The following is a 72,089-nucleotide window of genomic DNA, read 5'->3' on the forward strand; positions in this document are numbered from 1 at the left end:
CTTTCCCCTCAAGAAGCCTTTCGCTAAGACAGTTCTTGAGGAATTGGCAAAGTGATATTTGGAAGCCAACAGACGGCTATGGTGAAAAAGGAAATATCCTCAGATGATATCTGGAAAGAAGCTTTCTGAGAAACTGCTCTGTGATGTGTGGCTTCCACTCAGAGAGTTTCATCTGTATTTCGTGGATCTCTTTGCTAGCCTTATTTCTGTGGAATCTGAGAACAGATATTTCGGATCCCTCTGAAGACTATAGGGCCAAAGGAAATATCGTCCGATAACAAAGAGAAAGAAGCTTTCTGAGAAACTCCTTTGTTTTCTGTGAAATCATCTCACAGAGTTACAGCTTTCCCCTCAAGAAGCCTTTCGCTAAGACAGTTCTTGTGGAATTGGCCAAGTGATATTTGGAAGCCCCTAGAGGACTATGGTGAAAAAGGAAATATCCTCAGATGAAATCTGGAAAGAAGCTTTCTGAGAAACTGCTCTGTGATGTGTGGCTTCCACTCAGAGAGTTTCATCTGTATTTCGTGGATCTCTTTGCTAGCCTTATTTCTGTGGAATCTGAGAAAAGATATTTCGGATCCCTTTGAAGACTATATTGCTAAAGGAAATATCCTCCGATCACAAAATAAAGAATGTTTCTGAGAAACTTCATTGTGTTCTGTGATATCACCTCACAGAGTTACAGCTTTCCCCTCAAGAATCCTTTCGCTAGGACAGTTTTGTGGAATTGGCAAAGTGATATTTGGAAGCTCATAGAGGGTTATGGTGAAAAAGGAAATATCCTCAGATGAAATCTGGAACGAATCTTTCTGAGAAACTGCTTACTGTTCTGTTAATTCACCTCACAGAGTTACATCTGTATTTCGTGGATCTCTTTGCTAGCCTTATTTCTGTGGAATCTGAGAACAGATATTTCTGATCCCTTTGAAGACTATAGGGCCAAAGGAAATATCCTCCGATAACAAAGAGAAAGAAGCTTTCTGAGAAACTTCTTTCTGTTCTGTGAAATCATCTCACGAAGTTACAGCTTTCCCCTCAAGAAGCCTTTCGCTAAGACAGTTCTTGTGGAAGTGGCAAAGTGATATTTGGAAGCCCATAGAGGGCTATGGTGAAAATAGAAATATCCTCAGATGAAATCTGGAAAGAAGCTATCCCGGAAACTGCTCTGTGATGTGTGACTTCCACTCACAGAGTTACATCTGTATTTCGTGGATCACTTTGCTAGCCTTATTTCTGTGGAATCTGGGAACAGATATTTCGGATCCCTTTGAAGAGTATAGGGCCAAAGGAAATATCCTACTATAGCAAAGAGAGAGAAGCTTTCTGAGAAACGTTTTTGTATTCTGTGAAATCATCTCACAGAGTTACAGCTTTCCCCTCAAGGAGCCTTTCGCTAAGACAGTTCTTGTGGAATTGACAAAGTGATATATGGAAGCCCATAGAGGGCTCTGGTGAAAAAGGAAATATCCTCAGATGAAATCTGGAAAGAAGCTTTCTGAGAAACTGCTTAGTGTTTCATCTCACAGAGTTACATCTGTTTTTCGTTGATCTCTTTGCTAGCCTTGTTTCTGTGGAATCTCAGAACAGATATTTCAGATCCCTTTGAAGACTATAGGGCCAAAGGAAATATCCCCCGATAACAAAGAGAAAGAAGCTTTCTGAGAAACTTCTTTCTGTTCTGTGAAATCATCTCACAGAGTTACAGCTTTCCCCTCAAGGAGCCTTTTGCTAAGACAGTTCTTCTGTTATTGGCAAAGTGATATTTGGAAGCCTATAGAGGGCTACGGTGAAAATGGAAATATCCTCAGATGAAATCTGGAAAGAAGCTTTCCTGGAAACTGCTCTGTGATACGTGACTTCCACTCACAGAGTTACATCTGTATTTCGTGGATCACTTTGCTGGCGTTATTTCTGTGGAATCTGGGAACAGATATTTCGGATCCCTTTGAAGACTCTTGGGCCAAAGAAATATCCTCCGATAACAAAGAGAAAGAAGCTTTCTGAAAAACTTCTTTGTGTTCTGTGAAATTATCTCACAGAGTTACAGCTTTCCTCTCAAGAAGCCTTTCGTTAAGACAGTTCTTGTGGAATTGGCAAAGTGATATTTGGAAGCCCTTAGAGGTCAATGGCGAAAAAGGAAATATCCTCCGATGAAATCTGGAAAAAACTTTCTGAGAAACTGCTCTGTGATGTGTGACTTCCACTCACAGAGTTACATCTGAATTTCGTGGATCTCTTTGATAGCCTTATTTCTGTGGAATCTAAGAACAGATATTTCGGATCCCTTTGAAGACTATAGGGCAAAAGGAAATATCCTCCGATAACAAAGAGAAAGAAGCTTTCTGAGAAACTTCTTTGTGTTCTGTGAAATCATCTCACAGAGTTACAGCTTTCCCCTCAAGAAGCCTTGCGTTAAGATAGTTCTTGTGGAATTGGCAAAGTGATATTTGGAAGCCCTTAGAGGGCTATGGTGAAAAAGGAAATATCCTCAGATGAAATCTGGAAGGAAGCTTTCTGAGAAACTGCTCTGTGATGTGTGACTTCCACTCACAGAGTTACATCTGTATTTCGTGGATCTCTTTGCTAGCCTTATTTCTGTGGAATCTGAGAACAGATATTTCGGATCCATTTGAAGAGTATAGGGCCAAAGGAAATATCCTCCTATAGCAAAGAGAGAGAAGCTTTCTGAGAAACGTCTTTGTATTCTGTGAAATCATCTCACAGAGTTACAGCTTTCCCCTCAAGGAGCCTTTCGTTAAGACAGTTCTTGTGGAATTGGCAAAGTGATATTTGGAAGCCATTAGAGGGCTCTGGTGAAAAAGGAAATATCCTCAGTTGAAATCTGGAAAGAAGCTTTCTGAGAAACTGCTTAGTGTTCTCTTAATTCATCTAAGAGTTACATCTGTATTTCGTTGATCTCTTTGCTAGCCTTATTTCTGTGGAATCTGAGAACAGATATTTCCGATCCCTTTGAAGACTATAGGGCCAAAGGAAATATCACCGATAACAGAGAGAAAGAAGCTTTCTGAGAAACTTCTTTGTGTTCTGTGAAATCATCTCACAGGGTTACAGCTTTCACCTCAAGAAGCCTTTCGCTAAGACACTTCTTGTGGAATTGGCAAAGTGATATTTGGAAGCCCATAGAGGGCTATGGTAAAAAGGAAATATCCTTAGATGAAATCTGGAAAGAGGCTTTCTGAGAAACTGCCCTGTGATGTGTGACTTCCACTCACAGAGTTACACCTGTATTTCTTGGATATTTTAGCTAGCCTTATTTCTGTGGAATCTGAGAACAGATATTTCCGATCCCTTTGAAGACTATAGGGCCAAAGTCAATATCCTCCGATAACAAAGAGAAAGAAGCTTTCTGAGAAACTTCTTTGTGTTCTGTGAAATCATCTCACAGAGTTACAGCTTTCCCCTGAAGAAACCTTTCGCTAGGACAGTTCTTGTGGAATTGGCAAAGTGATATTTGGAAGCCCATAGACGGCTAAGGAAAAAAAGGAAATTTCCTCAGATGAAATCTGGAAAGAAGCTTTCTGAGAAAATGCTTAGTGTTCCATTAATTCATCTCACAAAGTTATATCTGTATTTCGTGGATCTCTTTGCTAGCCTTATTTCTGTGGAATCTGAGAACAGATATTTCGGATCCCTTTGAAGACTATAGGGCCAAAGGAAGTATCCTCCCATAACAAAGAGAAAGAAGCTTTCTGAGAAACTTCTTTGTGTTCTGTGAAATCAGCTCACAGAGTTACAGCTTTCCTTTGAAGAAGCCTTTCGCTAAAACAGTTCTTTTGGAATTGGCAAAGTGATATTTGGAAGCCCATAGACGGCTATGGTGAGAAAGGAAATATCCTCAGAAGAAATCTGGAAAGAAGCTTTCTGAGAAACTGCTTAGTGTTCTGTTAATTCATCTCACAGAGTTACATCTGTATTTCGTGGATCTCTTTGCTAGCCTTATTTCTGTGGAATCTGAGAACAGATATTTCGGAACCCTTTGAAGACTACAGGGCCAAAGGAAATATCCTCAGATAACAAAGAGAAAGAAGCATTCTGGGAAACTTCCTTGTGTTCTGTGAAATCATCTCACAGAGGTACAGCTTTCCCCTCAAGAAGCCTTTCGCTAAGACAGTTCTTGAGGAATTGGCAAAGTGATATTTGGAAGCCAATAGACGGCTATGGTGAAAAAGGAAATATCCTCAGATGATATCTGAAAAGAAGCTTTCTGAGAAACTGCTCTGTGATGTGTGGCTTCCAGTCACAGAGTTACATCTGTATTTCGTGGATCTCTTTTCTAGCCTTATTTATGTGGAATCTGAGAACAGATATTTCGGATCCCTCTGAAGACTATAGGGCCAAAGGAAATATCGTCCGATAACAAAGAGAAAGAAGCTTTCTGAGAAACTCCTTTGTTTTCTGTGAAATCATCTCACAGAGTTACAGCTTTCCCCTCAAGAAGCCTTTTGCTAAGACAGTTCTTGTGGAATTGGCCAAGTGATATTTGGAAGCCCCTAGAGGATTATGGTGAAAAAGGAAATATCCTGAGATGAAATCTGGAAAGAAGCTTTCTGAGAAACTGCTCTGTGATGTGTGGCTTCCACTCAGAGAGTTTCATCTGTATTTCGTGGATCTCTTTCCTAGCCTTATTTCTGTGGAATCTGAGAAAAGATATTTCGGATCCCTTTGAAGACTATATTGCTAAAGGAAATATCCTCCGATCACAAAAAGAAAGAATGTTTCTGAGAAACTTCTTTGTGTTCTGTGATATCACCTCACAAAGTTACAGCTTTCCCCTCAAGAATCCTTTCGCTAGGACAGTTTTGTGGAATTGGCAAAGTGATATTTGGAAGCCCATAGAGGGTTATGGTGAAAAAGGAAATATCCTCAGATGAAATCTGGAACGAAGCTTTCTGAGAAACTGCTTACTGTTCTGTTAATTCACCTCACAGAGTTACATCTGTATTTCGTGGATCTCTTTGCTAGCCTTATTTCTGTGGAATCTGAGAACAGATATTTCTGATCCCTTTGAAGACTATAGGGCCAAAGGAAATATCCTCCGATAACAAAGAGAAAGAAGCTTTCTGAGAAACTTCTTTGTGTTCTGTGAAAACATCTCACGGAGTTACAGCTTTCCCCTCAAGAAGCCTTTCGATAAGACAGTTCTTGTGGAAGTGGCAAAGTGATATTTGGAAGCCCATAGAGGGCTATGGTGAAAATAGAAATATCCTCAGATGAAATCTGGAAAGAAGCTATACCGGAAACTGCTCTGTGATGTGTGCCTTCCACTCACAGAGTTACATCTGTATTTCGTGGATCACTTTGCTAGACTTATTTCTGTGGAATCTGGTAACAGATATTTCGGATCCCTTTGAAGACTCTAGGGCCAAAGGAATATCCTCCGATAACAAAGAGAAAGAAGCTTTCTGAGAAACTTCTTTGTGTTCTGTGAAATCATCTCACAGAGTTACAGCTTTCCCCTCAAGAAGCCTTTCGTTAAGAAAGTTCTTGTGGAATAGGCAAAGTGATATTTGGAAGCCCTTAGAGGTCAATGGTGAAAAAGGAAATATCCTCAGATGAAATCCGGAAAAAAGCTTTCTGAGAAACTGCTCTGTGATGTGTGACTTCCACTCACAGAGTTACATCTGTATTTCGTGGATCTCTTTGCTAGCCTTATTTCTGTGGAATCTGAGAACAGATACTTCGAATCCCTTGGAAGACTACAGGGCCAAAGGAAATATCCTCCGATAACAAAGAGAAAGAAGCTTTCTGAGAAACTTCTTTCTGTTCTCTGAAATCATCTCACAGAGTTACAGCTTTCCCCTCAAGGAGCCTTTTGCTAAGACAGTTCTTCTGTTATTGGCAAAGTGATATTTGGAAGCCTATAGAAGGCTACGGTGAAAATAGAAATATCCTCAGATGAAATCTGGAAAGAAGCTTTCCCGGAAACTGCTCTGTGATGTGTGACTTTCACTCACAGAGTTACATCTGTATTTCGTGGATCTCTTTGCTAGCCTTATTTCTGTGGAATCTGGGAACAGATATTTCGGATACCTTTGAAGACTCTTGGGCCAAAGAAATATCCTCCGATAACAAAGAGAAAGAAGCTTTCTGAGAAACTTCTTTGTGTTCTGTGAAATCATCTCACGGAGTTACAGCTTTCCCCTCAAGAAGCCTTTCGTTAAGACAGTTCTTCTGGATTTGGCAAAGTGATATTTGAAAGCCCTTAGAGGTCAATGGTGAAAAAGGAAATATCCTCAGATGAAATCTGGAAAAAAGCTTTCTGAGAAACTGCTCTCTGATGTGTGACTTCCACTCACAGAGTTACATCTGTATTTCGTGGATCTCTTTGCTAGCCTTATTTCTGTGGAATCTGAGAACAGATATTTCGGATCCCTTTGAAGTCTATAGGGCCAAAGGAAATATCCTCCGATAACAAAAACAAAGAAGCTTTCTGAGAAACTTCTTTGTGTTCTGTGAAATTATCTCACAGGGTTACAGCTTTCCCCTCAAGAAGCCTATCGCTAAGACACTTCTTGTGGAATTGGCAAAGTGATATTTGGAAGCCCATAGAGGGCTAGGGCAAAAAGGAAATATCCTCAGATGAAATCTGGAAAGAAGTTTTCTGAGAAACTGCCCTGTGATGTGTGACTTCCACTCACAGAGTTACATCTGTATTTCGTGGATCTCTTCGCTAGCCTTATTTCTGTGGAATCTGAGAACAGATATTTCGGATCCTTTTGAAGAATATAGGGCCAAAGGAAATATCCTCCGATAACAAAGAGAAAGAAGCTTTCTGAGAAACTTCTTTGTGTTCTGTGAAATCATCTCACAGGGTTACAGCTTTCACCTCAAGAAGCCTTTCGCTAAGACAGTTCTTGTGAAATTGGCAAAGTGATATTTGGAAGCCCATAGAGGGCTAGGGTAAAAAGGAAATATCCACAGATGAAATCTGGAAAGAAGTTTTCTGAGAAACTGCCCTGTGATGTGTTACTTCCACTCACAGAGTTACATCTCTATTTCGTGGATCTCTTCGATAGCCTTATTTCTGTGGAATCTGAGAACAGATTTTTCGGATCCCTTTGAAGACTATAGGGCCAAAGGAAATATCCTCCGATAACAAATAGAAAGAAGCTTTCTAAGAAACTTCTTTCTGTTCTGTGAAATCATCTCACAGAGTTACAGCTTTCCCCTCAAGGAGCCTTTTCCTAAGACACTTCATCTGTTATTGGCAAAGTGATATTTGGAAGCCTATAGAAGGCTACGGTGAAAATGGAAATATCCTCAGATGAAATCTGGAAAGAAGCTTTCCCGGAAACTGCTCTGTGATGTGTGACTTCCACTCACAGAGTTACATCTGTATTTCGTGGATAACTTTGCTAGCCTTATTTCTGTGCAATCTGGGAACAGATATTTCGGATCCCTTTGAAGACTCTAGGGCCAATGGAAATATATTCCGATTACAAAGAGAAAGAAGCTTTCTGAGAAACTTCTTTGTGTTCTGTGACATCATCTCACGGAGTTACAGCTTTCCCCTCAAGAAGGCTTTCGCTAAGACAGTTCTTGTGGAATTGGCAAAGTGATATTTGGAAGCCCTTAGAGGGCTATGGTGAAAAAGGAAATATCCTCAGATGAAATCTGGAAAGAAGCTTTCTGAGAAACTGCTCTGTGATGTGTGACTTCCACTCACAGAGTTACATCTGTATTTCGTGGATCTCTTTGCTAGCCTTATTTCTGTGGAATCTGAGAACAGATATTTCGGATCCCTTTGAAGACTATAGGGCCAAAGGAAATATCCTCCGATAACAAAGAGAAAGAAGCTTTCTGAGAAACTTCTTTGTGTTCTGTGAAATCATCTCACAGAGTTACAGCTTTCCCCTCAAGAAGCCTTTTGCTAAGACAGTTCTTGTGGAATTGGCCAAGTGATATTTGGAAGCCCATAGAGGGCTATGGTGAAAAAGAAAATATCCTCAGATGAAATCTGGAAAGAAGCTTTCTGAGAAACTGCTCTGTGATGTGTGGCTTCCACTCAGAGAGTTTCATCTGTATTTCGTGGATCTCTTTCCTAGCCTTATTTCTGTGGAATCTGAGAAAAGATATTTCGGATCCCTTTGAAGACTATATTGCTAAAGGAAATATCCTCCGATCACAAAAAGAAAGAATGTTTCTGAGAAACTTCTTTGTGTTCTGTGATATCACCTCACAAAGTTACAGCTTTCCCCTCAAGAATCCTTTCGCTAGGACAGTTTTGTGGAATTGGCAAAGTGATATTTGGAAGCCCATAGAGGGTTATGGTGAAAAAGGAAATATCCTCAGATGAAATCTGGAACGAAGCTTTCTGAGAAACTGCTTACTGTTCTGTTAATTCACCTCACAGAGTTACATCTGTATTTCGTGGATCTCTTTGCTAGCCTTATTTCTGTGGAATCTGAGAACAGATATTTCTGATCCCTTTGAAGACTATAGGGCCAAAGGAAATATCCTCCGATAACAAAGAGAAAGAAGCTTTCTGAGAAACTTCTTTGTGTTCTGTGAAAACATCTCACGGAGTTACAGCTTTCCCCTCAAGAAGCCTTTCGATAAGACAGTTCTTGTGGAAGTGGCAAAGTGATATTTGGAAGCCCATAGAGGGCTATGGTGAAAATAGAAATATCCTCAGATGAAATCTGGAAAGAAGCTATACCGGAAACTGCTCTGTGATGTGTGCCTTCCACTCACAGAGTTACATCTGTATTTCGTGGATCACTTTGCTAGACTTATTTCTGTGGAATCTGGTAACAGATATTTCGGATCCCTTTGAAGACTCTAGGGCCAAAGGAATATCCTCCGATAACAAAGAGAAAGAAGCTTTCTGAGAAACTTCTTTGTGTTCTGTGAAATCATCTCACAGAGTTACAGCTTTCCCCTCAAGAAGCCTTTCGTTAAGAAAGTTCTTGTGGAATAGGCAAAGTGATATTTGGAAGCCCTTAGAGGTCAATGGTGAAAAAGGAAATATCCTCAGATGAAATCCGGAAAAAAGCTTTCTGAGAAACTGCTCTGTGATGTGTGACTTCCACTCACAGAGTTACATCTGTATTTCGTGGATCTCTTTGCTAGCCTTATTTCTGTGGAATCTGAGAACAGATACTTCGAATCCCTTGGAAGACTACAGGGCCAAAGGAAATATCCTCCGATAACAAAGAGAAAGAAGCTTTCTGAGAAACTTCTTTCTGTTCTCTGAAATCATCTCACAGAGTTACAGCTTTCCCCTCAAGGAGCCTTTTGCTAAGACAGTTCTTCTGTTATTGGCAAAGTGATATTTGGAAGCCTATAGAAGGCTACGGTGAAAATAGAAATATCCTCAGATGAAATCTGGAAAGAAGCTTTCCCGGAAACTGCTCTGTGATGTGTGACTTTCACTCACAGAGTTACATCTGTATTTCGTGGATCTCTTTGCTAGCCTTATTTCTGTGGAATCTGGGAACAGATATTTCGGATACCTTTGAAGACTCTTGGGCCAAAGAAATATCCTCCGATAACAAAGAGAAAGAAGCTTTCTGAGAAACTTCTTTGTGTTCTGTGAAATCATCTCACGGAGTTACAGCTTTCCCCTCAAGAAGCCTTTCGTTAAGACAGTTCTTCTGGATTTGGCAAAGTGATATTTGAAAGCCCTTAGAGGTCAATGGTGAAAAAGGAAATATCCTCAGATGAAATCTGGAAAAAAGCTTTCTGAGAAACTGCTCTCTGATGTGTGACTTCCACTCACAGAGTTACATCTGTATTTCGTGGATCTCTTTGCTAGCCTTATTTCTGTGGAATCTGAGAACAGATATTTCGGATCCCTTTGAAGTCTATAGGGCCAAAGGAAATATCCTCCGATAACAAAAACAAAGAAGCTTTCTGAGAAACTTCTTTGTGTTCTGTGAAATTATCTCACAGGGTTACAGCTTTCCCCTCAAGAAGCCTATCGCTAAGACACTTCTTGTGGAATTGGCAAAGTGATATTTGGAAGCCCATAGAGGGCTAGGGCAAAAAGGAAATATCCTCAGATGAAATCTGGAAAGAAGTTTTCTGAGAAACTGCCCTGTGATGTGTGACTTCCACTCACAGAGTTACATCTGTATTTCGTGGATCTCTTCGCTAGCCTTATTTCTGTGGAATCTGAGAACAGATATTTCGGATCCTTTTGAAGAATATAGGGCCAAAGGAAATATCCTCCGATAACAAAGAGAAAGAAGCTTTCTGAGAAACTTCTTTGTGTTCTGTGAAATCATCTCACAGGGTTACAGCTTTCACCTCAAGAAGCCTTTCGCTAAGACAGTTCTTGTGAAATTGGCAAAGTGATATTTGGAAGCCCATAGAGGGCTAGGGTAAAAAGGAAATATCCACAGATGAAATCTGGAAAGAAGTTTTCTGAGAAACTGCCCTGTGATGTGTTACTTCCACTCACAGAGTTACATCTGTATTTCGTGGATCTCTTCGATAGCCTTATTTCTGTGGAATCTGAGAACAGATTTTTCGGATCCCTTTGAAGACTATAGGGCCAAAGGAAATATCCTCCGATAACAAATAGAAAGAAGCTTTCTAAGAAACTTCTTTCTGTTCTGTGAAATCATCTCACAGAGTTACAGCTTTCCCCTCAAGGAGCCTTTTCCTAAGACACTTCATCTGTTATTGGCAAAGTGATATTTGGAAGCCTATAGAAGGCTACGGTGAAAATGGAAATATCCTCAGATGAAATCTGGAAAGAAGCTTTCCCGGAAACTGCTCTGTGATGTGTGACTTCCACTCACAGAGTTACATCTGTATTTCGTGGATAACTTTGCTAGCCTTATTTCTGTGCAATCTGGGAACAGATATTTCGGATCCCTTTGAAGACTCTAGGGCCAATGGAAATATATTCCGATTACAAAGAGAAAGAAGCTTTCTGAGAAACTTCTTTGTGTTCTGTGACATCATCTCACGGAGTTACAGCTTTCCCCTCAAGAAGGCTTTCGCTAAGACAGTTCTTGTGGAATTGGCAAAGTGATATTTGGAAGCCCTTAGAGGGCTATGGTGAAAAAGGAAATATCCTCAGATGAAATCTGGAAAGAAGCTTTCTGAGAAACTGCTCTGTGATGTGTGACTTCCACTCACAGAGTTACATCTGTATTTCGTGGATCTCTTTGCTAGCCTTATTTCTGTGGAATCTGAGAACAGATATTTCGGATCCCTTTGAAGACTATAGGGCCAAAGGAAATATCCTCCGATAAAAAAGAGAAAGAAGCTTTCTGAGAAACTTCTTTGTGTTCTGTGAAATCATCTCACAGGGTTACAGCTTTCACCTCAAGAAGCCTTTCGCTAAGACACTTCTTGTGGAATTGGCAAAGTGATATTTGGAAGCCCATAGAGGGCTAGGGCAAAAAGGAAATATCCTCAGTTGAAATCTGGAAAGAAGTTTTCTGAGAAACTGCCCTGTGATGTGTGACTTCAACTCACAGAGTTACATCTGTATTTCGTGGATCTCTTCGCTAGCCTTATGTCTGTGGAATCTGAGAACAGATATTTCGGATCACTTAGAAGACTACAGGGCCAAAGGAAATATCCTCTGATAACAAAGAGAAAGAAGCTTTCTGAGAAACTTCTTCGTATTCTGTGAAATCATCTAACAGTGTTACAGCTTTCACCTCAAGAAGTCTTTCGCTAAGACAGTTCTTGTGGAATTGGCAAACTGATATTTGGAAGCCTAAAGAGGGCTATGGTGAAAAAAGAAATATCCTCAGATGAAATCTGGAAAGAAGCTTTCTGTGAAACTGCCCTGTGATGTGTGACTTCCACTCACAGAGTTACATCTGTATTTCGTGGATCTCTTCGCTAGCCTTATTTCTGTGGAATCGGAGAACAGATAATTCGGATCCCTTTGAAGACTATAGGGCCAAAGGAAAATTCCTCCGATAACAAAGAGAAAGAAGCTTTCTGAGAAAATTCTTTGTGTTCTGTGAAATCATCTCACAGAGTTACAGCTTTCCACACAAGAAGACTTTTGCTAAGACAGTTCTTCTGTTATAGGCAAAGTGATATTTGGAAGCCTATAGAGGGATCCTGTGAAAATGGAAATATCCTCAGATGAAATCTGGAAAGAAGCTTTCTGAGAAACTGCTTAGTGTTTTGTTAATTCATCTCACAGAGTTACATCTGTATTTCGTGGATCTCTTTGCTAGCCTTCTTTCTGTGGAATCTGAGAACAGATATTTCGAATCCCTTTGAAGACTATAGGGCCAAAGGAAATATCCTCCGATAAAAAGAGAAAGAAGCTTTCTGAGAAACTTCTTTGTGTTTTGGGAAATCATCTCACAGAGTTACAGCTTTTCCCTCAAGAAGCCTTTCGCTAAGACAGTTCTTGTGGTATTGGCAAAGTGATATTTGGAAGCCCATAGAGGTCTACGGTGAAAAAGGAAATACCCTCAGGTGAAATCTGGAAGGAAGCTTTCTGAGAAACTGCTCTGTGATGTGTGACTTCCACTCACAGAGTTACATCTGTATTTCGTGGATCTCTTTGCTAGCCTTATTTCTGTGGAATCTGAGAACAGATATTTCGGATCCCTTTGAAGACTATAGGGCCAAAGGAAATATCCTCCGATAACAAAGAGAAAGAAGCTTTCTGAGAAACTTCTTTGTGTTCCCTGAAATCATCTCACAGAGTTACAGCTTTCCCCTCAAGAAGCCTTTCGCTAAGACAGTTCTTGTGGAATTGGCAAAGTGATATTTGGAAGCCCATAGAGGGCTATGGTGAAAAAGGAAATATACTCAGGCGAAATCTGGAAAGAAGCTTTCTGAGAAACTGCTTAGTGTTCTATTAACACACCTCACAGAGTTACATCTCTATTTAGTGGATCTCTTTGCTAACCTTATTTCTGTGGAATCTGAGAACAGATATTTCGGATCCCTTAGAAGACTATATGGCCAAAGGAAATATCCTCCGATAACAAAGAGAAAGAAGTTTTCTGAGAAACTTCTATTTGTTCGGTGAAATCATCTCACAGAGTTACAGCTTTCCCTTCAATAAGCCTTTCGCTAAGAAAGTTCTTGGGGAATTGACAAAGTGATATTTGGAAGACCATAGAGGGATATGGTGAAAAAGGAAATATCCTCAGATGAAATCTGGATAGAAGCTTTCTGAGAAACTGCTCTGCGTTGTGTGGCTTCCACTCACAGAGTTACATCTGTATTTCGTGGATCTGTTTGCTAGCCTTATTTCTGTGGAATCTGAGAACACATATTTCGGATCCCTTTGAAGACTATAGGGCCAAAGGAAATATCCTTCGATAACAAAGAGAAGGAAGCTTTCTGAGAAACTTCTTTGTGTTCTGTGAAATCATCTCACAGAGGTACAGCATGCCCCCCAAGAAAGCTTTTAGCTAAGACAGTTCTTGTGGAATTGGCAAAGTGATATTTGGAAGCCCATAGAGGGCTATGGTGACAAAGGAAATATCCTTAGATGAAATCTGGAAAGCAGCTTTCTGAGAAACTGCTTAGTGTTCTGTTAATTCATCTCACAGAGTTACATCTGTATTTCGTGGATCTCTTTGCTAGCCTTATTTCTGTGGAATCTTAGAACAGATATTTCGGATCCCTTTGAAGTCTATAAGGCCAAAGGAAATATCCTCCGATAACAAAGAGAAAGAAGCTTTCTGAGAAACTTCTTTGTGTTCTGTGAAATCATCTCACAAAGGTACATCTTTCGCCTCAAGAAGCCTTTCGCTAAGACAGTTCCTGTGGAATTGTAAAAGTGATATTTGGAGGCCCAGAGAGGGCTATGGTGAAAAAGGAAATATCCTCAGATGAAATCTGTAAAGAAGGTTTCTGAGAAAATGGTCTGTGATGTGTAATTTCCACTCACAGAGTTACATCAGTATTTCATGGATCTCTTTGCTAGCCTTATTTCTGTGGAATCTGAGAACAGATATTTCGGATCCCTTTGAAGACTATAGGAACAAGGGAAATATCCTCCGACAACAAAGAGAAAGAAGCTTTCTGAGAAACTTCTTTGTGTTTTGTGAAATCACCTAACAGAGTTACAGCTTTCCCCTCAAGAAGCCTTTCGCTAAGACAGTTCTTTTGGAATTGGCAAAGTGACATTTGGGAGCCCTTAGACGGCTATGGTGAAAAAGGAACTATCCTCAGATGAAATCTGGAAAGAAGCTTTCTGAGAAACTGCTTAGTGTTCTGTTAATTCATCTCACAGAGTTACATCTGTATTTCGTGGATCTCTTTGCTAGCCTTATTTCTGTGGAATCTGAGAACAGATATTTCGAATCCCTTTGAAGACTATTGGGCCAAAGGAAATATCCTCCGATAACAAAGAGAAAGAAGCTTTCTGAGAAACTTCTTTGTGTTCTGTGAAATCATCTCACAGAGTTACAGCTTTCCCCTCAAGAAACCTTTCGCTAAGACAGTTCTTGTGGAATTGGCAAAGTGATATTTGGAAGCCCATAGAGGTCTAAGGTGAAAAAGGAAATATCCTCAGGCGAAATCTGGAAAGAAGCTTTCTGAGAAACTGCTTAGTGTTCTATTAACTCACCTCACAGAGTTACATCTCTATTTAGTGGATCTCTTTGCTAACCTTATTTCTGTAGAATCTGAGAACAGATATTTCCCATCCCTTTGAAGAATATAGGGCCAAAGGAAATATCCTCCGATAACAAAGAGAAAGAAGCTTTCTAAGAAACTTCTTTGTGTTTTGTGAAATCATCTCACAGAGTTACAGCTTTCCTCTCAAGAAGCCTTTCGCTAAGACAGTTCTTGTGGTATTGGCAAAGTGATATTTGGAAGCCCATAGAGGTCTATGGTGACAAAGGAAATATCCTCAGATGAAATCTGGAACGAAGGTTTCTGAGAAACTGCTCTGTGATATGTGACTTCCACTCACAGAGTTACATCTGTATTTCGTGGATCTCTTTGCTAGCCTTATTTCTGTGGAATCTGAGAACAGATATTTCGGATCCCTTTGAAGACTATACGGCCAAAGGAAATATCCTCCGATAACAAAGAGAAAGAAGCTTTCTGAGAAACTTCTTTGTGTTCTGTGAAATCATCTCACAGAATTACAGCTTTGCGTTCAACAAGCCGCTCGCTAAGACAGTTCTTGTGGATTTCGAAAAATGTTATTTGGAAGCCCATAGATGGCTATGGTGAAAAAGGAAATATCCTCAGATGAAATCTGGAAAGCAGCTTTCTGAGAAAATGCGTAGTGTTCTGTTAATTCATCTCACAGAGTTACATCTGTATTTCGTGGATGTCTTTGCTAGCCTTATTTCTGTGGAATCTGAGAACAGATATTTCGGATCCCTTTGAAGACTATAGGGCCAAAGGAAATATCCTCCGATAACAAAGAGAAAGAAGCTTTCTGAGAAAATTCTTGGTGTTCTGTGAAATCATGTCACAGAGTTACAGCTTTCCCTTCAATAAGCCTTTCGCTAAGAAAGTTCTTGGGGAATTGGCAAAGTGATATTTGGAAGACCATAGAGGGATATGGTGAAAAAGGAAATATCCTCAGATGAAATCTGGAAAGAAGCTTTCTGAGAAACTGCTCTGCGTTGTGTGGCTTCCACTCACAGAGTTACATCTGTATTTCGTGGATCTGTTTGCTAGCCTTATTTCTGTGGAATCTGAGAACACATATTTCGGATCCCTTTGAAGACTATAGGGCCAAAGGAAATATCCTTGGATAACAAAGAGAAGGAAGCTTTCTGAGAAACTTCTTTGTGTTCTGTGAAATCATCTCACAGAGGTACAGCATGCCCCCCAAGAAAGCCTTTAGCTAAGACAGTTCTTGTGGAATTGGCAAAGTGATATTTGGAAGCCCATAGAGGGCTATGGTGACAAAGGAAATATCCTCAGATGAAATCTGGAAAGCAGCTTTCTGAGAAACTGCTTAGTGTTCTGTTAATTCATCTCACAGAGTTACATCTGTATTTCGCGGATCTCTTTGCTAGCCTTATTTCTGTGGAATCTTAGAACAGATATTTCGGATCCCTTTGAAGTCTATAAGGCCAAAGGAAATATCCTCCGATAACAAAGAGAAAGAAGCTTTCTGAGAAACTTCTTTGTGTTCTGTGAAATCATCTCACAGAGGTACTTCTTTGGCCTCAAGAAGCCTTTCGCTGAGACAGTTCCTGTGGAATTGTAAAAGTGATATTTGGAAGCCCAGAGAGGGCTATGGTGAAAAAGGAAATATCCTCAGATGAAATCTGTAAAGAAGGTTTCTGAGAAAATGCTCTGTGATGTGTAACTTCCACTCACAGAGTTACATCAGTATTTCATGGATCTCTTTGCTAGCCTTATTTCTGTGGAATCTGAGAACAGATATTTCGGATCCCTTTGAAGACTATAGGAACAAGGGAAATATCCTCCGACAACAAAGATAAAGAAGCTTTCTGAGAAACTTCTTTGTGTTTTGTGAAATCACCTAACAGAGTTACAGCTTTCCCCTCAAGAAGCCTTTCGCTAAGACAGTTCTTGTGGAATTGGCAAAGTGACATTTGGGAGCCCTTAGACGGCTATGGTGAAAAAGGAAATATCCTCAGATGAAATCTGGAAAGAAGCTTTCTGAGAAACTGCTTAGTGTTCTGTTAATTCATCTCACAGAGTTACATCTGTATTTCGTGGATCTCTTTGCTAGCCTTATTTCTGTGGAATCTGAGAACAGATATTTCGAATCCCTTTGAAGACTATAGGGCCAAAGGAAATATCCTCCGATAACAAAGAGAAAGAAGCTTTCTGAGAAACTTCTTTGTGTTCTGTGAAATCATCTCACACAGTCACAGCTTTCCCCTCAAGAAGCCGCTCGCTAAGACAGTTCTTGTGGATTTGGAAAAGTGATATTTGGAAGCCCATAGAGGTCTAAGGTGAAAAAGGAAATATCCTCAGGCGAAATCTGGAAAGAAGCTTTCTGAGAAACTGCTTAGTGTTATATTAACTCACCTCACAGAGTTACATCTCTATTTAGTGGATCTCTTTGCTAACCTTATTTCTGTGGAATCTGAGAACAGATATTTCCCATCCCTTTGAAGAATATAGGGCCAAAGGAAATATCCTCCGATAACAAAGAGAAAGAAGCTTTCTAAGAAACTTCTTTGTGTTTTGTGAAATCATCTCACGGAGTTACAGCTTTCCCCTCAAGAAGCCTTTCGCTAAGACAGTTCTTGTGGAATTGGCAAAGTGATATTTGGAAGGCCATAGAAGTCTATGGTGAAAAAGGAAATATGATCAGGCGAAATCTGGAAAGAAGCTTTTTGAGAAACTGCTTAGTGTTCTATTAACTCACCTCACAGTGTTACATCTCTATTTAGTGCATCTCTTGCTAACCTTATTTATGTGGAATCTGAAAACAGATATTTCCGATCCCTTTGAAGAATATAGGGCCAAAGGAAATATCCTCCGATAACAAAGAGAAAGAAGCTTTCTAAGAAACTTCTTTGTGTTTTGGGAAATCATCTCACAGAGTTACAGCTTTTCCCTCAAGAAGCCTTTCGCTAAGACAGTTCTTGTGGTATTGGCAAAGTGATATTTGGAAGCCCATAGAGGTCTACGGTGAAAAAGGAAATATCCTCAGATGAAATCTGGAAGGAAGCTTTCTGAGAAACTGCTCTGTGATGTGTGACTTCCACTCACAGAGTTACATCTGTATTTCGTGGATCTCTTTGCTAGCCTTATTTCTGTGGAATCTGAGAACAGATATTTCGGATCCCTTTGAAGACTATAGGGCCAAAGGAAATATCCTCCGATAACAAAGAGAAAGAAGCTTTCTGAGAAACTTCTTTGTGTTCCCTGAAATCATCTCACAGAGTTACAGCTTTCCCCTCAAGAAGCCTTTCCCTAAGACAGTTCTTGTGGAATTGGCAAAGTGATATTTGGAAGCCCATAGAGGGCTATGGTGAAAAAGGAAATATACTCAGGCGAAATCTGGAAAGAAGCTTTCTGAGAAACTGCTTAGTGTTCTATTAACACACCTCACAGAGTTACATCTCTATTTAGTGGATCTCTTTGCTAACCTTATTTCTGTGGAATCTGAGAACAGATATTTCGGATCCCTTAGAAGACTATATGGCCAAAGGAAATATCCTCCGATAACAAAGAGAAAGAAGTTTTCTGAGAAACTTCTATTTGTTCGGTGAAATCATCTCACAGAGTTACAGCTTTCCCTTCAATAAGCCTTTCGCTAAGAAAGTTCTTGGGGAATTGACAAAGTGATATTTGGAAGACCATAGAGGGATATGGTGAAAAAGGAAATATCCTCAGATGAAATCTGGATAGAAGCTTTCTGAGAAACTGCTCTGCGTTGTGTGGCTTCCACTCACAGAGTTACATCTGTATTTCGTGGATCTGTTTGCTAGCCTTATTTCTGTGGAATCTGAGAACACATATTTCGGATCCCTTTGAAGACTATAGGGCCAAAGGAAATATCCTTCGATAACAAAGAGAAGGAAGCTTTCTGAGAAACTTCTTTGTGTTCTGTGAAATCATCTCACAGAGGTACAGCATGCCCCCCAAGAAAGCTTTTAGCTAAGACAGTTCTTGTGGAATTGGCAAAGTGATATTTGGAAGCCCATAGAGGGCTATGGTGACAAAGGAAATATCCTTAGATGAAATCTGGAAAGCAGCTTTCTGAGAAACTGCTTAGTGTTCTGTTAATTCATCTCACAGAGTTACATCTGTATTTCGTGGATCTCTTTGCTAGCCTTATTTCTGTGGAATCTTAGAACAGATATTTCGGATCCCTTTGAAGTCTATAAGGCCAAAGGAAATATCCTCCGATAACAAAGAGAAAGAAGCTTTCTGAGAAACTTCTTTGTGTTCTGTGAAATCATCTCACAAAGGTACATCTTTCGCCTCAAGAAGCCTTTCGCTAAGACAGTTCCTGTGGAATTGTAAAAGTGATATTTGGAGGCCCAGAGAGGGCTATGGTGAAAAAGGAAATATCCTCAGATGAAATCTGTAAAGAAGGTTTCTGAGAAAATGGTCTGTGATGTGTAACTTCCACTCACAGAGTTACAACAGTATTTCATGGATCTCTTTGCTAGCCTTATTTCTGTGGAATCTGAGAACAGATATTTCGGATCCCTTTGAAGACTATAGGAACAAGGGAAATATCCTCCGACAACAAAGAGAAAGAAGCTTTCTGAGAAACTTCTTTGTGTTTTGTGAAATCACCTAACAGAGTTACAGCTTTCCCCTCAAGAAGCCTTTCGCTAAGACAGTTCTTTTGGAATTGGCAAAGTGACATTTGGGAGCCCTTAGACGGCTATGGTGAAAAAGGAAATATCCTCAGATGAAATCTGGAAAGAAGCTTTCTGAGAAACTGCTTAGTGTTCTGTTAATTCATCTCACAGAGTTACATCTGTATTTCGTGGATCTCTTTGCTAGCCTTATTTCTGTGGAATCTGAGAACAGATATTTCGAATCCCTTTGAAGACTATAGGGCCAAAGGAAATATCCTCCGATAACAAAGAGAAAGAAGCTTTCTGAGAAACTTCTTTGTGTTCTGTGAAATCATCTCACAGAGTTACAGCTTTCCCCTCAAGAAACCTTTCGCTAAGACAGTTCTTGTGGAATTGGCAAAGTGATATTTGGAAGCCCATAGAGGTCTAAGGTGAAAAAGGAAATATCCTCAGGCGAAATCTGGAAAGAAGCTTTCTGAGAAACTGCTTAGTGTTCTATTAACTCACCTCACAGAGTTACATCTCTATTTAGTGGATCTCTTTGCTAACCTTATTTCTGTGGAATCTGAGAACAGATATTTCCCATCCCTTTGAAGAATATAGGGCCAAAGGAAATATCCTCCGATAACAAAGAGAAAGAAGCTTTCTAAGAAACTTCTTTGTGTTTTGTGAAATCATCTCACAGAGTTACAGCTTTCCCCTCAAGAAGCCTTTCGCTAAGACAGTTCTTGTGGTATTGGCAAAGTGATATTTCGAAGCCCATAGAGGTCTATGGTGACAAAGGAAATATCCTCAGATGAAATCTGGAAAGAAGGTTTCTGAGAAACTGCTCTGTGATATGTGACTTCCACTCACAGAGTTACATCTGTATTTCGTGGATCTCTTTGCTAGCCTTATTTCTGTGGAATCTGAGAACAGATATTTCGGATCCCTTTGAAGACTATACGGCCAAAGGAAATATCCTCCGATAACAAAGAGAAAGAAGCTTTCTGAGAAACTTCTTTGTGTTCTGTGAAATCATCTCACAGAATTAAAGCTTTGCGTTCAACAAGCCGCTCGCTAAGACAGTTCTTGTGGATTTCGAAAAATGTTATTTGGAAGCCCATAGATGGCTATGGTGAAAAAGGAAATATCCTCAGATGAAATCTGGAAAGCAGCTTTCTGAGAAAATGCGTAGTGTTCTGTTAATTCATCTCACAGAGTTACATCTGTATTTCGTGGATGTCTTTGCTAGCCTTATTTCTGTGGAATCTGAGAACAGATATTTCGGATCCCTTTGAAGACTATAGGGCCAAAGGAAATATCCTCCGATAACAAAGAGAAAGAAGCTTTCTGAGAAAATTCTTGGTGTTCTGTGAAATCATGTCACAGAGTTACAGCTTTCCCTTCAATAAGCCTTTCGCTAAGAAAGTTCTTGGGGAATTGGCAAAGTGATATTTGGAAGACCATAGAGGGATATGGTGAAAAAGGAAATATCCTCAGATGAAATCTGGAAAGAAGCTTTCTGAGAAACTGCTCTGCGTTGTGTGGCTTCCACTCACAGAGTTACATCTGTATTTCCTGGATCTGTTTGCTAGCCTTATTTCTGTGGAATCTGAGAACACATATTTCGGATCCCTTTGAAGACTATAGGGCCAAAGGAAATATCCTTGGATAACAAAGAGAAGGAAGCTTTCTGAGAAACTTCTTTGTGTTCTGTGAAATCATCTCACAGAGGTACAGCATGCCCCCCAAGAAAGCCTTTAGCTAAGACAGTTCTTGTGGAATTGGCAAAGTGATATTTGGAAGCCCATAGAGGGCTATGGTGACAAAGGAAATATCCTCAGATGAAATCTGGAAAGCAGCTTTCTGAGAAACTGCTTAGTGTTCTGTTAATTCATCTCACAGAGTTACATCTGTATTTCGTGGATCTCTTTGCTAGCCTTATTTCTGTGGAATCTTAGAACAGATATTTCGGATCCCTTTGAAGTCTATAAGGCCAAAGGAAATATCCTCCGATAACAAAGAGAAAGAAGCTTTCTGAGAAACTTCTTTGTGTTCTGTGAAATCATCTCACAGAGGTACTTCTTTGGCCTCAAGAAGCCTTTCGCTGAGACAGTTCCTGTGGAATTGTAAAAGTGATATTTGGAAGCCCAGAGAGGGCTATGGTGAAAAAGGAAATATCCTCAGATGAAATCTGGAAAGAAGCTTTCTGAGAAAATGCTCTGTGATGTGTAACTTCCACTCACAGAGTTACATCAGTATTTCATGGATCTCTTTGCTAGCCTTATTTCTGTGGAATCTGAGAACAGATATTTCGGATCCCTTTGAAGACTATAGGGACAAGGGAAATATCCTCCGACAACAAAGAGAAAGAAGCTTTCTGAGAAACTTCTTTGTGTTTTGTGAAATCACCTAACAGAGTTACAGCTTTCCCCTCAAGAAGCCTTTCGCTAAGACAGTTCTTGTGGAATTGGCAAAGTGACATTTGGGAGCCCTTAGACGGCTATGGTGAAAAAGGAAATATCCTCAGATGAAATCTGGAAAGAAGCTTTCTGAGAAACTGCTTAGTGTTCTGTTAATTCATCTCACAGAGTTACATCTGTATTTCGTGGATCTCTTTGCTAGCCTTATTTCTGTGGAATCTGAGAACAGATATTTCGAATCCCTTTGAAGACTATAGGGCCAAAGGAAATATCCTCCGATAACAAAGAGAAAGAAGCTTTCTGAGAAACTTCTTTGTGTTCTGTGAAATCATCTCACACAGTCACAGCTTTCCCCTCAAGAAGCCGCTCGCTAAGACAGTTCTTGTGGATTTGGAAAAGTGATATTTGGAAGCCCATAGAGGTCTAAGGTGAAAAAGGAAATATCCTCAGGCGAAATCTGGAAAGAAGCTTTCTGAGAAACTGCTTAGTGTTATATTAACTCACCTCACAGAGTTACATCTCTATTTAGTGGATCTCTTTGCTAACCTTATTTCTGTGGAATCTGAGAACAGATATTTCCCATCCCTTTGAAGAATATAGGGCCAAAGGAAATATCCTCCGATAACAAAGAGAAAGAAGCTTTCTAAGAAACTTCTTTGTGTTTTGTGAAATCATCTCACGGAGTTACAGCTTTCCCCTCAAGAAGCCTTTCGCTAAGACAGTTCTTGTGGTATTGGCAAAGTGATATTTCGAAGCCCATAGAGGTCTATGGTGAAAAAGGAAATATCCTCAGATGAAATCTGGAAAGAAGGTTTCTGAGAAACTGCTCTGTGATATGTGACTTCCACTCACAGAGTTACATCTGTATTTCGTGGATCTCTTTGCTAGCCTTATTTCTGTGGAATCTGAGAACAGATATTTCGGATCCCTTTGAAGACTATACGGCCAAAGGAAATATCCTCCGATAACAAAGAGAAAGAAGCTTTCTGAGAGACTTCTTTGTGTTCTGTGAAATCATCTCACAGAATTACAGCTTTGCGTTCAACAAGCCGCTCGCTAAGACAGTTCTTGTGGATTTCGAAAAATGATATTTGGAAGCCCATAGATGGCTATGGTGAAAAAGGAAATATCCTCAGATGAAATCTGGAAAGCAGCTTTCTGAGAAAATGCGTAGTGTTCTGTTAATTCATCTCACAGAGTTACATCTGTATTTCGTGGATGTCTTTGCTAGCCTTATTTCTGTGGAATCTGAGAACAGATATTTCGGATCCCTTTGAAGACTATAGGGCCAAAGGAAATATCCTCAGATTACAAAGAGAAAGAAGCTTATTGAGAAACTTCTTTGTGTTCAGTGAAATCATCTCACAGAGTTACAGCTTTCCCCTCAAGATCCTTTCGCTGAGACAGTTCTTGTGGAATTGGCAAAGTGATATTTGTAAGCCCAGAGAGGGCTATGTTGAAAAAGGAAATATCCTCAGATGAAATCTGGAAAGAAGCTTTCTGAGAAACTTCTCTGTGATGTGTGAATTCCACTCACAGAGTTACATCTGTATTTTGTGGTTCTCTTTGCTAGCCTTATTTCTGTGGAATCTGAGAAAAGATATTTCGGATCCCTTTGAAGACTATAGGGACAAGAGAAATATCCTCTGATAACAAAGAGAAAGAAGCTTTCTGAGAAACTTCTTTGTGTTCTGTGAAATCATCTCACAGAGTTACAGCTTTCTCCTCAAGAAGCCTTTCGCTAAGACAGTTCTTGTGGAATTGGCAAAGTGACATTTGGGAGCCCTTAGACGGCTATGGTGAAAAAGGAAATATCCTCAGATGAAATTTGGAAAGAAGCTTTCTGAGGAACTGCTTAGTGTTTGGTTAATTCACCTCACAGAGTTACATCTGTATTTCGTGGATCTCTTTGCTAGCCTTATTTCTGTGGAATCTGAGAACAGATATTTGAATCCCTTTGAAGACTGTAAGGCCAAAGGAAATATCCTCCTATAACAAAGGGAAAAAAGCTTTCTGAGAAACTTCTTTGTGTTCTGTGAAATCATCTCACAGAGTTACAGCTTTCCCCTCAAGAAGGCTTTCGCTAAGACAGTTCTTGTGTAATTGGCAAAGTGATATTTGGAAGCCCATAGAGGGCTATGGTGAAAAAGGAAATATCCTCAGACGAAATCTGGAAAGAAGCTTTCTGAGAAACTGCTTAGTGTTCTGTTAATTCAACTCACAGAGTTACATCTTTATTTACTGGATCTCTTTGCTAACCTTATTTCTGTGGAATCTGATAACAGATATTTCGGATCTCTTTGAAGACTATAGGGCCAAAGGAAATATCCTCCCATAACAAAGAGAAAGAAGCTTTCTGAGAAACTTCTTTGTGTTCTGTGAAATCATCTCACAGAGTTACAGCTTTCCCCTAAAGAAGACTTTCGCTAAGACAGTTCTTGTGGAATTGGCAAAGTGATATTTGGAAGCCCATAGAGGGCTATGGTGAAAAATAAATATCCTCAGGCGAAATCTGGAAAGAAGCTTTCTGAGAAACTACTTAGTGTTCTATTAACTCACCTCACAGAGTTACATCTCTATTTAGTGGATCTCTTTGCTAACCTTATTTCTGTGGAATCTGATAACAGATATTTCGGATCCCTTAGAAGACTATAGGGCCAAAGGAAATATCCTCAGATAACAATGAGAAAGAAGTTCTCTGAGAAACTTCTATGTGTTCGGTGAAATCATCTCACAGAGTTACAGCTTTCCCTTCAATAATCCTTTCGCTAAGAAAGTTCTTGGGGAATTGGCAAAGTGATATTTGGAAGACCATAGAGGGATATGGTGAAAAAGGAAATATCCTCAGATGAAATCTGAAAAGAAGCTTTCTGAGAAATTGCTCTGCGATGTGTGGCTTCCACTCACAGAGTTACATCTGTATTTCGAGAATCTGTTTGCTAGCCTTATTTCTGCGGAATCTGAGAACAGATATTTCGGATCCCTTTGAAGACTATAGGGCCAAAGGAAATATCCTCCGATAACAAAGAGAAAGAAGATTTCTGAGAAACTTCTTTGTTCTGTGAAATCATTTCACAGAGTTACAGCTTTCCCCTCAAGAAGGCTTTCGCTAAGACAGTTCTTGTGGAATTGGCAAAGTGATATTTGGAAGCCGATTGAGGTCTACGGTGAAAAAGGAAATATACTCAGATGAAATCTGGAAAGAAGCTTTCTGAGAAACTTCTCTGTGATGTGTGACTTCCACTCACAGAGTTATATCTGTCTTTCGTGGATCTCCTTGCTAGCTTTATTTCTGTGGAATCTGAGAACAGATATTTCGGATCCCTTCGAAGACTATAGGGCCAAAGGAAATATCCTCCGATAACAAAGAGAAAGAAGCTTTCTGAGAACCTTCTTTGTGTTCTGTGAAATCATTTCACAGAGTTACAGCTTTCCCTTCAAGAAGCCTTTCGCTAAGACAGTTCTTGTGTAATTGGCAAAGTGATATTTGGAAGTCCATAGAGGGCTATGGTGAAAAAGGAAATATCCTCAGATGAAATCTGGAAAGAAGCTTTCTGAGAAACTGCTTAGTGTTCTGTTCACTCATCTCAGAGAGTTGCATCTGTATTTCGTGGATCTCTTTGCTAGCCTTATTTCTGTGGAATCTGAAAACAGATATTTCGGATCCCTTTGAAGACTATAGGCCCAAAGGAAATATCCTCCGATAACAAAGAGAAAGAAGCTTTCTGAGAAACTTCTATGTGTTCGGTGAAATCATCTCACAGAGTTACAGCTTTCCCTTCAAGAAGCCTTTCGCTAAGAAAGTTCTTGGGGAATTGGCAATGTGATATTTGGAAGCCCATAGAGGGCTATGGCGAAAAGGAAATATCCTCAGATGAAATCTGGAAAGAAGCTTTCTGAGAAACTTCTCTGTGATGTGTGACTTCCACTCACAGAGTTACATATGTATTTCTTGGATCTCTTTGCTAGCCTTATTTCTGTGGAATCTGAGAACAGATATTTCGGATCCCTTTGAAGACTATAGGGCCAAAGGAAATATCCTCCGATAACAAAGAGGAAGAAGCTTTCTGAGGAAATTCTTTGTGTTCTGTGAAATCATCTCAAAGAGTTACAGCTTTCCCCTGAAGAAGCCTTTCGCTAAGACAGTTCTTGTGGAATTGGCAAAGTGATATTTGGAAGCCCATAGAGGGCTATGGTGAAAAAGGAAATATCCTCAGATGAAATATGGAAAGAAGCTTTCTGAGAAACTGCTTAGTGTTATGTTAATTCGTCGCAAACAGTTACTTCTGTATATCATGGATCTCTTTACTAGCCTTATTTCTCGGAATTTGAGAACAGATATTTCAGATCCCTTTGAAGACTATAGGGCCAAAGGAAATATCCTCCGAAAACAAAGAGAAAGAAGCTTTCTGAGAAACTACTTAGTGTTTTGTTCACTCATCTCACAGAGTTCCATCTGTATTTCGTGGATCTCTTTGCTAGCCTTATTTCTGTGGAATCTGAGAACAGATATTTCGGATCCCTTTGAAGACTATAGGGAAAAAGGAAATATCCTCCGATAACAAATAGAAAGAAGCTTTCTGAGAAACTTCTATGTGTTCGGTGAAATTATCTCATAGAGTTACAGCTTTCCCTTCAAGAAGCCTTTCGCTAAGAAAGTTCTTGGGGAATTGCAAAGTAATATTTGGAAGACCATAGAGGGCTATGGTGAAAAAGGAAATATCCTCAGATGAAATCTGGAAAGAAGCTTTCTGAGAAACTGCTCTGCGTTGTGTGGCTTCCACTCACAGAGTTACATCTGTATTTCATGGATCTGTTTGCTAGCCTTATTTCTGTGGAATCTGAGAATAGATATTTCAGATCCCTTTGAAGACAATAGGGCCAAGGAAATATCCTCCGATAACAAAGAGACAGAAGCTTTCTGAGAAACTTCTTTGTGTTCTGTGAAATCATCTCACAGAGTTACAGCTTTACCCTCAAGAAGCCTTTCGCTAAGACAGTTCTTGTGGAATTGGAAAAGTGATATTTGGAAGCCCATAGAGGGCTATGGCGAAAAGGAAATATCCTCAGAGGAAATCTGGAAAGAAGCTTTCTGAGAAACTTCTCTGTGTTGTGTGACTTCCACTCACAGAGTTACATATGTATTTCTTGGATCTCTTTGCTAGCCTTATTTCTGTGGAATCTGAGAACAGATATTTCGGATCCCTTTGAAGACTATAGGGCCAAAGGAAATATCCTCCGATAACAAAGAGAAAGAATCTTTCTGAGAACCTTCTTTGTGTTCTGTGAAATCATCTCACAGAGTTACAGCTTTCCCTTCAAGAAGCCTTTCGCTAAGACAGTTCTTGTGGAATTGGCAAAGTGATATTTGGAAGCCCATAGTGGGCTATGGTGAAAAAGGAAATATCCTCAGATGAAATCTGGAAAGAAGCTTTCTGAGAAACTGCTTAGTGTTCTGTTAACTCATCTCACAGAATTTCATCTGTATTTCGTGGATCTCTTTGCTACCCTTATTTCTGTGGAATCTGAGAACAGATATATCGGATCCCTTTGAAGACTATAGGGCCAAAGGAAATATCCTTCGATAACAAAGAGAAAGAAGCTTTCTGAGAAACTTCTTTGTGTTCTGTGAAATCATCTCACAGAGTTACAGCTTTCCCCTCAAGAAGCCTTTCGCTAAGACAGTTCTTGTGGAATTGGCAAAGTGATATTTGGAAGCCCATATACGGCTAAGGTGAAAAGGAAATATCCTCAGATGAAATCTGGAAAGAAGCTTTCTGAGAAACTTCTCTGTGATGTGTGACTTCCACTCACAGAGTTACATCTGTATTTCGTGGATCTCTTTGCTAGCCTTGTTTCTGTGGAATCTGAGAACAGAGATTTCGGTTCCCTTTGAAGACTATACGGACAAAGGAAATATCCTCCGATAACAAAGAGAAAGAAGCTTTCTGAGAAACTTCTTTGTGTTTGGTGAAATCATTTCACAGAGTTACAGCTTTCCCTTCAAGAAGCCTTTCACTAAGACAGTTCTTGTGGAATTGGCAAAGTGATATTTGGAAGCCCATAGAGGGCTATGGTGAAAAAGGAAATATCCTCAGATGAAATATGGAAAGAAGCTTTCTGAGAAACTTCTCTGTGATGTGTGACTTCCACTCACAGAGTTACATCTGTAGTTCGTGGATCTCTTTGCTAGCCTTATTTCTGTGGAATCTGAGAACAGATATTTCGGATCACTTTGAAGACTATAGGGTCAAAGGAAATATCCTCCAATAACAAAGAGAAAGAAGCTTTCTGAGAAACTTCTTTGTGTTCAGAGAAATCATCTCACAGAGTTACAGCTTTCCCCTCAAGAAGCCTTTCGCTAAGACAGTTCTTGTGGAATTGGCAAAGTGATATTTGGAAGCCCATAGACGGCAATGGTGAAAAAGGAAATATCCTCAGATGAAATCTGGAAAGAAGCTTTCTGAGAAACTGCTTAGTGTTCTGTTAATTCACCTCACGGAGTTACATCTGTATTTCGTGGATCTCTTTGCTAGCGTTATTTCTGTGGAATCTGAGAACAGATATTTCGAATCCCTTTGAAGACTGTAGGGCCAAAGGAAATATCTTCCTATAACAAAGAGAAAGAAGCTTTCTGAGAAACTTCTTTGTGTTCTGTGAAATCATCTCACAGAGTTACAACTTTCCCCTCAAGAAGCATTTCGCTAAGACAGTTCTTGTGGAATTGGCAAAGTGATATTTGGAAGCCCATAGAGGGCTATGTTGAAGAAGGAAATATCCTCAGATGAAATCTGGAAAGAAGCTTTCTGCGAAACTGCTTAGTGTTCTGTTAATTCATCTCACAGAGTTACAACTGTATTTCGTGGATCTCATTGCTAGCCTTATTTCTGTGGAACCTGAGAACAGATATTTCGAATCCCTTTGAAGACTCTAGGGCCAAAGGAAATATCCTCCGATAACAAAGAGAATGAAGCTTTCTGAGACACCTCTTTGTGTTCTGTGAAATCATCTCACAGAGTTACAGCTTTCCCCTAAAGAAGCCTTTCGCTAAGACAGTTCTTGTGGAATTGGAAAAGTGATATTTGGAATCCCATAGAGGGCTGTGGTGAAAAAGGAAATATGCTCAGATGAAATCTGTAAAGAAGCTTTCTGAGAAACTGCTCTGTGATGTGTAACTTCCACTCACAGTGTTACATCTGTATTTCATGGATCTCTTTGCTAGCCTTATTTCTGTGGAATCTGAGAACAGATATTTCGGATACCTTTGAAGACTCTAGGGCCAAAGGAAATATCCTCCGATAACAAAGAGAGAGAAGATTTCTGAGAAACTTCTTTGTGTTAGTGAAATCATCTCACAGAGTTACAGCTTTCCCCTCAAGAAACCTTTCGCTAAGACAGTTCTTGTGGAATTGGCAAAGTGATATTTGGAAGCCCATAGAGGGCTAAGGTGAAAAAGGAAATATCCTCAGATGAAATCTGGAAAGAAACTTTCCGAGAAACTTCTCTGTGATGTGTGACTTCCTCTCACAGAGTTTCATCTGTATTTCGTGGATCTCTTTTCTAGCCTTATTTATGTGGAATCTGAGAACAGATATTTCGGATCCCTCTGAAGACTCTAGGGCCAAAGGAAATATCGTCCGATAACAAAGAGAAAGAAGCTTTCTGAGAAACTCCTTTGTTTTCTGTGAAATCATCTCACAGAGTTACAGCTTTCCCCTCAAGAAGCCTTTCGCTAAGACAGTTCTTGTGGAATTGGCCAAGTGATATTTGGAAGCCCCTAGAGGACTATGGTGAAAAAGGAAATATCCTCAGATGAAATCTGTAAAGAAGCTTTCTGAGAAACTTCTCAGTGTTCTGTTAATTAATCTTACAGAGTTACATCTGTATTTCGTGGATCTCTTTGCAAGCCTTATTTCTGTGGAATCTGAGAACAGATATTTCTGATCCCTTTCAAGACTATAGGGCCAAAGGAAATATCCTCCGAAAACAAAGAGAAAGAAGCTTTCTGAGAAACTTCTTTGTGTTCTGTGAAATCATCTCACAGAGTTACAGCTTTCCCCACAAGAAGCCTTTCGCTAAGACAGTTCTTGTGGAAGTGGCAAAGTGATATTTGGAAGCCCATAGAGGGCTATGGTGAAAATAGAAATATCCTCAGATGAAATCTGGAAAGAAGCTATCCCGGAAACTGCTCTGTGATGTGTGACTTCCACTCACAGAGTTACATCTGTATTTCGTGGATCACTTTGCTAGCCTTATTTCTGTTGAATCTGGGAACAGATATTTCGGATCCCTTTGAAGACTCTAGGGCCAAAGGAATATCCTCCGATAACAAAGAGAAAGAAGCTTTCTGAGAAACTTTTTGTGTTCTGTGAAATCATCTCAGAGAGTTACAGATTTCCCCTCAAGAAGCCTTTCGTTAAGACAGTTCTTGTGGAATTGGCAAAGTGATATTTGGAAGCCCTTAGAGGTCAATGGTGAAAAAGGAAATATCCTCAGATGAAATCCGGAAAAAAGCTGTCTGAGAAACTGCTCTTTGATGTGTGACTTCCACTCACAGAGTTACATCTGTATTTCGTGGATCTCTTTGCTAGCCTTATTTCTGTGGAATCTGAGAACACATATTTCGAATCCCTTGTAAGACTATAGGGCCAAAGGAAATATCCTCCGATAACAAAGAGAAAGAAGCTTTCTGAGAAACTTCTTTCTGTTCTCTGAAATCATCTCACAGAGTTACAGCTTTCCCCTCAAGGAGCCTTTTGCTAAGACAGTTCTTCTGTTATTGGCAAAGTGATATTTGGAAGCCTATAGAGGGCTACGGTGAAAATAGAAATATCCTCAGATGAAATCTGGAAAGAAGCTTTCCCGGAAACTGCTCTGTGATGTGTGACTTTCACTCACCGAGTTACATCTGTATTTCGTGGATCTCTTTGCTAGCCTTATTTCTCTGGAATCTGGGAACAGATATTTCGGATCTCTTTGAAGACTCTTGGGCCAAAGAAATATCCTCCGATAACAAAGAGAAAGAAGCTTTCTGAGAAACTTCTTTGTGTTCTGTGAAATCATCTCACAGAGTTACAGCTTTCCCCTCAAGAAGCCTTTCGTTAAGACAGTTCTTCTGGATTTGGCAAAGTGATATTTGGAAGCCCTTAGAGGTCAATGGTGAAAAAGGAAATATCCTCAGATGAAATCTGGAAAAAAGCTTTCTGAGAAACTGCTCTCTGATGTGTGACTTCCACTCACAGAGTTACATCTGTATTTCGTGGATCTCTTTGCTAGCCTTATTTCTGTGGAATCTGAGAACAGATATTTCGGATCCCTTTGAAGACTATAGGGCCAAAGGAAATATCCTCCGATAACAAAGAGAAAGAAGCTTTCTGAGAAACTTCTTTGTTTTCTGTGAAATCATCTCACAGGGTTACAGCTTTCACCTCAAGAAGCCTTTCGCTAAGACACTTCTTGTGGAATTGGCAAAGTGATATTTGGAAGCCCATAGAGGGCTAGGGCAAAAAGGAAATATACTCAGATGAAATCTGGAAAGAAGTTTTCTGAGAAACTGCCCTGTGATGTGTGACTTCCACTCACAGAGTTACATCTGTATTTCGTGGATCTCTTCGCTAGCCTTATTTCTGTGGAATCTGAGAACAGATATTTCGGATCCTTTTGAAGACTATAGGGCCAAAGGAAATATCCTCCGATAACAAAGAGAAAGAAGCTTTCTGAGAAACTTCTTTGTGTTCTGTGAAATCATCTCACAGGGTTACAGCTTTCACCTCAAGAAGCCTTTCGCTAAGACAGTTCTTGTGAAATTGGCAAAGTGATATTTGGAAGCCCATAGAGGGCTAGGGTAAAAAGGAAATATCCACAGATGAAATCTGGAAAGAAGTTTTCTGAGAAACTGCCCTGTGATGTGTGACTTCCACTCACAGAGTTACATCTTTATTTCGTGGATCTCTTCGCTAGACTTATTTCTGTGGAATCTGAGAACAGATTTTTCGGATCCCTTTGAAGACTATAGGGCCAAAGGAAATATCCTCCGATAACAAAGAGAAAGAAGCTTTCTAAGAAACTTATTTCTGTTCTGTGAAATCATCTCACAGAGTTACAGCTTTCCCCTCAAGGAGCCTTTTGCTAAGACAGTTCATCTGTTATTGGCAAAGTGATATTTGGAAGCCTATAGAAGGCTACGGTGAAAATGGAAATATCCTCAGATGAAATCTGGAAAGAAGCTTTCCCGGAAACTGCTCTGTGATGTGTGACTTCCACTCACAGAATTACATCTGTATTTCGTGTATAACTTTGCTAGCCTTATTTCTGTGGAATGTGGAAACAGATATTTCGGATCCCTTTGAAGACTCTAGGGCCAAAGAAATATCCTCCGATAACAAAGAGAAAGAAGCTTTCAGAGAAACTTCTTTGTATTCTGTGAAATCATCTCACAGAGTTACAGCTTTCCCCTCAAGAAGCCTTTCGTTAAGACAGTTCTTGTGGAATTGGCAAAGTGATATTTGGAAGCCCTTAGAGGTCAATGGTGAAACAGGAAATATCCTCAGATGAAATCTGGAAAAAAGCTTTCTGAGAAACTGCTCTCTGATGTGTGACTTCCACTCACAGAGTTACATCTGTATTTCGTGGATCTCTTTGCTAGCCTTATTTCTGTGGAATCTGGGAACAGATATTTCGGATCCCTTTGAAGAGTATAGGGCCAAAGGACATATCCTCCTATAGCAAAGAGAGAGAAGCTTTCTGAGAAACTTCTTTGTGTTCTGTGAAATCATCTCACAGAGTTACAGCTTTCCCCTCAAGAAGCCTTTCGCTAAGACAGTTCTTGTGGAATTGGCAAAGTGATATTTGGAAGCCCTTAGAGGTCAAAGGTGAAAAAGGAAATATCCTCCGATGAAATCTGGAAAAAAGCTTTCTGAGAAACTGCTCTCTGATGTGTGACTTCCACTCACAGAGTTACATCTGTATTTCGTGCATCTCTTTGCTAGCCTTAATTTTTGGAATCTGAGAACAGCTATTTCGGATCCCTTTGAAGACTATAGGGCCAAAGGAAATATATTCCGATAACAAAGAGAAAGAAGCTTTCTGAGAAACTTCTTTGTGTTCTGTGAAATCATCTCACAGAGTTACAGCTTTCCCCTCAAGAAGCCTTTCGCTAAGACAGTTCTTGTGGAATTGGCAAAGTGATATTTGGAAGCCCTTAGAGGGCTATGGTGAAAAAGGAAATATCCTCAGATGAAATCTGGAAAGAAGCTTTCTGAGAAACTGCTCTGTGATGTGTGACTTCCACTCACAGAGTTACATCTGTATTTCGTGGATCTCTTTGCTAGCCTTATTTCTGTGGAATCTGAGAACAGATATTTCGGATCCCTTTGAAGACTATAGGGCCAAAGGAAATATCCTCCGATAAAAAAGAGAAAGAAGCTTTCTGAGAAACTTCTTTGTGTTCTGTGAAATCATCTCACAGGGTTACAGCTTTCACCTCAAGAAGCCTTTCGCTAAGACACTTCTTGTGGAATTGGCAAAGTGATATTTGGAAGCCCATAGAGGGCTAGGAAAAAAAGGAAATATCCTCAGATGAAATCTGGAAAGAAGTTTTCTGAGAAACTGCCCTGTGATGTGTGACTTCCACTCACAGAGTTACATCTGTATTTCGTGGATCTCTTCGCTAGCCTTATTTCTGTGGAATCTGAGAACAGATATTTCAGATCCTTTTGAAGACTATGGGTCCAAAGGAAATATCCTCCGATAACAAAGAGAAAGAAGCTTTCTGAGAAACTTCTTTGTGTTCTGTGAAATCATCTCACATGGTTACAGCTTTCACCTCAAGAAGCCTTTCGCTAAGACAGTTCTTGTGAAATTGGCAAAGTGATATTTGGAAGCCCATAGAGGGCTAGGGTAAAAAGGAAATATCCACAGATGAAATCTGGAAAGAAGTTTTCTGAGAAACTGCCCTGTGATGTGTGACTTCCACTCACAGAGTTACATCTGTATTTCGTGGATCTCTTCGCTAGCCTTATTTCTGTGGAATCTGAGAACAGATTTTTCGGATCCCTTTGAAGACTATAGGGCCAAAGGAAATATCCTCCGATAACAAAGAGTAAGAAGCTTTCTGAGAAACTTCTTTCTGTTCTGTGAAATCATCTCACAGAGTTACAGCTTTCCCCTCAAGGAGCCTTTTGCTAAGACAGTTCATCTGTTATTGGCAAAGTGATATTTGGAAGCCTATAGAAGGCTACGGTGAAAATGGAAATATCCTCAGATGAAATATGGAAAGAAGCTTTCCTGAAACTGCTCTGTGACGTGTGACTTCCACTCACAGAGTTACATCTGTATTTCGTGGATCTCTTTGCTAGCCTTATTTCTGTGGAATCTGGGAACAGATATTTCGGATCCCTTTGAAGACTCTAGGGCCAAAGAAATATCCTCCGATAACAAAGAGAAAGAAGCTTTCTGAGAAACTTCTTTGTGTTCTTTGAAATCATCTCACAGAGTTACAGCTTTCCCCTCAAGAAGCCTTTCGCTAAGACAGTTCTTGTGGAATTGGCAAAGTGATATTTGGAAGCCCTTAGAGGGCTATGGTGAAAAAGGAAATATCCTCAGATGAAATCTGGAAAAAAGCTTTCTGAGAAACTGCTCTCTGATGTGTGACTTCCACTCACAGAGTTACATCTGTATTTCGTGGATCTCTTTGCTAGCCTTATTTCTGTGGAATCTGAGAACAGATATTTCGGATCCCTTTGAAGACTATAGGGCCAAAGGAAATATCCTCCGATAACAAAGAGAAAGAAGCTTTCTGAGAAACTTCTTTGTTTTCTGTGAAATCATCTCACAGGGTTACAGCTTTCACCTCAAGAAGCCTTTCGCTAAGACACTTCTTGTGGAATTGGCAAAGTGATATTTGGAAGCCCATAGAGGGCTAGGGCAAAAAGGAAATATACTCAGATGAAATCTGGAAAGAAGTTTTCTGAGAAACTGCCCTGTGATGTGTGACTTCCACTCACAGAGTTACATCTGTATTTCGTGGATCTCTTCGCTAGCCTTATTTCTGTGGAATCTGAGAACAGATATTTCGGATCCTTTTGAAGACTATAGGGCCAAAGGAAATATCCTCCGATAACAAAGAGAAAGAAGCTTTCTGAGAAACTTCTTTGTGTTCTGTGAAATCATCTCACAGGGTTACAGCTTTCACCTCAAGAAGCCTTTCGCTAAGACAGTTCTTGTGAAATTGGCAAAGTGATATTTGGAAGCCCATTGAGGGCTAGGGTAAAAAGGAAATATCCACAGATGAAATCTGGAAAGAAGTTTTCTGAGAAACTGCCCTGTGATGTGTGACTTCCACTCACAGAGTTACATCTTTATTTCGTGGATCTCTTCGCTAGACTTATTTCTGTGGAATCGGAGAACAGATTTTTCGGATCCCTTTGAAGACTATAGGGCCAAAGGAAATATCCTCCGATAACAAAGAGAAAGAAGCTTTCTAAGAAACTTCTTTCTGTTCTGTGAAATCATCTCACAGAGTTACAGCTTTCCCCTCAAGGAGCCTTTTGCTAAGACAGTTCATCTGTTATTGGCAAAGTGATATTTGGAAGCCTATAGAAGGCTACGGTGAAAATGGAAATATCCTCAGATGAAATCTGGAAAGAAGCTTTCCCGGAAACTGCTCTGTGATGTGTGACTTCCACTCACAGAGTTACATCTGTATTTCGTGTATAACATTGCTAGCCTTATTTCTGTGGAATGTGGAAACAGATATTTCGGATCCCTTTGAAGACTCTAGGGACAAAGAAATATCCTCCGATAACAAAGAGAAAGAAGCTTTCAGAGAAACTTCTTTGTATTCTGTGAAATCATCTCACAGAGTTACAGCTTTCCCCTCAAGAAGCCTTTCGTTAAGACAGTTCTTGTGGAATTGGCAAAGCGATATTTGGAAGCCCTTAGAGGTCAATGGTGAAACAGGAAATATCCTCAGATGAAATCTGGAAAAAAGCTTTCTGAGAAACTGCTCTCTGATGTGTGACTTCCACTCACAGAGTTACATCTGTATTTCGTGGATCTCTTGCTAGCCTTATTTCTGTGGAATCTGGGAACAGATATTTCGGATCCCTTTGAAGACTATAGGGCCAAAGGAAATATCCTCCGATAACAAAGAGAAAGAAGCTTTCTGAGAAACTTCTTTGTGTTCTGTGAAATCATCTCACAGAGTTACAGCTTTCCCCTCAAGAAGCCTTTCGCTAAGACAGTTCTTGTGGAATTGGCAAAGTTATATTTGGAAGCCCTTAGAGGTCAAAGGTGAAAAAGGAAATATCCTCCGATGAAATCTGGAAAAAAGCTTTCTGAGAAACTGCTCTCTGATGTGTGACTTCCACTCACAGTGTTACATCTGTATTTCGTGCATCTCTTTGCTAGCCTTAATTTTGTGGAATCTGAGAACAGCTATTTCGGATCCCTTTGAAGACTATAGGGCCAAAGGAAATATATTCCGATAACAAAGAGAAAGAAGCTTTCTGAGAAACTTCTTTGTGTTCTGTGAAATCATCTCACAGAGTTACAGCTTTCCCCTCAAGAAGCCTTTTGCTAAGACAGTTCTTGTGAAATTGGCAAAGTGATATTTGGAAGCCCTTAGAGGGCTATGGTGAAAAAGGAAATATCCTCAGATGAAATCTGGAAAGAAGCTTTCTGAGAAACTGCTCTGTGATGTGTGACTTCCACTCACAGAGTTACATCTGTATTTCGTGGATCTCTTTGCTAGCCTTATTTCTGTGGAATCTGAGAACAGATATTTCGGATCCCTTTGAAGACTATAGGGCCAAAGGAAATATCCTCCGATAACAAAGAGAAAGAAGCTTTCTGAGAAACTTCTTTGTTTTCTGTGAAATCATCTCACAGGGTTACAGCTTTCACCTCAAGAAGCCTTTCGCTAAGACACTTCTTGTGGAATTGGCAAAGTGATATTTGGAAGCCCATAGAGGGCTAGGGCAAAAAGGAAATATACTCAGATGAAATCTGGAAAGAAGTTTTCTGAGAAACTGCCCTGTGATGTGTGACTTCCACTCACAGAGTTACATCTGTATTTCGTGGATCTCTTCGCTAGCCTTATTTCTGTGGAATCTGAGAACAGATATTTCGGATCCTTTTGAAGACTATAGGGCCAAAGGAAATATCCTCCGATAACAAAGAGAAAGAAGCTTTCTGAGAAACTTCTTTGTGTTCTGTGAAATCATCTCACAGGGTTACAGCTTTCACCTCAAGAAGCCTTTCGCTAAGACAGTTCTTGTGAAATTGGCAAAGTGATATTTGGAAGCCCATTGAGGGCTAGGGTAAAAAGGAAATATCCACAGATGAAATCTGGAAAGAAGTTTTCTGAGAAACTGCCCTGTGATGTGTGACTTCCACTCACAGAGTTACATCTTTATTTCGTGGATCTCTTCGCTAGACTTATTTCTGTGGAATCGGAGAACAGATTTTTCGGATCCCTTTGAAGACTATAGGGCCAAAGGAAATATCCTCCGATAACAAAGAGAAAGAAGCTTTCTAAGAAACTTCTTTCTGTTCTGTGAAATCATCTCACAGAGTTACAGCTTTCCCCTCAAGGAGCCTTTTGCTAAGACAGTTCATCTGTTATTGGCAAAGTGATATTTGGAAGCCTATAGAAGGCTACGGTGAAAATGGAAATATCCTCAGATGAAATCTGGAAAGAAGCTTTCCCGGAAACTGCTCTGTGATGTGTGACTTCCACTCACAGAGTTACATCTGTATTTCGTGTATAACATTGCTAGCCTTATTTCTGTGGAATGTGGAAACAGATATTTCGGATCCCTTTGAAGACTCTAGGGCCAAAGAAATATCCTCCGATAACAAAGAGAAAGAAGCTTTCAGAGAAACTTCTTTGTATTCTGTGAAATCATCTCACAGAGTTACAGCTTTCCCCTCAAGAAGCCTTTCGTTAAGACAGTTCTTGTGGAATTGGCAAAGCGATATTTGGAAGCCCTTAGAGGTCAATGGTGAAACAGGAAATATCCTCAGATGAAATCTGGAAAAAAGCTTTCTGAGAAACTGCTCTCTGATGTGTGACTTCCACTCACAGAGTTACATCTGTATTTCGTGGATCTCTTTGCTAGCCTTATTTCTGTGGAATCTGGGAACAGATATTTCGGATCCCTTTGAAGACTATAGGGCCAAAGGAAAATATCCTCCGATAACAAAGAGAAAGAAGCTTTCTGAGAAACTTCTTTGTGTTCTGTGAAATCATCTCACAGAGTTACAGCTTTCCCCTCAAGAAGCCTTTCGCTAAGACAGTTCTTGTGGAATTGGCAAAGTGATATTTGGAAGCCCTTAGAGGTCAAAGGTGAAAAAGGAAATATCCTCCGATGAAATCTGGAAAAAAGCTTTCTGAGAAACTGCTCTCTGATGTGTGACTTCCACTCACAGTGTTACATCTGTATTTCGTGCATCTCTTTGCTAGCCTTAATTTTGTGGAATCTGAGAACAGCTATTTCGGATCCCTTTGAAGACTATAGGGCCAAAGGAAATATTTTCCGATAACAAAGAGAAAGAAGCTTTCTGAGAAACTTCTTTGTGTTCTGTGAAATCATCTCACAGAGTTACAGCTTTCCCCTCAAGAAGCCTTTCGCTAAGACAGTTCTTGTGAAATTGGCAAAGTGATATTTGGAAGCCCTTAGAGGGCTATGGTGAAAAAGGAAATATCCTCAGATGAAATCTGGAAAGAAGCTTTCTGAGAAACTGCTCTGTGATGTGTGACTTCCACTCACAGAGTTACATCTGTATTTCGTGGATCTCTTTGCTAGCCTTATTTCTGTGGAATCTGAGAACAGATATTTCGGATCCCTTTGAAGACTATAGGGCCAAAGGAAATATCCTCCGATAACAAAGAGAAAGAAGCTTTCTGAGAAACTTCTTTGTGTTCTGTGAAATCATCTCACTGGGTTACAGCTTTCACCTCAAGAAGCCTTTCGCTAAGACACTTCTTGTGGAATTGGCAAAGTGATATTTGGAAGCCCATAGAGGGCTAGGAAAAAAAGGAAATATCCTCAGATGAAATCTGGAAAGAAGTTTTCTGAGAAACTGCCCTGTGATGTGTGACTTCCACTCACAGAGTTACATCTGTATTTCGTGGATCTCTTCGCTAGCCTTATTTCTGTGGAATCTGAGAACAGATATTTCGGATCCTTTTGAAGACTATGGGTCCAAAGGAAATATCCTCCGATAACAAAGAGAAAGAAGCTTTCTGAGAAACTTCTTTGTGTTCTGTGAAATCATCTCACAGGGTTACAGCTTTCACCTCAAGAAGCCTTTCGCTAAGACAGTTCTTGTGAAATTGGCAAAGTGATATTTGGAAGCCCATAGAGGGCTAGGGTAAAAAGGAAATATCCACAGATGAAATCTGGAAAGAAGTTTTCTGAGAAACTGCCCTGTGATGTGTGACTTCCACTCACAGAGTTACATCTGTATTTCGTGGATCTCTTCGCTAGCCTTATTTCTGTGGAATCTGAGAACAGATATTTCGGATCCCTTTGAAGACTATAGGGCCAAAGGAAATATCCTCCGATAACAAAGAGAAAGAAGCTTTCTGAGAAACTTCTTTCTGTTCTGTGAAATCATCTCACAGAGTTACAGCTTTCCCCTCAAGGAGCCTTTTGCTAAGACAGTTCATCTGTTATTGGCAAAGTGATATTTGGAAGCCTATAGAAGGCTACGGTGAAAATGGAAATATCCTCAGATGAAATATGGAAAGAAGCTTTCCCGGAAACTGCTCTGTGACGTTTGACTTTCACTCACAGAGTTACATCTGTATTTCGTGGATCTCTTTGCTAGCCTTATTTCTGTGGAATCTGGGAACAGATATTTCGGATCCCTTTGAAGACTCTAGGGCCAAAGAAATATCCTCCGATAACAAAGAGAAAGAAGCTTTCTGAGAAAATTCTTTGTGTTCTGTGAAATCATCTCACAGAGTTACAGCTTTCCCCTCAAGAAGCCTTTCGCTAAGACAGTTCTTGTGGAATTGGCAAAGTGATATTTGGAAGCCCTTAGAGGTCAATGGTGAAAAAGGAAATATCCTCAGATGAAATCTGGAAAAAAGCTTTCTGAGAAACTGCTCTCTGATGTGTGACTTCCACTCACAGAGTTACATCTGTATTTCGTGGTTCTCCTTGCTAGCCTTATTTCTGTGGAATCTGAGAAGAGATATTTCGGATCCCTTTGAAGACTATAGGGCCAAAGGAAATATCCTCCGATAACAAAGAGAAAGAAGCTTTCTGAGAAACTTCTTTGTGTTCTGTGAAATCATCTCACAGAGTTACAGCTTTCCCCTCAAGAAGCCTTTCGCTAAGACAGTTCTTGTGGAATTGGAAAAGTGATAGTTGGAAACCCTTAGAGGGCTATGGTGAAAAAGGAAATATCCTCAGATGAAATCTGGAAAGAAGCTTTCTGAGAAACTGCTCTGTGATGTGTGACTTCCACTCACAGAGTTACATCTGTATTTCGTGGATCTCTTTGCTAGCCTTATTTCTGTGGAATCTGAGAACAGATATTTCGGAGCCCTTTGAAGACTATAGGGCCAAAGGAAATATCCTCCGATAAAAAAGAGAAAGAAGCTTTCTGAGAAACTTCTTTGTGTTCTGTGAAATCATCTCACAGGGTTACAGCTTTCACCTCAAGAATCCTTTCGCTAAGACACTTCTTGTGGAATTGGCAAAGTGATATTTGGAAGCCCATAGAGGGCTAGGGCAAAAAGGAAATATCCTCAGTTGAAATCTGGAAAGAAGTTTTCTGAGAAACTGCCCTGTGATGTGTGACTTCCACTCACAGAGTTACATCTGTTTTTCGTGGATCTCTTCGCTAGCCTTATGTCTGTGGAATCTGAGAACAAATATTTCGGATCACTTAGAAGACTACAGGGCCAAAGGAAATATCCTCCGATAACAAAGAGAAAGAAGCTTTCTGAGAAACTACTTCGTGTTCTGTGAAATCATCTAACAGTGTTACAGCTTTCACCTCAAGAAGTCTTTCGCTAAGACAGTTCTTGTGGAATTGGCAAACTGATATTTGGAAGCCTAAAGAGGGCTATGGTGAAAAAAGAAATATCCTCAGATGAAATCTGGAAAGAAGCTTTCTGAGAAACTGCCCTGTGATGTGTGACTTCCACTCACAGAGTTACATCTGTATTTCGTGGATCTCTTCGCTAGCCTCATTTCTGTGGAATCGGAGAACAGATAATTCGGATCCCTTTGAAGACTATAGGGCCAAAGGAAATATCTTCCGATAACAAAGAGAGAGAAGCTTTCTGAGAAATTCTTTGTGTTCTGTGAAATCATCTCACAGAGTTACAGCTTTCCCTACAAGAAGACTTTTGCTAAGACAGTTCTTCTCTTATAGGCAAAGTGATATTTGGAAGCCTATAGAGGGATCCTGTGAAAATGGAAATATCCTCAGATGAAATCTGGAAAGAGGCTTTCCCGGAAACTGCTCTGTGATGTGTGACTTCCACTCACAGAGTTACATCTGTATTTCGTGGATCTCTTTGCTAGCCTTATGTCTGTGGAATCTGGGAACAGATATTTCGGATCCCTTTGAAGATTATAGGGCCAAAGAAATACAGAAAGAAGCTTTCTGAGAAACTTCTTTGTGTTCTGTGAAATCATCTCACAGAGTTACAGCGTTGCCCTCAAGAAGACTTTCGTTAAGACAGTTCTTGTGGTATTGGCAAAGTGATATTTGCAAGCCCTTAGAGGGCTATGGTGAAAAAGGAAATATCTTCAGATTAAATCTGAAAAGAAGCTTTCTGAGAAACTGCTCTGTGATGTGTGACTTCCACTCACAGAGTAACATCTGTATTTCGTGGATCCCTTTGATAGCCTTGTTTGTGTGGAATCTGAGAACAGATATTTCGGATCCCTTTGAAGACTATAGGGCCATAGGAAATATCCTCCGATAACAAAGAGAAAGAAACTTTCTGAGAAACTTCTTTGTGTTCTGTGAAATCATCTCACAGAGTTACAGCTTTCCCCTCAAGAAGGCTTTCGCTAAGACAGTTCTTGTGTAATTGGCAAAGTGATATTTGGAAGCCCATAGAGGTCTATGGTGAAAAAGGAAATATCCTCAGACGAAATCTGGAAAGAAGCTTTCTGAGAAACTGCTTAGTGTTCTGTTAATTCAACTCACAGAGTTACATCTTTATTTAGTGGTTCTCTTTGCTACCCTTATTTCTGTGTAATCTGAGAACAGATATTTCGGATCCCTTTGAAGACTATAGGGCCAAAGGAAATATCCTCCGATAACAAAGAGAAAGAAGCTTTCTGGGAAACTTCTTTGTGTTCTGTGAAATCATCTCACAGGGTTACAGCTTTCACCTCAAGAAGCCTTTCGCTAAGACAGTTCTTGTGGAATTGGCAATGTGACATTTGGGAGCCCTTAGACGGCTATGGTGAAAAAGAAAATATCCTCAGATGAAATCTGGAAAGAAGCTTTCTGAGATACTGCTTAGTGTTTTGTTAATTCATCTCACAGAGTTACATCTGTATTTCGTGGATCTCTTTGCTAGCCTTATTTCTGTGGAATCTGAGAGCAGATATTTCGAATCCCTTTGAAGACTATAGGGCCAAAGGAAATATCCTCCGATAAAAAGAGAAAGAAGCTTTCTGAGAAACTTCTTTGTGTTCTGTGAAATCATCTCACAGAGTTACAGCTTTCCCCTCAAGAAGGCTTTCGCTAAGAAAGTTCTTGTGGAATTGGCAAAGTGATATTTGGAAGCCCATAGAGGGCTATGGTGAAAAAGGAAATATCCTCATACGAAATCTGGAAAGAAGCTTTCTGAGAAACTGCTTAGTGTTCTGTTAATTCAACTCACAGAGTTACATCTTTATTTAGTGGTTCTCTTTGCTACCCTTATTTCTGTGTAATCTGAGAACAGATATTTCGGATCCCTTTGAAGACTATAGGGCCAAAGGAAATATCCTCCGATAACAAAGAGAAAGAAGCTTTCTGGGAAACTTCTTTGTGTTCTGTGAAATCATCTCACAGAGTTACAGCTTTCCCCTCAAGAAGCCTTTCGCTAAGACAGTTCTTGTGGAATTTGCAAAGTGATATTTGGAAGCCCTTAGAGGTCAAAGGTGAAAAAGGAAATATCCTCCGATGAAATCTGGAAAAAAGCTTTCTGAGAAACTGCTCTCTGATGTGTGACTTCCAATCACAGAGTTACATCTGTATTTCGTGCATCTCTTTGCTAGCCTTAATTTTGTGGAATCTGAGAACAGCTATTTCGGATCCCTTTGAAGACTATAGGGCCAAAGGAAATATATTCCGATAACAAAGAGAAAGAAGCTTTCTGAGAAACTTCTTTGTGTTCTGTGAAATCATCTCACAGAGTTACAGCTTTCCCCTCAAGAAGCCTTTCGCTAAGACAGTTCTTGTGAAATTGGCAAAGTGATATTTGGAAGCCCTTAGAGGGCTATGGTGAAAAAGGAAATATCCTCAGATGAAATCTGGAAAGAAGCTTTCTGAGAAACTGCTCTGTGATGTGTGACTTCCACTCACAGAGTTACATCTGTATTTCGTGGATCTCTTTGCTAGCCTTATTTCTGTGGAATCTGAGAACAGATATTTCGGATCCCTTTGAAGACTATAGGGCCAAAGGAAATATCCTCCGATAACAAAGAGAAAGAAGCTTTCTGAGAAACTTCTTTGTGTTCTGTGAAATCATCTCACAGGGTTACAGCTTTCACCTCAAGAAGCCTTTCACTAAGACACTTCTTGTGGAATTGGCAAAGTGATATTTGGAAGCCCATAGAGGGCTAGGAAAAAAAGGAAATATCCTCAGATGAAATCTGGAAAGAAGTTTTCTGAGAAACTGCCCTGTGATGTGTGACTTCCACTCACAGAGTTAAATCTGTATTTCGTGGATCTCTTCGCTAGCCTTATTTCTGTGGAATCTGAGAACAGATATTTCGGATCCTTTTGAAGACTATGGGTCCAAAGGAAATATCCTCCGATAACAAAGGGAAAGAAGCTTTCTGAGAAACTTCTTTGTGTTCTGTGAAATCATCTCACAGGGTTACAGCTTTCACCTCAAGAAGCCTTTCGCTAAGACAGTTCTTGTGAAATTGGCAAAGTGATATTTGGAAGCCCATAGAGGGCTAGGGTAAAAAGGAAATATCCACAGATGAAATCTGGAAAGAAGTTTTCTGAGAAACTGCCCTGTGATGTGTGACTTCCACTCACAGAGTTACATCTGTATTTCGTGGATCTCTTCGCTAGCCTTATTTCTGTGGAATCTGAGAACAGATTTTTCGGATCCCTTTGAAGACTATAGGGCCAAAGGAAATATCCTCCGATAACAAAGAGAAAGAAGCTTTCTGAGAAACTTCTTTCTGTGAAATCATCTCACAGAGTTACAGCTTTCCCCTCAAGGAGCCTTTTGCTAAGACAGTTCATCTGTTATTGGCAAAGTGATATTTGGAAGCCTATAGAAGGCTACGGTGAAAATGGAAATATCCTCAGATGAAATATGGAAAGAAGCTTTCCCGGAAACTGCTCTGTGACGTGTGACTTTCACTCACAGAGTTACATCTGTATTTCGTGGATCTCTTTGCTAGCCTTATTTCTGTGGAATCTGGGAACAGATATTTCGGATCCCTTTGAAGACTCTAGGGCCAAAGAAATATCCTCCGATAACAAAGAGAAAGAAGCTTTCTGAGAAACTTCTTTGTGTTCTGTGAAATCATCTCACAGAGTTACAGCTTTCCCCTCAAGAAGCCTTTCGCTAAGACAGTTCTTGTGGAATTGGCAAAGTGATATTTGGAAGCCCTTAGAGGTCAATGGTGAAAAAGGAAATATCCTCAGATGAAATCTGGAAAAAAGCTTTCTGAGAAACTGCTCTCTGATGTGTGACTTCCACTCACAGAGTTACATCTGTATTTCGTGGATCTCCTTGCTAGCCTTATTTCTGTGGAATCTGAGAACAGATATTTCGGAGCCCTTTGAAGACTATAGGGCCAAAGGAAATATCCTCCGATAAAAAAGAGAAAGAAGCTTTCTGAGAAACTTCTTTGTGTTCTGTGAAATCATCTCACAGGGTTACAGCTTTCACCTCAAGAATCCTTTCGCTAAGACACTTCCTGTGGAATTGGCAAAGTGATATTTGGAAGCCCATAGAGGGCTAGGGCAAAAAGGAAATATCCTCAGTTGAAATCTGGAAAGAAGTTTTCTGAGAAACTGCCCTGTGATGTGTGACTTCCACTCACAGAGTTACATCTGTTTTTCGTGGATCTCTTCCCTTGCCTTATGTCTGTGGAATCTGAGAACAAATATTTCGGATCACTTAGAAGACTACAGGGCCAAAGGAAATATCCTCCGATAACAAAGAGAAAGAAGCTTTCTGAGAAACTACTTCGTGTTCTGTGAAATCATCTAACAGTGTTACAGCTTTCACCTCAAGAAGTCTTTCGCTAAGACAGTTCTTGTGGAATTGGCAAACTGATATTTGGAAGCCTAAAGAGGGCTATGGTGAAAAAAGAAATATCCTCAGATGAAATCTGGAAAGAAGCTTTCTGAGAAACTGCCCTGTGATGTGTGACTTCCACTCCCAGAGTTACATCTGTATTTCGTGGATCTCTTCGCTAGCCTCATTTCTGTGGAATCGGAGAACAGATAATTCGGATCCCTTTGAAGACTATAGGGCCAAAGGAAATATCTTCCGATAACAAAGAGAGAGAAGCTTTCTGAGAAATTCTTTGTGTTCTGTGAAATCATCTCACAGAGTTACAGCTTTCCCTACAAGAAGACTTTTGCTAAGACAGTTCTTCTCTTATAGGCAAAGTGATGTTTGGAAGCCTATAGAGGGATCCTGTGAAAATGGAAATATCCTCAGATGAAATCTGGAAAGAGGCTTTCCCGGAAACTGCTCTGTGATGTGTGACTTCCACTCACAGAGTTACATCTGTATTTCGTGGATCTCTTTGCTAGCCTTATGTCTGTGGAATCTGGGAACAGATATTTCGGATCCCTTTGAAGATTATAGGGCCAAAGAAATACAGAAAGAAGCTTTCTGAGAAACTTCTTTGTGTTCTGTGAAATCATCTCACAGAGTTACAGCGTTGCCCTCAAGAAGACTTTCGTTAAGACAGTTCTTGTGGTATTGGCAAAGTGATATTTGCAAGCCCTTAGAGGGCTATGGTGAAAAAGGAAATATCTTCAGATTAAATCTGAAAAGAAGCTTTCTGAGAAACTGCTCTGTGATGTGTGACTTCCACTCACAGAGTTACATCTTTATTTCGTGGATCCCTTTGATAGCCTTGTTTGTGTGGAATCTGAGAACAGATATTTCGGATCCCTTTGAAGACTATAGGGCCATAGGAAATATCCTCCGATAACAAAGAGAAAGAAACTTTCTGAGAAACTTCTTTGTGTTCTATGAAATCATCTCACAGAGTTACAGCTTTCCCCTCAAGAAGGCTTTCGCTAAGACAGTTCTTGTGTAATTGGCAAAGTGATATTTGGAAGCCCATAGAGGTCTATGGTGAAAAAGGAAATATCCTCAGACGAAATCTGGAAAGAAGCTTTCTGAGAAACTGCTTAGTGTTCTGTTAATTCAACTCACAGAGTTACATCTTTATTTAGTGGTTCTCTTTGCTACCCTTATTTCTGTGTAATCTGAGAACAGATATTTCGGATCCCTTTGAAGACTATAGGGCCAAAGGAAATATCCTCCGATAACAAAGAGAAAGAAGCTTTCTGGGAAACTTCTTTGTGTTCTGTGAAATCATCTCACAGGGTTACAGCTTTCACCTCAAGAAGCCTTTCGCTAAGACAGTTCTTGTGGAATTGGCAAAGTGACATTTGGGAGCCCTTAGACGGCTATGGTGAAAAAGAAAATATCCTCAGATGAAATCTGGAAAGAAGCTTTCTGAGATACTGCTTAGTGTTTTGTTAATTCATCTCACAGAGTTACATCTGTATTTCGTGGATCTCTTTGCTAGCCTTATTTCTGTGGAATCTGAGAACAGATATTTCGAATCCCTTTGAAGACTATAGGGCCAAAGGAAATATCCTCCGATAAAAAGAGAAAGAAGCTTTCTGAGAAACTTCTTTGTGTTCTGTGAAATCATCTCACAGAGTTACAGCTTTCCCCTCAAGAAGGCTTTCGCTAAGACAGTTCTTGTGGAATTGGCAAAGTGATATTTGGAAGCCCATAGAGGGCTATGGTGAAAAAGGAAATATCCTCAGACGAAATCTGGAAAGAAGCTTTCTGAGAAACTGCTTAGTGTTCTGTTAATTCAACTCACAGAGTTACATCTTTATTTAGTGGTTCTCTTTGCTACCCTTATTTCTGTGTAATCTGAGAACAGATATTTCGGATCCCCTTGAAGACTATAGGGCCAAAGGAAATATCCTCCGATAACAAAGAGAAAGAAGCTTTCTGAGAAACTTCTTTGTGTTCTGTGAAATCATTTCACAGAGTTACAGCTTTCCCTTCAAGAAGCCTTTCGCTAAGACAGTTCTTGTGTAATTGGCAAAGTGATATTTGGAAGTCCATAGAGGGCTATGGTGAAAAAGGAAATATACTCAGATGAAATCTGGAAAGAAGCTTTCTGAGAAACTGCTTAGTGTTCTGTTCACTCATCTCACAGAGTTGCATCTGTATTTCGTGGATCTCTTTGCTAGCCTTATTTCTGTGGAATCTGAAAACAGATATTTCGGATCCCTTTGAAGACTATAGGGCCAAAGGAAATATCCTCCGATAACAAAGAGAAAGAAGCTTTCTGAGAAACTTCTATGTGTTCGGTGAAATCATCTCACAGAGTTACAGCTTTCCCTTCAAGAAGCCTTTCGCTAAGAAAGTTCTTGGGGAATTGGCAAAGTGATATTTGGAAGACCATAGAGGGCTATGGTGAAAAAGGAAATATCCTCAGATGAAATCTGGAAAGAAGCTTTCTGAGAAACTGCTCTGCGTTGTGTGGCTTCCACTCACAGAGTTACATCTGTATTTCGTGGATCTGTTTGCTAGCCTTATTTCTGTGGAATATGAGAATAGATATTTCGGATCCCTTTGAAGACAATAGGGCCAAGGAAATATCCTCCGATAACAAAGAGAAAGAAGCTTTCTGAGAAACTTCTTTGTGTTCTGTGAAATCATCTCACAGAGTTACAGCTTTCCCCTCAAGAAGCCTTTCGCTAAGACAGTTCTTGTGGAATTGGCAAAGTGATATTTGGAAGCCCATAGAGGGCTATGTTGAAAAAGGAAATATCCTCTGATGAAATCTGGAAAGAAGCTTTCTGAGAAAATGCTCTGTGATGTGTGACTACCACTCACAGAGTTACATGTGTATTTCGTGGATCTCATTACTAGCCTTTTTTCTGTAGAATTTGAGAACAGATATTTAGAATCCCTTTGAAGACTATAGGGCCAAAGGAAATATCCTCCGATAACAAAGAGTAAGAAGCTTTGTGAGAAACTTCTTTGTGTTCTGTGGAGTCATCTCACAGGGTTACAGCATTGCCCTCAAGAAGCCTTTCGGTAAGACAGTTCTTGTGGAATTGGCAAAGTGATATTTGGAAGCCCATAGAGGGCTAAGGTGAAAAAGGAAATATCCTCAGATGAATTCTGGAAAGTAACTTTCTGAGAAACGGCTCTGTTATGTGTGACTTCCATTCACAGGGTTACATCTGTATTTCTTGGATCTCTTTGCTGCCTTATTTCTTTGGAATCTGAGAATAGATATTTCGGATCCCTTTGAAGACTATAGGGCCAAAGGAAATATCCTCTGATAACAAAGAGAAAGAAGCTTTCTGAGAAACCTCTTTGAGTTCCGTGAAATCATCTCACAGAGTTACAGCTTTCCCCTCAAGAAGCCTTTCGCTAAGACAGTTCTTGTGGAATTGGCAAAGTGATATTTGGAAGCGCATAGACGGCTATGGTGAAAAAGGAAATATCCTCAGATGAAACCTGGAAAGAAGGTTTCTGAGAAACTGCTCTGTGATGTGTGACTTCCACTCACAGAGTTACATCTGTATTTCGTGGATCTCTTTGCTAGCCTTATTTCTGTGAAATCTGAGAACAGATATTTCGGATCCCTTTGAAGACCATAGGGCTAAAGGAAATATCCTCCGATAAAAAAGAGAAAGAAGCTTTCTGAGAAACCTCTTTGTGTTCAGTGAAATCATCTCACAGAATTACAGCTTACCCTTCAAGAAGCCTTTCGCTAAGTTAGTTCTTGTGGAATTGGCAAAATGATATTTGGAAGCCAATAGAGGGCTATGGTGAAAAAGGAAATATCGTCAGATGAAATCTGGAAAGAAGCTTTCTGAGAAACTGCTTAGTGTAGTGTTAATTCATCTCAGAGAGTTATATCTGTATTTCGTGGATCTCTTTGCTAGCCTTATTTCTGTGGAATCTGAGAACAGATATTTCGGATCCCTTTGAAGACTATAGGGCCAAAGGAAATATCCTCCGATAACAAAGAGAAAGAAGCTTTCTGAGAAACTTCTTTGTGTTCTGGGAAATCATCTCACAGAGTTACAGCTTTCCCCTCAAGAAGCCTTTCGCTAAGAAAGTTCTTGTGTAATTGGCAAAGTGATATTTCGAAGCCGATAGAGAGCTATGGCGAAAAGGAAATATCCTCAGATGAAATCTGGAAAGAAGCTTTCTGAGAAACTTCTCTGTGATGTTTGACTTCCACTCACAGTGTTACATCTGTATTTCGTGGATCTCTTTGCTAGCCTTATTTCTGTGGAATCTGAGAACAGATATTTCGGATCCCTTGAAGACTATAGGGCCATAGGAAATATCCTCCGATAACAAAGAGAAAGAAGCTTTCTGAGGAAATTATTTGTTTTCTGTGAAATGATCTCACAGAGTTACAGCTTTCCCCTCAAGAAGCAGCTCGCTAAGACAGTTCTTGTGGATTTGGAAAAGTGATATTTGGAAGCCCATAGAGGGCTATGGTAAAAAAGGAAATATCCTCAGATGAAATCTGGAAAGAAGCTTTCTGAGAAACTGCTCTGCGTTGTGTGGCTTCCACTCACAGAGTTACATCTGTATTTCGTGGATCTGTTTGCTAGCCTTATTTCTGTGGAATCTGAGAATAGATATTTCAGATCCCTTTGAAGACAATAGGGCCAAGGAAATATCCTCCGATAACAAAGAGAAAGAAGCTTTCTGAGAAACTTCTTTGTGTTCTGTGAAATCATCTCACAGAGTTACAGCTTTACCCTCAAGAAGCCTTTCGCTAAGACAGTTCTTGTGGAATTGGCAAAGTGATATTTGGAAGCCCATAGAGGGCTATGGCGAAAAGGAAATATCCTCAGAGGAAATCTGGAAAGAAGCTTTCTGAGAAACTTCTCTGTGATGTGTGACTTCCACTCACAGAGTTACATATGTATTTCTTGGATCTCTTTGCTAGCCTTATTTCTGTGGAATCTGAGAACAGATATTTCGGATCCCTTTGAAGACTATAGGGCCAAAGGAAATATCCTCCGATAACAAAGAGAAAGAAGCTTTCTGAGAAACTTCTTTGTGTTCTGTGAAATCATCTCACAGAGTTACAGCTTTCCCCTCAAGAAGCCTTTCGCTAAGACAGTTTTGTGGAATAGGCAAAATGATATTTGGAAGCCCATAGAGGGCTATGTTGACAAAGGAAATATCCTCAGATGAAATATGTGAAGAAGCTTTCTGAGAAACTGTTTAGTGTTCTGTTAATTCACCTCACAGAGTTACATCTGTATTTCGTGGATCTCTTTGCTAGCCTTATTTCTGTGTAATCTGAGAACAGATATTTCGGATCCCTTTGAAGACTATAGGGCCAAAGGAAATATCCTCCGATAACAAAGAGAAAGAAGCTTTCTGAGAAACTTCTTTGTGTTCTGTGAAATCATCTCACAGAGTTACAGCTTTCCCCTCAAGAAGCCTTTTGCTAAGACAGTTCTTGTGGAATTGGCAAAGTGATATTTGGAAGACCATAGAGGCCTATTTTGAAAAAATAAATATCCTCAGATGACATCTGGTAAGCAGCTTTCTGAGAAACTTCTTAGTGTTTTGTTATTTCATCTCATAGGGTTACATCTGTATTTCGTGGATCTCTTTCCTAGCCTTATTTCTGTGGAATCTGAGAACAGATATTTCGGATCGCTTCGAAGACTATAGGGCCAAAGGAAATATCCTCCGATAACAAAGAGAAAGAAGCTTTCTGAGAAACTTCTTTGTGTTCTGTGAAATCATCTCACTGAGTTACAGCTTTCCCCTCAAGAAGCCTTTCGCTAAGACAGTTACTTTGGAATTGAAAAAGTGATATTTGGAACCCCTAGAGGGCTATGGTGAAAAAGGAAATATCCTCAGATGAATTCTGGGAAGAAACTTTCTGAGAAACGGCTCGGTTATGTGTGACTTCCATTCACAGGGTTACATCTGTATTTCTTGGATCTCTTTGCTACCTTATTTCTGTGGAATCTGAGAACAGATATTTCGGATCCCTTTGAAGACTATAGGGTCAAAGGAAATATCCTCCGATAACAAAGAGAAAGAAGCTTTCTGAGAAACTTCTTTGTGTTCTGTGAAATCATCTCACAGAGTTACAGGTTTCCCCTCCAGAAGCCTTTCGCTAAGACAGTTCTTGTGGAATTGGCAAAGTGATATTTCGAAGCCCATAGAGGGCTAAGGTGAAAAAGGAAATATCCTCAGGTGAAATCTGGAAAGCAGCTTTCTGAGAAAATGCTTAGTGTTCTGTTAATTCATCTGAAAGAAGTACATCTGTATTTCGTGGATCTCTTTGCTAGACTTATTTATGTGGAATCTGAGAACAGATATTTCGGATCACTTTGAAGACTATAGGGCCAAAGGAAATATCCTTAGATTACAAAGAGAAAGAAGCTTTCTGAGAAACTTCTTTGTGTTCTGTGAAATCATCTCACAGAGTTACAGCTTTCCCCTCAAGAAGCCTTTCGCTAAGACAGTTCTTGTGGAATTGGCAAAGTGATATTTGGAAGCCCATAGAGGGCTTTGACGAAAAGGAAATATCCTCAGATGAAATCTGGAAAGAAGCTTTCTGAGAAACTTCTCTGTGATGTGTGACTTCCACTCACAGAGTTACATATGTATTTCTTGGATCTCTTTGCTAGCCTTATTTCTGTGGAATCTGAGAACAGATATTTCGGATCCCTTTGAAGACTATAGGGCCAAAGGAAATATCCTCCGATAACAAAGAGAAAGAAGCTTTCTGAGGAAATTCTTTGTGTTCTGTGAAATGATCTCACAGAGTTACAGCATTGCCCTCAAGAAGCCTTTCAGTACGACAGTTCTTGTGGAATTGGCAAAGTGATATTTGGAAGCCCATAGAGGGCTAAGGTGAAAAAGGAAATATCCTCAGATGAAATCTGGAAAGAAACTTTCTGAGAAACTGCTCTGTGAGGTGTGACTTCCACACACAGGGTTACATCTGTATTTCGTGGATCTCTTTGGTACCTTATTTCTGTGGAATCTGAGAATAGATATTTCGGATCCCTTTGAAGACTATAGGGACAAAGGAAATATCCTCCGATAACAAAGAGAAAGAAGCTTTCTGAGAAACCTCTTTGTGTTCCGTGAAATCATCTCACAGAGTTACAGCTTTCCCCTCAAGAAGCCTTTCGCTAAGACAGTTCTTGTGGAATTGAAAAAGTGATATTTGGAAGCCCATAGAGGGCTACGGTGAAAAAGGAAATATCCTCAGATGAAATACGGAAAGAAGCTTTCTGAGAAACTTCTCTGTGATGTGTGACTTCCACTCACAGAGTTACATCTGTAGTTCGTGGATCTCTTTGCTAGCCTTATTTCTGTGGAATCTGAGAACAGATATTTCGGATCCCTTTGAAGACTATAGGGCCAAAGGAAATATTCTCCGATAACAAAGAGAAAGAAGCTTTCTGAGAAACTTCTTTGTGTTCAGTGAAATCATCTCACAGAGTTACAGCTTTCCCCTCAAGAAGCCTTTCGCTAAGACAGTTCTTGTGGAATTGGCAAAGTGATATTTGGAAGCCCATAGACAGCAATGGTGAAAAAGGAAATATCCTCAGATGAAATCTGGAAAGAAGCTTTCTGAGAAACTGCTTAGTGTTCTGTTAATTCATCTCACAGAGGTACATCTATATTTCGTGGATCTCTTTGCTAGCCTTATTTCTGTGGAATCTGAAAACAGATATTTCGGATCCCTTTGAAGACTATAGGGCCAAAGGAAATATCCTCCGATAACAAAGAGAAAGAAGCTTTCTGAGAAACTTCTTTGTGTTCTGTGAAATCATCTCACAGAATTACAGCTTTGCGTTCAACAAGCCGCTCGCTAAGACAGTTCTTGTGGATTTGGAAAAATGATATTTGGAAGCCCATACAGGGCTATGTTGAAAAAGGAAATATCCTCAGATGAAATCTGGAAAGCAGCTTTCTGAGAAAATGCGTAGTGTTCTGTTAATTCATCTCACAGAGTTACATCTGTATTTCGTGGATGTCTTTGCTAGCCTTATTTCTGTGGAATCCGAGAGCAGATATTTCGGATCCCTTTGAAGACTATAGGGCCAAAGGAAATATCCTCCGATAACAAAGGGAAAGAAGCTTATTGAGAAACTTCTTTGTGTTCTGTGAAATCATCTCACAGAGTTACAGCTTTCCCCTCAAGATCCTTTCGCTGAGACAGTTCTTGTGGAATTGGCAAAGTGATATTTGTAAGCCCAGAGAGGGCTATGTTGAAAAAGGAAATATCCTCAGATGAAATCTGGATAGAAGCTTTCTGAGAAACTTGTCTGTGATGTTTGACTTCCACTCACAGAGTTACATCTGTATTTTGCGGATCTCTTTGCTAGCCTTATTTCTGTGGAATCTGAGAACAGATATTTCGGATACCTTTGAAGACTATAGGGACAAGAGAAATATCCTCTGTTAACAAAGAGAAAGAAGCTTTCTGAGAAACTTCTTTGTGTTCTGTGAAATCATCTCACAGAGTTACAGCTTTCCCCTCAAGAAGCCTTTCGCTAAGACAGTTCTTTTGGAATTGGCAAAGTGACATTTGGGAGCCCTTAGACGGCTATGGTGAAAAAGGAAATATCCTCAGATGAAATTTGGAAAGAAGCTTTCTGAGAAACTGCTTAGTGTTTGGTTAATTCACCTCACAAAGTTACATCTGTATTTCGTGGATCTCTTTTCCAGCCTTATTTCTGTGGAATCTGAGAACAGATATTTGAATCCCTTTGAAGACTGTAGGGCCAAAGGAAATATCCTCTGATAAAAAAGAGAAAGAAGCTTTCTGAGAAACCTCTTTGTGTTCTGTGAAATCATCTCACAGAGTTACAGCTTTCCACTCAAGAAGCCTTTCGCTAAGACAGTTCTTGTGGAATTGAAAAAGTGATATTTGGAAGCCCATAGAGGGCTCTGCTGAAAAAGGAAATATCCTCAGATGAAATCTGTAAAGAAGCTTTCTGAGAAACTGCTCTGTGATGTGTGACTTCCACTCACAGAGTTACATCAGTATTTCATGGATCTCTTTGCTAGCCTTATTTCTGTGGAATCTGAGAACAGATATTTCGGATCCCTTTGAAGACTATAGGGACAAGGGAAATATCCTCCGACAACAAAGAGAAAGAAGCTTTCTGAGAAACTTCTTTGTGTTTTGTGAAATCACCTAACAGAGTTACAGCTTTCCCCTCAAGAAGCCTTTCGCTAAGACAGTTCTTGTGGAATTGGCAAACTGACATTTGGGAGCCCTTAGACGGCAATGGTGAAAAAGGAAATATGCTCAGATGAAATCTGGAAAGAAGCTTTCTGAGAAACTGCTTAGTGTTCTGTTAATTCATCTGAAAGAAGTACATCTGTATTTCGTGGATCTCTTTGCTAGCCTTATTTCTGTGGAATCTGAGAACAGATATTTCGAATCCCTTTGAAGACTGTAGGGCCAAAGGAAATATCCTCCGATAACAAAGAGAAAGAAGCTTTCTAAGAAACTTCTTTGTGTTCTGTGAAATCACCTCACAGAGTTACAGCTTTCCCCTCAAGAAGCCTTTCGCTAAGACAGTTCTTGTGGAATTGGCAAAGTGATATTTGGAAGCACATAGAGGGCTATGATGACAAAGGAAATATCCTCAGATGAAATCTGGAAAGAAGCTTTCTGAGAAACTGCTTAGTGTTCTCTTAATTCATCTCACAGAGTTACATCTATATTTCGTGGATCTCCTTGCTAGCCTTATTTCTGTGGAATCTGAGAACACATATTTCGGATCCCTTTGAAGACTATAGGGCCAAAGGAAATATCCTTCGATAACAAAGAGAAAGAAGCTTTCTGAGAAACTTCTTTGTGTTCTGTGAAATCATCTCACAGAGGTACAGCATTCCCCCCAAAAAAGCCTTTAGCTAAGACAGTTCTTGTGGAATTGGAAAAGTGATATTTGGAAGCCCATAGAGGGCTATGGTGAAAAAGAAAATATCCTCAGATGAAATCTGGAAAGAAGCTTTCAGAGAAACTTCTCTGTGATGTGTGACTTCCACTCACAGAGTTACATCTGTATTTCGTGGATCTCTTTGCTAGCCTTATTTCTGTGGAATCTGAGAACAGATATTTCGGATCCCTTTGAAGACTATAGGGCCAAAAGAAATATCCTCTGATAACAAAGAGAAAGAAGCTTTCTGAGAAACTTCTTTGTGTTCCGTGAAATCATCTCACAGAGTTACAGCTTTCCCCTCAAGAAGCCTTTCGCTAAGACAGTTCTTGTGGAATTGGCAAAGTGATATTTGGAAGTCCATAGAGTGCTATGGTGAAAAAGGAAATATCCTCAGATGAAATCTGGAAAGCAGCTTTCTGAGAAACTGCTAAGTTTCTGTTAATTCATCTCACAGAGTTACATCTGTATTTCGTGGATCTCTTTGCTAGCCTTATTTCTGGGGAATCTGAGAACAGATATTTCGGACCCCTTTGAAGACGATAGGGCCAAAGGAAATATCCTTAGATAACAAAGAGAAAGAAGCTTTCTGAGAAACGTCTTTGTGTTCTGTGAAATCATCTCACAGAGTTACAGCTTTCCCCTCAAGATCCTTTCGCTAAGACCGTTCTTGTGGAATTTCAAAGTGATATTTGTAAGCCCAGAGAGGGCTATGTTGAAAAAGGAAATATCCTCAGATGAAATCTGGAAAGAAGCTTTCTGAGAAACTTCTCTGTGATGTGTGACTTCCACTCACAGAGTTACATCTGTATTTTGTGGATCTCTTTGCTAGCCTTATTTCTGTGGAATCTGAGAACCCATATTTCGGATCCCTTTCAAGACTATAGGGACAATGGAAATATCCTCCGATAACAAAGAAAAGAAGCTTTCTGAGAAACTTCTTTGTGTTCTGTGAAATCATCTCACAAGGTTACAGCTTTCCCCTCAAGAATTCTTTCGCTAAGATAGTTCTTGTGGAATTGGCAAAGTGACATTTGGGAGCCCTTAGACGGCTAAGGTGAAAAAGGAAATATGCTCAGATGAAATCTGGAAAGAAGCTTTCTGAGAAACTGCTTAGTGTTCTGTTAATTCATCTCAAAGAAGTACATCTTTATTTAGTGGATCTCTTTGCTAACCTTATTTCTGTGGAATCTGAGAACAGATATTTCGGATCTCTTTGAAGACTATAGCGCCAAAGGAAATATCCTCCGATAACAAAGAGAAAGAAGCTTTCTGAGAAACTTCTTTGTGTTCTGTGAAATCATCTTACAGAGTTACAGCTTTCCCCTTAAGAAGCCTTTCGCTAAGACAGTTCTTGTGGAATTTGCAAAGTGATATTTGGAAGCCCACAGAGGGCTATAGTGAAAAGGAAATATCCTCAGATGAAATCTGGAAAGAAGCTTTCTGAGAAACTTCTCTGTGATGTGTTACTTCCACTCAAAGAGTTACATCTGTATTTCGTGGATCTCTTTGCTAGCCTTATTTCTGTGGAATCTGAGAACAGATATTTCGGATCCCTTTGAAGACTATAGGGCCAAATTAAATATCCTCCGATAACAAAGAGAAAGAAGCTTTCTGAGGTACTTCTTTGTTTTCTATGAAATCATCTCACAGAGTTACAGCTTTCCCCTCAGGAAGTCGTTCGCTAAGACAGTTCTTGTGGATTTGGAAAAGTGATATTTGGAAGCCCATAGAGGGCTATGGTGAAAAAGGAAATATCCTCAGATGAAATCTGGAAAGAAGCTCTCTGAGAAATTGCTCTGTGATGTGTGACTTTCACTCACGGAGTTACATCTGTATTTCGTGGATCTCTTTGCTAGCCTTATTTCTGTGGAATCTGAGAACAGATATTTCCGATCCCTTTGAAGACTATAGGTCCAAAGGAAATATCCTCCGATAACAAAGAGAAAGAAGCTTTCTGAGAAACTTCTTTGTGTTCTGTGAAATCATCTCACAGAGTTACAGCTTTCCCTTCAAGAAGGCTTTCACAAAGACTGTTCTTGTGGAATTGGCAAAGTGATATTTGGAAGTCCATAGAGGGCTATGGTGAAAAAGAAAATATCCTCAGATGAAATCTGGAAAGAAGCTTTCAGAGAAACTTCTCTGTGATGTGTGACTTCCACTCACAGAGTTACATCTGTATTTCGTGGATCTCTTTGCTAGCCTTATTTCTGTGGAATCTGAGAACAGATATTTCAGATCCCTTTGAAGACTATAGGGACAAGGGAAATATCCTCCGACAACAAAGAGAAAGAAGCTTTCTGAGAAACTTCTTTGTGTTTTGTGAAATCACCTAACAGAGTTACAGCTTTCCCCTCAAGAAGCCTTTCGCTAAGACAGTTCTTGTGGAATTGGCAAACTGACATTTGGGAGCCCTTAGACGGCAATGGTGAAAAAGGAAATATGCTCAGATGAAATCTGGAAAGAAGCTTTCTGAGAAACTGCTTAGTGTTCTGTTAATTCATCTCAAAGAAGTACATCTGTATTTCGTGGATCTCTTTGCTAGCCTTATTTCTGTGGAATCTGAAAACAGATATTTCGAATCCCTTTGAAGACTATAGGGCCAAAGGAAATATCCTCCGATAAAAAAGAGAAAGAAGCTTTCTGAGAAACTTCTTTGTACTCTGTGAAATCATCTCACAGACTTACAGCTTTCCCCTCAAGAAGCCTTTCGCTAAGACAGTTCTTGTGGAATTGGCAAAGTGATATTTGGAAGCCCATAGAGGTCTATGGTGAAAAAGGAAATATCCTCAGGCGAAATCTGGAAAGAAGATTTCTGAGAAACTGCTTAGTGTTCTATTAACTCACCTCACAGAGTTACATCTCTATTTAGTGGATCTCTTTGCTAACCTTATTTCTGTGGAATCTGAGAACAGATATTTCCGATCCCTTTGAAGACTATAGGGCCAAAGGAAATATCCTCCGATAACAAAGAGAAAGAAGCTTTCTAAGAAACTTCTTGGTGTTTTGTGAAATCATCTCACAGAGTTACAGCTTTCCCCTCAAGAAGCCTTTCGCTAAGACAGTTCTTGTGGTATTGGCAAAGTGATATTTGGAAGCCCATAGAGGTCTATGGTGAAAAAGGAAATATCCTCAGATGAAATCTGGAAAGAAGGTTTCTGAGAAACTGCTCTGTGATGTGTGACTTCCACTCACAGAGTTACATCTGTATTTCGTGGATCTCTTTGCTAGCCTTATTTCTGTGGAATCTGAGAACAGATATTTCGGATCCCTTTGAAGACTATAGGGCCAAAAGAAATATCCTCTGATAACAAAGAGAAAGAAGCTTTCTGAGAAACTTCTTTGTGTTCCGTGAAATCATCTCACAGAGTTACAGCTTTCCCCTCAAAAACCTTTCGCTAAGACAGTTCTTGTGGAATTGGCAAAGTGATAATTGGATGCTCATAGAGGGCTATGGTGAAAAAGGAAATATCCTCAAACGAAATCTGGAAAGAAGCTTTCTGAGAAACTGCTTAGTGTTCTGTTAATTCACCTCACAGAGTTACATCTTTATTTAGTGGTTCTCTTTGCTAGCCTTATTTCTGTGTAATCTGAGATCAGATATTTCGGATCCCTTTGAAGACTATAGGGCCAAAGGAAATATCCTCCGATAACAAAGAGAAAGAAGCTTTCTAAGAAACTTCTTTGTGTTCTGTGAAATCACCTCACAGAGTTACAGCTTTCCCCTCAAGAAGCCTTTCGTTAAGACAGTTCTTGTGGAATTGGCAAAGTGATATTTGGAAGCCCATAGAGGGCTATGATGACAAAGGAAATATCCTCAGATGAAATCTGGAAAGAAGCTTTCTGAGAAACTGCTTAGTGTTCTGTTAATTCATCTCACAGAGTTACATCTATATTTCGTGGATCTCTTTGCTAGCCTTATTTCTGTGGAATCTGAGAACACATATTTCGGATCCCTTTGAAGACAATAGGGCCAAAGGAAATATCCTTCGATAACAAAGAGAAAGAAGCTTTCTGAGAAAATTCTTTGTGTTCTGTGAAATCATCTCACAGAGGTACATCTTTCGCCTCAAGAAGCCTTTCGCTAAGACAGTTCCTGTGGAATTGGAAAAGTGATATTTGGAAGCCCTTAGAGGGCTACGGTGTAAAAGGAAATATCCTCAGATGAAATCTGTAAAGAAGCTTTCTGAGAAACTGCTCTGTGATGTGTAACTTCCACTCACAGAGTTACATCAGTATTTCATGGATCTCTTTGCTAGCCTTATTTCTGTGGAATCTGAGAACAGATATTTCGGATCCCTTTGAAGACTATAGGGACAAGGGAAATATCCTCCGACAACAAAGAGAAAGAAGCTTTCTGAGAAACTTCTTTGTGTTTTGTGACATCACCTAACAGAGTTACAGCTTTCCCCTCAAGAAGCCTTTCGCTAAGACAGTTCTTGTGGAATTGGCAAACTGACATTTGGGAGCCCTTAGACGGCAATGGTGAAAAAGGAAATATCCTCAGATGAAATCTGGAAAGAAGCTTTCTGAGAAACTGCTTAATGTTCTGTTAATTCATCTCAAAGAAGTACATCTGTATTTCGTGGATCTCTTTGCTAGCCTTATTTCTGTGGAATCTGAAAACAGATATTTCGAATCCCTTTGAAGACTATAGGGCCAAAGGAAATATCCTCCGATAACAAAGAGAAAGAAGCTTTCTGAGAAACTTCTTTGTACTCTGTGAAATCATCTCACAGAGTTACAGCTTTCCCCTCAAGAAGCCTTTCGCTAAGACAGTTCTTGTGGAATTGGCAAAGTGATATTTGGAAGCCCTTAGAGGTCTATGGTGAAAAAGGAAATATCCTCAGGCGAAATCTGAAAAGAAGCTTTCTGAGAAACTGCTTAGTGTTCTATTAACTCACCTCACAGAGTTACATCTCTATTTAGTGGATCTCTTTGCTAACCTTATTTCTGTGGAATCTGAGAACAGATATTTCCGATCCCTTGGAAGAATATAGGGCCAAAGGAAATATCCTCCGATAACAAAGAGAAAGAAGCTTTCTAAGAAACTTCTTTGTGTTTTGGGAAATCATCTCACAGAGTTACAGCTTTCCCCTCAAGAAGCCTTTCGCTCAGACAGTTCTTGTGGAATTGGCAAAGTGATATTTGGAAGCCCATAGACGGCTATGGTGAAAAAGGAAATATCCTCAGATGAAATCTGGAAAGAAGCTTTCTGAGAAACTGCTTAGTGTTCTGATACTTCACCTCACAGAGTTACATCTGTATTTCGTGCATCTCTTTGCTAGCCTTATTTCTGTGGAATCTGAGAACAGATATTTCGAATCCCTTTGAATACTATAGGGCCAAAGGAAATATCCTCCGATAACAAAGAGAAAGAAGCTTTCTGAGAAACTTCTTTGTGTTCTGTGAAATCACCTCACAGAGTTACAGCTTTCCCCTCAAGAAGCCTTTCGCTAAGACAGTTCTTGTGGAATTGGCAAAGTGATATTTGGAAGCCCATAGAGGGCTATGATGACAAAGGAAATATCCTCAGATGAAATCTGGAAAGAAGCTTTCTGAGAAACTGCTTAGTGTTCTGTTAATTCATCTCACAGAGTTACATCTATATTTCGTGGATCTCTTTGCTAGCCTTATTTTTGTGGAATCTGAGAACACATATTTCGGATCCCTTTGAAGACAATAGGGCCAAAGGAAATATCCTTCGATAACAAAGAGAAAGAAGCTTTCTGAGAAACTTCTTTGTGTTCTGTGAAATCATCTCACAGAGGTACATCTTTCGCCTCAAGAAGCCTTTCGCTAAGACAGTTCCTGTGGAATTGGAAAAGTGATATTTGGAAGCCCTTAGAGGGCTACGGTGTAAAAGGAAATATCCTCAGATGAAATCTGTAAAGAAGCTTTCTGAGAAACTGCTCTGTGATGTGTAACTTGCACTCACAGAGTTACATCAGTATTTCATGGATCTCTTTGCTAGCCTTATTTCTGTGGAATCTGAGAACAGATATTTCGGATCCCTTTGAAGACTATAGGGACAAGGGAAATATCCTCCGACAACAAAGAGAAAGAAGCTTTCTGCGAAACTTCTTTGTGTTTTGTGAAATCACCTAAAAGAGTTACAGCTTTCCCCTCAAGAAGCCTTTCGCTAAGACAGTTCTTGTGGAATTGGCAAACTGACATTTGGGAGCCCTTAGACGGCAATGGTGAAAAAGGAAATATCCTCAGATGAAATCTGGAAAGAAGCTTTCTGAGAAACTGCTTAGTGTTCTGTTAATTCATCTGAAAGAAGTACATCTGTATTTCGTGGATCTCTTTGCTAGCCTTATTTCTGTGGAATCTGAAAACAGATATTTCGGATCCCTTGGAAGAATATAGGGCCAAAGGAAATATCCTCCGATAACAAAGAGAAAGAAGCTTGCTAAGAAACTTCTTTGTGTTTTGTGAAATCATCTCACAGAGTTACAGCTTTCCCCTCAAGAAGCCTTTCGCTAAGACAGTTCTTGTGGTATTGGCAAAGTGATATTTGGAAGCCCATAGAGGTCTATGGTGAAAAAGGAAATATCCTCTGATGAAATCTGGAAAGAAGGTTTCTGAGAAACTGCTCTGTGATGTGTGACTTCCACTCACAGAGTTACATCTGTATTTCGTGGATCTCTTTGCTAGCCTTATTTCTGTGGAATCTGAAAACAGATATTTCAGATCCCTTTGAAGACTATAGGGCCAAAAGAAATATCCTCTGATAACAAAGAGAAAGAAGCTTTCTGAGAAACTTCTTTGTGTTCCGTGAAATCATCTCACAGAGTTACAGCTTTCCCCTCAAGAAGCCTTTCGCTAAGACAGTTCTTGTGGAATTGGCAAAGTGATATTTGGAAGCCCATAGACGGCTATGGGGAAAAAGGAAATATCCTCAGATGAAATCTGGAAATAAGCTTTCTGAGAAACTGCTTAGTGTTCTTTTACTTCACCTCACAGAGTTACATCTGTATTTCGTGGATCTCTTTGCTAGCCTTATTTCTGTGGAATCTGAGAACAGATATTTCGAATCCCTTTGAAGACTATAGGGCCAAAGGAAATATCCTCCGATAACAAAGAGAAAGAAGCTTTCTAAGAAACTTCTTTGTGTTCTGTGAAATCACCTCACAGAGTTACAGCTTTCCCCTCAAGAAGCCTTTCGCTAAGACAGTTCTTGTGGAATTGGCAAAGTGATATTTGGAAGCCCATAGAGGGCTATGATGACAAAGGAAATATCCTCAGATGAAATCTGGAAAGAAGCTGTCTGAGAAACTGCTTAGTGTTCTGTTAATTCGTCTCACAGAGTTACATCTATATTTCGTGGGTCTCTTTGCTAGCCTTATTTCTGTGGAATCTGAGAACACATATTTTGGATCCCTTTGAAGACTATAGGGCCAAAGGAAATATCCTTCGATAACAAAGAGAAAGAAGCTTTCTGAGAAACTTCTTTATGTTCTGTGAAATCATCGCACAGAGGTACAGCATTCCCCCCAAAAAAGCCTTTAGCTAAGACAGTTCTTGTGGAGTTGGAAAAGTGATATTTGGAAGCCCATAGAGGGCTATGGTGACAAAGGAAATATCCTCAGATGAAATCTGGAAAGCAGCTTTCTGAGAAACTGCTTAGTGTTCTGTTAATTCATCTCACAGAGTTATATCTGTATTTCGTGGATCTCTTTGCTAGACTTATTTCTGTGGAATCTTGGAACAGATATTTCGGATCCCTTTGAAGTCTATAAGGCCAAAGGAAATATCCTCCGATAACAAAGAGAAAGAAGTTTTCTGAGAAACTTGTTTGTGTTCCGTGAAATCATTTCACAGAGGTACATCTTTCGCCTCAAGAAGCCTTTCGCTAAGACAGTTCCTGTGGAATTGGAAAAGTGATATTTGGAAGCCCATAGAGGGCTCTGGTGAAAAAGGAAATATCCTCAGATGAAATCTGTAAAGAAGCTTTCTGAGAAACTGCTCTGTGATGTGTAACTTCCACTCACAGAGTTACAACAGTATTTCATGGATCTCTTTGCTAGCCTTATTTCTGTGGAATCTGAGAACAGATATTTCGGATCCCTTTGAAGACTATAGGGACAAGGGAAATATCCTCCGACAACAAAGAGAAAGAAGCTTTCTGAGAAACTTCTTTGTGTTCTGTGAAATCACCTAACAGAGTTACAGCTTTCCCCTCAAGAAGCCTTTCGCTAAGGCAGTTCTTGTGGAATTGGCAAAGTGACATTTGGGAGCCCTTAGACGGCTATGGTGAAAAAGGAAATATCCTCAGATGAAATCTGGAAAGAAGCTTTCTGAGAAACTGCTTAGTGTTCTGTTAATTCATCTCACAGAGTTACATCTGTATTTCGTGGATCTCTTTGCTAGCCTTATTTCTGTGGAATCTGAGAACAGATATTTCGAATCCCTGTGAAGACTATAGGGCCAACGGAAATATCCTCCGATAACAAAGAGAAAGAAGCTTTCTGAGAAACTTCTTTGTACTCTGTGAAATCATCTCACAGAGTTACAGCTTTCCCCTCAAGAAGCCTTTCGCTAAGACAGTTCTTGTGGAATTGGCAAAGTGATATTTGGAAGCGCATAGAGGTCTATGGTGAAAAAGGAAATATCCTCAGGCGAAATCTGGAAAGAAGCTTTCTGAGAAACTGCTTAGTGTTCTATTACCTCACCTCACAGAGTTACATCTCTATTTAGTGGATCTCTTTGCTAACCTTATTTCTGTGGAATCTGAGAACAGATATTTCCGATCCCTTTGAAGAATATAGGGCCAAAGGAAATATCCTCCGACAACAAAGAGAAAGAAGCTTTCTAAGAAACTTCTTTGTGTTTTGTGAAATCATCTCACAGAGTTACAGCTTTCCCCTCAAGAAGCCTTTCGCTAAGACAATTCTTGTGGTATTGGCAAAGTGATATTTGGAAGCCCATAGAGGTCTATGGTGAAAAAGGAAATATCCTCAGATGAAATCTGGAAAGAAGGTTTCTGAGAAACTGCTCTGTGATGTGTGACTTCCACTCACAGAGTTACATCTGTATTTCGTGGATCTCTTTGCTAGCCTTATTTCTGTGGAATCTGAGAACAGATATTTCGGATCCCTTTGAAGACTATAGGGCCAAAGGAAATATCCTCCGATAACAAAGAGAAAGAAGCTTTCTGAGAAACTTCTTTGTGTTCTGTGAAATCATCTAACAGAATTACAGCTTTGCGTTCAACAAGCCGCTCGCTAACACAGTTCTTGTGGATTTGGAAAAATGATATTTGGAAGCCCATAGAGGGCTATGGTGAAAAAGGAAATATCCTCAGATGAAATCTGGAAAGCAGCTTTCTAAGAAAATGCGTAGTGTCCTGTTAATTCATCTCACAGAGTTACATCTGTATTTCGTGGATGTCTTTCCTAGCCTTATTTCTGTGGAATCTGAGAACAGATATTTCGGATCCCTTTGAAGACTATAGGGCCAAAGGAAATATCCTCCAATAACAAAGAGAAAGAAGCTTATTGAGAAACTTCTTTGTGTTCTGTGAAATCATCTCACAGAGTTACAGCTTTCCCCTCAAGATCCTTTGGCTGAGACAGTTCTTGTGGAATTGGCAAAGTGATATTTGTAAGCCCAGAAAGGGCTATGTTGAAAAAGGAAATATCCTCAGATGAAATCTGGAAAGAAGCTTTCTGAGAAACTTCTCTGTGATGTGTGACTTCCACTCATAGAGTTACATCTGTATTTTGTGGATCTCTTTGCTAGCCTTATTTCTGTGGAATCTGAGAACAGATATTTCGGATCCCTTTGAAGACTATAGGGACAAGAGAAATATCCTCTGATAACAAAGAGAAAGAAGCTTTCTGAGAAACTTCTTTGTGTTCTGTGAAATCATCTCACAGAGTTACAGCTCAAGAAGTAGTTACAGTTACTCAAGAAGGGTTACAGTTACCCCTCAAGAAGCCTTTCGCTAAGACAGTTCTTGTGGAATTGGCAAAGTGACATTTGGGAGCCCTTAGATGGCTATGGTGAAAAAGGAAATATCCTCAGATGAAATTTGGAAAGAAGCTTTCTGAGAAACTGCTTAGTGTTCTTTTACTTCACCTCACAGAGTTACATCTGTATTTCGTGGATCTCTTTGCTAGCCTTATTTCTGTGGAATCTGAGAACAGATATTTCGAATCCCTTTGAAGACTATAGGGCCAAAGGAAATATCCTCCGATAACAAAGAGAAAGAAGCTTTCTGAGAAACTTCTTTGTGTTCTGTGAAATCATCTCACAGAGTTACAGCTTTAACCTCAAGAAACCTTTCGCTAAGACAGTTCTTGTGGAATTGGCAAAGTGATATTTGGAAGCTCATAGAGGGCTATGGTGAAAACGGAAATATCCTCAGAGGAAATCTGGAAAGAAGCTGTCTGAGAAACTGCTTAGTGTTCTGTTAATTCACCTCATAGAGTTACATCTTTATTTAGTGGTTCTCTTTGCTAACCTTATTTCTGTGTAATCTGAGAACAGATATTTCGGTTCCCTTTGAAGACTATACGGCCAAAGGAAATATCCTCCGATAACAAAGAGAAAGAAGCTTTTTAAGAAACTTCTTTGTGTTCTGTGAAATCACCTCACAGAGTTACAGCTTTCCCCTCAAGAAGCCTTTCGCTAAGACAGTTCTTGTGGAATTGGCAAAGTGATATTTGGAAGTACATAGAGGGCTATGATGACAAAGGAAATATCCTCAGATGAAATCTGGAAAGAAGCTTTTTGAGAAACTGCTTAGTGTTCTGTTAATTCATCTCACAGAGTTACATCTATATTTCGTGGATCTCTTTGCTAGCCTTATTTCTGTGGAATCTGAGAACACATATTTCGGATCCCTTTGAAGACTATAGGGCCAAAGGAAATATCCTTCGATAACAAAGAGAAAGAAGCTTTCTGAGAAACTTCTTTGTGTTCTGTGAAATCATCTCACAGAGGTACAGCATTCCCCCCAAAAAAGCCTTTAGCTAAGACAGTTCTTGTGGAATTGGAAAAGTGATATTTGGAAGCCCATAGAGGGCTATGGTGAAAAAGAAAATATCCTCAGATGAAATCTGGAAAGAAGCTTTCAGAGAAACTTCTCTGTGATGTGTGACTTCCACTCACAGAGTTACATCTGTATTTCGTGGATCTCTTTGCTAGCCTTATTTCTGTGGAATCTGAGAACAGATATTTCGGATCCCTTTGAAGACTATAGGGCCAAAAGAAATATCCTCTGATAACAAAGAGAAAGAAGCTTTCTGAGAAACTTCTTTGTGTTCCGTGAAATCATCTCACAGAGTTACAGCTTTCCCCTCAAGAAGCCTTTCGCTAAGACAGTTCTTGTGGAATTGGCAAAGTGAGATTTGGAAGCCCATAGACGGCTATGGTGAAAAAGGAAATATCCTCAGATGAAATCTGGAAAGAAGCTTTCTGAGAAACTGCTTAGTGTTCTGTTACTTCACCTCACAGAGTTACATCTGTATTTCGTGCATCTCTTTGCTAGCCTTATTTCTGTGGAATCTGAGAACAGATATTTCGAATCCCTTTGAATACTATAGGGCCAAAGGAAATATCCTCCGATAACAAAGAGAAAGAAGCTTTCTGAGAAACTTCTTTGTGTTCTGTGAAATCATCTCACAGAGTTACAGCTTTCCCCTCAAAAACCTTTCGCTAAGACAGTTCTTGTGGAATTGGCAAAGTGATATTTGGAAGCTCATTGAGGGCTATGGTGAAAAAGGAAATATCCTCAGACGACATCTGGAAAGAAGCTTTCTGAGAAACTGCTTAGTGTTCTGTTAATTCACCTCACAGAGTTACATCTTTATTTAGTGGTTCTCTTTGCTAGCCTTATTTCTGTGTAATCTGAGAACAGATATTTCGGATCCCTTTGAAGACTATAGGGCCGAAGGAAATATCCTCCGATAACAAAGAGAAAGAAGCTTTCTAAGAAACTTCTTTGTGTTCTGTGAAATCACCTCACAGAGTTACAGCTTTCCCCTCAAGAAGCCTTTCGCTAAGACAGTTCTTGTGGAATTGGCAAAGTGATATTTGGAAGCCCATAGAGGGCTATGATGACAAAGGAAATATCCTCAGATGAAATCTGGAAAGAAGCTTTCTGAGAAACTGCTTAGTGTTCTGTTAATTCATCTCACAGAGTTACATCTATATTTCGTGGATCTCTTTGCTAGCCTTATTTCTGAGGAATCTGAGAACACATATTTCGGATCCCTTTGAAGACAATAGGGCCAAAGGAAATATCCTTCGATAACAAAGAGAAAGAAGCTTTCTGAGAAACTTCTTTGTGTTCTGTGAAATCATCTCACAGAGGTACATCTTTCGCCTCAAGAAGCCTTTCGCTAAGACAGTTCCTGTGGAATTGGAAAAGTGATATTTGGAAGCCCTTAGAGGGCTACGGTGTAAAAGGAAATATCCTCAGATGAAATCTGTAAAGAAGCTTTCTGAGAAACTGCTCTGTGATGTGTAACTTCCACTCACAGAGTTACATCAGTATTTCAAGGATCTCTTTGCTAGCCTTATTTCTGTGGAATCTGAGAACAGATATTTCGGATCCCTTTGAAGACTATAGGGACAAGGGAAATATCCTCCGACAACAAAGAGAAAGAAGCTTTCTGAGAAACTTCTTTGTGTTTTGTGACATCACCTAACAGAGTTACAGCTTTCCCCTCAAGAAGCCTTTCGCTAAGACAGTTCTTGTGGAATTGGCAAACTGACATTTGGGAGCCCTTAGACGGCAATGGTGAAAAAGGAAATATCCTCAGATGAAATCTGGAAAGAAGCTTTCTGAGAAACTGCTTAGTGTTCTGTTAATTCATCTGAAAGAAGTACATCTGTATTTCGTGGATCTCTTTGCTAGCCTTATTTCTGTGGAATCTGAAAACAGATATTTCGAATCCCTTTGAAGACTATAGGGCCAAAGGAAATATCCTCCGATAACAAAGAGAAAGAAGCATTCTGAGAAACTTCTTTGTACTCTGTGAAATCATCTCACAGAGTTACAGCTTTCCCCTGAAGAAGCCTTTCGCTAAGACAGTTGTTGTGGAATTGGCAAAGTGATATTTGGAAGCCCTTAGAGGTCTATGGTGAAAAAGGAAATATCCTCAGGCGAAATCTGGAAAGAAGCTTTCTGAGAAACTGCTTAGTGTTCTATTAACTCACCTCACAGAGTTACATCTCTATTTAGTGGATCTCTTTGCTTACCTTATTTATGTGGAATCTGAAAACAGATATTTCCGATCCCTTTGAAGAATATAGGGCCAAAGGAAATATCCTCAGATAACAAAGAGAAAGAAGCTTTCTAAGAAACTTCTTTGTGTTTTGTGAAATCATCTCACAGAGTTACAGGTTTCCCCTCAAGAAGCCTTTCGCTAAGACAGTTCTTGTGGTATTGGCAAAGTGATATTTGGAAGCCCATAGAGGTCTACGGTGAAAAAGGAAATATCCTCAGATGAAATCTGGAAAGAAGCTTTCTGAGAAACTGCTCTGTGATGTGTGACTACCACTCACAGAGTTACATGTGTATTTCGTGGATCTCTTTACAAGCCTTTTTTCTGTGGAATTTGAGAACAGATATTTCGAATCCCTTTGAAGACTATAGGGCCAAAGGAAATATCCTCCGATAACAAAGAGAAAGAAGCTTTCTGAGAAAATTCTTTGTGTTCTGTGGAGTCATCTCACAGAGTTACAGCATTGCCCTCAAGAACCCTTTCGGTAAGACAGTTCTTGTGGAATTGGCAAAGTGATATTTGGAAGCCCATAGAGGGCTAAGGTGAAAAAGGAAATATCCTCAGATGAAATCTGGAAAGAAACGTTCTGAGAAACGGCTCTGTTATGTGTGACTTCCACTCACAGGGTTTCATCTGTATTTCTTGGATCTCTTTGCTACCTTATTTCTGTGGAATCTGAGAATAGATATTTCGGATCCCTTTGAAGACTATATGGCCAAAGGAAATATCCTCTGATAACAATGAGAAAGAAGCTTTCTGAGAAACCTCTTTGTGTTCCGTGAAATCATCTCACAGAGTTACAGCTTTCCCCTCAAGAAGCCTTTCGCTAAGACAGTTCTTCTGGAATTGGCAAAGTGATATTTGGAAGCGCATAGACGGCTATGGTGAAAAAGGAAATATCCTCAGATGAAACCTGGAAAGAAGGTTTCTGAGAAACTGCTCTGTGATGTGTGACTTCCACTCACAGAGTTACATCTGTATTTCGTGGATCTCTTTGCTAGCCTTATTTCTGTGGAATCTGAGAACAGATATTTCGAATCCCTTTGAAGACTATAGGGCTAAAGGAAATATCCTCCGATAACAAAGAGAAAGAAGCTTTCTGAGAAACTTCTTGGTGTTCAGTGAAATCATCTCACAGAGTTACAGTTTTCCCCTCAAGAAGCCTTTCGCTAAGACAGTTCTTGTGGAATTGGCAAAGTGATATTTGGAAGCCCATAGAGGGCTATGATGACAAAGGAAATATCCTCAGATGAAATCTGGAAAGAAGCTTTCTGAGAAACTGCTTAGTGTTCTGTTAATTCATCTCACAGAGTTACATCTATATTTCGTGGATCTCTTTGCTAGCCTTATTTCTGTGGAATCTGAGAACACATATTTCGGATCCCTTTGAAGACAATAGGGCCAAAGGAAATATCCTTCGATAAAAAAGAGAAAGAAGCTTTCTGAGAAACTTCTTTGTGTTCTGTGAAATCATCTCACAGAGGTACATCTTTCGCCTCAAGAAGCCTTTCGCTAAGACAGTTCCTGTGGAATTGGAAAAGTGATATTTGGAAGCCCTTAGAGGGCTACGGTGTAAAAGGAAATATCCTCAGATGAAATCTGTAAAGCTTTCTGAGAAACTGCTCTGTGATGTGTAACTTCCACTCACAGAGTTACATCAGTATTTCATGGATCTCTTTGCTAGCCTTATTTCTGTGGAATCTGAGAACAGATATTTCGGATCCCTTTGAAGACTATAGGGACAAGGGAAATATCCTCCGACAACAAAGAGAAAGAAGCTTTCTGAGAAACTTCTTTGTGTTTTGTGACATCACCTAACAGAGTTACAGCTTTCCCCTCAAGAAGCCTTTCGCTAAGACAGTTCTTGTGGAATTGGCAAACTGACATTTGGGAGCCCTTAGACGGCAATGGTGAAAAAGGAAATATCCTCAGATGAAATCTGGAAAGAAGCTTTCTGAGAAACTGCTTAGTGTTCTGTTAATTCATCTGAAAGAAGTACATCTGTATTTCGTGGATCTCTTTGCTAGCCTTATTTCTGTGGAATCTGAAAACAGATATTTCGAATCCCTTTGAAGACTATAGGGCCAAAGGAAATATCCTCCGATAACAAAGAGAAAGAAGCTTTCTGAGAAACTTCTTTGTACTCTGTGAAATCATCTCACAGCGTTACAGCTTTCCCCTCAAGAAGCCTTTCGCTAAGACAGTTCTTGTGGAATTGGCAAAGTGATATTTAGAAGCCCATAGAGGTCTATGTTGAAAAAGGAAATATCCTCAGGCGAAATCTGGAAAGAAGCTTTCTGAGAAACTGCTTAGTGTCCTATTAACTCACCTCACAGAGTTACATCTCTATTTAGTGGATCTCTTTGCTAACCTTATTTCTGTGGAATCTGAGAACAGATATTTCCGATCCCTTGGAAGAATATAGGGCCAAAGGAAATATCCTCCGATAACAAAGAGAAAGAAGCTTTCTAAGAAACTTCTTTGTGTTCTGTGAAATCATCTCACAGAGTTACAGCTTTCCCCTCAAGAAGCCTTTCGCTAAGACAGTTCTTGTGGTATTGGCAAAGTGATATTTGGAAGCCCATAGAGGTCTATGGTGAAAAAGGAAATATCCTCAGATGAAATCTGGAAAGAAGGTTTCTGAGAAACTGCTCTGTGATGTGTGACTTCCACTCACAGAGTTACATCTGTATTTCGTGGATCTCTTTGCTAGCCTTATTTCTGTGGAATCTGAGAACAGATATTTCGGATCCCTTTGAAGACTATAGGGCCAAAAGAAATATCCTCTGATAACAAAGAGAAAGAAGCTTTCTGAGAAACTTCTTTGTGTTCCGTGAAATCATCTCACAGAGTTACAGCTTTCCCCTCAAGAAGCCTTTCGCTAAGTCAGTTCTTGTGGAATTGGCAAAGTGATATTTGGAAGCCCATAGACGGCTATGGTGAAAAAGGAAATATCCTCAGATGAAATCTGGAAAGAAGGTTTCTGAGAAACTGCTCTGTGATGTGTGACTTCCACTCACAGAGTTACATCTGTATTTCGTGGATCTCTTTGCTAGCCTTATTTCTGTGGCATCTGAGAACAGATATTTCGGATCCCTTTGAAGACTATAGGGCCAAAGGAAATATCCTCCGATAACAAAGAGAAAGAAGCTTTCTGAGAAACTTCTTTGTGTTCTGTGAAATCATCTAACAGAATTACAGCTTTGCGTTCAACAAGCCGCTCGCTAACACAGTTCTTGTGGATTTGGAAAAATGATATTTGGAAGCCCATAGAGGGCTATGGTGAAAAAGGAAATATCCTCAGATGAAATCTGGAATGCAGCTTTCTAAGAAAATGCCTAGTGTCCTGTTAATTCATCTCAGAGAGTTACTTCTGTATTTCGGGGATGTCTTTCCTAGCCTTATTTCTGTGGAATCTGAGAACAGATATTTCGGATCCCTTTGAAGACTATAGGGCCAAAGGAAATAACCTCCAATAACAAAGAGAAAGAAGCTTATTGAGAAACTTCTTTGTGTTCTGTGAAATCATCACACAGAGTTACAGCTTTCCCCTCAAGATCCTTTCGCTGAGACAGTTCTTGTGGAATTGGCAAAGTGATATTTGTAAGCCCAGAAAGGGCTATGTTGAAAAAGGAAATATCCTCAGATGAAATCTGGAAAGAAGCTTTCTGAGAAACTTCTCTGTGATGTGTGACTTCCACTCATAGAGTTACATCTGTATTTTGTGGATCTCTTTGCTAGCCTTATTTCTGTGGAATCTGAGAACAGATATTTCGGATCCCTTTGAAGACTATAGGGACAAGAGAAATATCCTCTGATAACAAAGAGAAAGAAGCTTTCTGAGAAACTTCTTTGTGTTCTAT

Source organism: Macaca nemestrina, chromosome 12, assembly GCF_043159975.1.
Source record: "Macaca nemestrina isolate mMacNem1 chromosome 12, mMacNem.hap1, whole genome shotgun sequence".
NCBI lineage: Eukaryota > Metazoa > Chordata > Mammalia > Primates > Cercopithecidae > Macaca > Macaca nemestrina.